The sequence below is a fragment of the Centropristis striata genome, chromosome 4, assembly GCF_030273125.1.
Source record: "Centropristis striata isolate RG_2023a ecotype Rhode Island chromosome 4, C.striata_1.0, whole genome shotgun sequence".
Classification (NCBI taxonomy): Eukaryota; Metazoa; Chordata; class Actinopteri; order Perciformes; family Serranidae; genus Centropristis; species Centropristis striata.
The window spans coordinates 27,555,424-27,627,512 of NC_081520.1; the positions used below are offsets into that span (position 1 = coordinate 27,555,424).

The following is a 72,089-nucleotide window of genomic DNA, read 5'->3' on the forward strand; positions in this document are numbered from 1 at the left end:
TGTGACATTAATCCTCATCACAACAAGCAGACAGTGAAAAGGTTCAATGGCTCCAACTACATGGAACATGGAGCTCCTGTTGGTGCACATTTGACGTTTTGTTTTGTCTTGGAATAAACGTGTTAGGCACACAAACGTCTGATGTGTTTCTCATGTTTTACAACTGCAGATTTATTGAATAAAATGCAACCTCAGGATCTAGTGATTGTGTCAATTTTGGGGGGAGATTTAAGTTTAAACAGCTGATCCTGGAGCTTCAAGAAACAGATGAATAATACTGAAAGATTAAACCTTAAACCGACCCGAAGTGACCCAAAGACACTGGCCGAGCATACGACAGAAAGTGAGCGTAAAATGGACGCACAATCATTTCTACGCAAGGCTTTGCATTTATCAATTTGGACATGAGCGGAGGGTACGATCATATCTCATGTCTGCTCTCAGCTCGTGTACGCAAATTTGCATCAGCGTGAAGTCCACATGTCTGAGTCAGAGAAGTGATCTTAGACTATTGTATCAATGCCTGGAGCTGATAAAACTCTGCCGTGTTTTGTTTTTTAATGGTGACAAACCAAAGCATGTTTAAGCTACATCATTTATCATTAAAACATCATTTAAAATAAATATACAGACTGTGAAATTCTTTAAACAGAATACTAGCCGAGGATATTAAATGTTGTTGTCTTCTGATATTTACCGTTATCCTGCTGGACACATAAGCGTCAGCATCTCCTTCACTAGCAGTTCTGGCCAAATAGACACATTTCCAATCAGCGCTGCCACATGCTCCTCTAACTAGGACAGAATTCTTACTAAATGTAAAGAGGTGAATAATATCTCTCCATCATAATAATAATAATATTTGGGTAATATATAGGCTATTAGGCTTTATATATCACAATGTATAAATTAAATAGTTGAATGGTCCACTGCTGCTGACAGCACAACTGATTTCCTTCATTTTCACTTTTTATGCTGCCAAACAAAACCAGTTTGCTGTGTTGCAGCTGTTGAAAGCTGCGTTTCACTTTCTGTCTTTCCTCTTCTTTTGGGATTAAAACTTACTTTAAAACATAATTTACCTACTGGCTGCAACCAAAAAGCTGTGATAACTTTAAGTCTGTGTTCTGAATGTAAAATATTCACTGAACTTGTTTGAGTTTATAACTGTAAGTACTTTTATTTCATAAACCTCCGTCGCTGAATATTTCTGTAATTTGTCTATTTCCTCCTGTAGTTATTTGTAACGGTGTACTTTGCTAATAAAGCTGACTTAAAAAAAAGAAAAAGAAAAATATCCTCTTTTTGGCCATAGTGCGTCCTTCTCTCTCAGGGCGAGCTATCTGAATCTTTTCGAGCCGCCACATTTGTCAACAGCCAGTCATTCTTACGCAATGATTGGAGAGGAACGATCATTTGATGAATCAAACATAATCCTACCTAATAAACTTTACATGATGCAAATGTCAGTGTAATATAGCCTATTCATTTGTAATGAATATTCACCAGGTTTATGTATTTAGTATAAATATAATTTACTGAATTTAAATGCATATTAATCAGATTATGTATTCAGAATACATTAAGTATATTTGTTTGAATTACATAGTAATTATGTTACCTATTCAAGATGAATAATGTGTATGTGTTTGAAAATACATAACAATTAAGCTTGAATTCAATCAAAATGCATTAGATTTATAGCCTGGGTATACCCATACTGCCTTGCACGCTCGAATTTCATTTTGAAAGATTTATGTATTTCTATGATTCATATTCAATGAATTTTCTATTTTCCATTCAACAATATCTCAATGATGCACACAACCTGTTACAGCCGTTGACTGTCTCTAAGCCTCTTTCTGGAGGACAGGTGTGTCCTCCTCTCTGGTGTGTTTCATCTGAGTGTGATCTGCTGGTCAGGGGAGCTGTTATCCACCTCCAGAGCCACTGATCTTCCCTCTCTCTTGACACTGACCTGTTCTGGTTGACTGCATATAGTTTGTGTTGTAGCTACTCTGTATTTTTGTGTCACAGCTACAAATAGAGTCAACTTGTCTGTTTAGAGTGCCTGAAAGCCTGGGAGGGGTTCTCTGCCATTTTTGTTAACCTGTTTTCTCCTTTTTTGCTTATTTAGGGAGCTTAGCATTGTCTGTTTTGTTTGGTAGGTTTAGCTGAATCTTATTTTCCAGATAGTGATTGACTTTTGTTTCTGATTTTGGCCTTGGAGACCCTGAAGATTTATCTGCTTCATTTTTATGTGCTACCTAGTTGGTTTATCTCTGTTTATTCCTTTTGCCTGTTAATAAATATTATAATTGTTCAACTTAGAGTCCCTGCAGCCATTTTTCTACATAGTTTTATGTTTACCAAATATGTTACTTCCTGTGACCCCTAGTCCTCAAACTAAGGTCATAACACAACCAGACCACCTTATTCACCTTATTCAAAACATTTATTACCATGAAAGCAAACCTCTTCTCTTCTCTTCACCCAGACACAGTCACAGTTCTCAGCAGGTAGTGTATCAATAACTCTAATCAACACTTCTGTAGAACCAAGTCTCTGGGATCCAGGAGAGTGAATGAACAAGAACACTGTGATCACAGACTCTTTATAGTCACATCAGACATTTTTCACATTCACAGCAGCTGAACGGGACACTTAGAGGACAATGAGGCTGTTCAAAGATCTGAGCCCTCTGGCCTCGTGTTATACTGGGTCACTGCCAGAATTCCTGCAATACCACTGCACCGTCTGCATAATGTACAGAGGGATTTATGAAGCCGGTTCTTATTGATACGCTGTTTTATTTAGCTTTATGTTTTTGACATATTTTTCCACAAAAATACAACATATCAACTGCATTTTAACCTCTGGTTGTGGACAGTGCATGTTTAGGGGGAGATAGCAGGTCAACAATAAATGCCACATAGAAGTGGTGACATCATCTGAAAGCTGTGAACCTGAAGATTAATCTGAGATGAAGCATTGTGTCAAGTTGTTGTTTGGAAATATATTGAGGAAACCTTTAAAATTAAATTATCTGACTCCAACAGAAAATCCTCACCTATTTCTCTGTTCCGCTCACTTGATGGGGAATGATGAGCAGGAGACGTCTGAGTTCTCAGTTTAACTTCACTTTATCACAATACTTCAAGAAATGTGCAGTTACTGAGTCTCTGGGTTCAATCCACACTTCCCTGACAAGACATAGGCTGGTCAGTTCATAAAGGCTGAACACAGTCTGCTTTCCCTGGACCCGTTTTTATAACCTAACAGAAGTTTTCTTAGAATGCAGGTTGATCTTCTGCAGACACCGCCTCCTTTCAATCCGCTGATTTGTCGGTTCAATACGTGGACGAGCACATCATGTCCTTGACCTGACCTGCAACAAACTTTCAAATCACAAACTCCTGCCTTGATATGACCTGCAGAGATGTTACTGGAGACACAGATTTGGCAACAAACATCCACATAAAATAAATATTTTTGTAATAATAGAGTCTTACTCTAAATAGGGCAGAGAAAGTTTAAGCACATGGAGTAAATGTATTTTGAGTAAATGTATTTAGTTTGATCATAGTTTAAAACCAATATTAGCACATGAGCATTGTAGCAAAGCAGCTTGCATGATTATAAATGCACAGAGAGTGTACATACATAGATAGTGACCTAGGTCCACAGAGACAGACAACAGAGACACAATAACAGATTATTCCAACATTGTTCTGCTCAAAAATATCTAATTAAAATGACTTAATGAATGAATTATTTATTTATTTATTGAAACATATTATGCTGAATAAAGGGTCATAACATTAGGGGATGCTTTCTAAAGTCCAGTCCATGTTCAACTGTGTCCCATAAGTTGTTGCAGCAATTTTTGGGTTGATACCATTGTCCACACATTTGGTGCCCAATTATGTAATTTTATTCATACCAAGAATAGATTTAAAAAATGGTCCAGAATATAACATCAATATATCAAGACCTTTGGAACAACATAGAAGCATCCAAAAAGTTTTTAAACCCAAATCTCAGCATGGAGATTTCTGTATTTTCAGTGATGGATGACGAGCACTTTTGTTCCCTTATTGTCAATAAACCTAGGAAAGCTGTACACCCCCTGAATGCTCTAGGTCTCGAGTTTGTGGTTGTAAAGATTCATGAGGCTGTGATCATCCTTGAGGTCACAGCAGGTTACTTTATACAGTGAGGTCAAGACTCAAGAAATGCCCTCACTGCAATGAACTGGCTACTACTGATGACTAACATCATCCCACATGAAGAGAACTGGGCTCATTGAATGCACAAGAGTCTCAGCTTCCCACTGACACACAGTTTATGTCATTCAGCCTCTTTAGGGACCTCACTGTGCACAAATATTCAAATACAGCAGGCGGAAATGGCAAATTTGTACTTCATGAGAAAAACTATGTGGTTTTTGCCTTAAACTGCATGTAATCCGCGTGAGAGGTCCGAGGTGACCGTAAATCGCCTAACTTTGCAGCATTTTTTAAATAACTTCCCAACGTGGTACTCTAACATGCTTGGGCTCTATGGATTCCTTAGATCTTCTGAATTGTAACAGGTTAACTCTGTCACATGACTTAAAGAGAACTCATCGTGCTGCAGTTTAGACCAAAATCAACTTCTACATCTTCTGGTGTCAAACACATGAAATGTTTTTTTATTAAGTTAAGCATGTTAATCCCCTTCTATAATATCAAATTTATGTATCACATCGCATGTTAATCCCCTTCTATAATATCAAATTAAATGTATTTTGTGATGCTGGAGGGAAAGTCCAACACTGGGGACTTCCACACAGCCTGACTGACATTCACAAGATGTTTTCTGTGAAACTCGAACTGGACATGCAGAACAAACAGGTGAAGAGTTCTTACTGCTGCAGGAATATCATCAGTTTAATACATTTACACACCTGTAACTGTCAATGTTTCACTGGTGAAGACATTCAAACCTTTTTATTTCTTGTTTTCATGAAAGAAACGTTGTGTTAGTCTGTACAGGTGTGCTGATTCGCTGTTTCACAAAACCAGAAATAACTGAGATGAGAAGCCTCCTGTCTGTTTGTCTGTCTGTTCCAGACGAGATGATGTCATTCACAAACAAAAGAGAGCTGGCCGCCAACAGCTGAGGGAACAAGGTGCGCACACACACACACACACACACACACACACACACATGACAGTCCCCAGTTAAAATAACAGAGCAGCAGCTGCTGAGGAGACTGCTCTCATTTAGAGCCAAACAACACCTCTAACAGACTCACCAACACTGTGTGTGTGTGTGTGTGTGTGTGTGTGTACACACTGTATCAGCAGACTGGGGCTGTCTGAAGTGAACAAGGTCCAGTCTGTCTCACACCTCAGCAACCGTCCACCAGTTGTGGCAGTTGACAGTTTGACATTGGAGTTTGTGTGTGTGTGTGTGTGTGTGTGTGTGTGTGTGTGTGTGTGTGTGTGTGTGTGTGTGTGTGTGTGTGTGTGTGTGTGTGTGTGTGTGTGTGTGTGTGTGTGTGTGTGTGTGTGTGTTGGGCGTTGGGCAGCCTGCTGGCATTTGTCCTCACAGATGTTTGCAGGAACATTTGTGTTCTCTGCTCAGCGTCAGACGTTTCTACGTCCATTTGAAGCTGCAGCAGCTTTTGGTCAGCTGATCTTTCTGTGAGACGTTCAGGAGAAACAAACATTTGTAAATCAACTGTTGGACTCTGACACATTTGACAGCTTCTTATTTTTCCTTGTAACATTTGGTAGAAACACTTCATGAGCTCTGCACTGACAGGACACTCCACCTCCTGGCACTTTTTTATATCTTTGTTTCTTCATCATGTCCAGAGAATTTCATCTTTATTACAATCACTGTGTCTGGAGATCATTAGAAGAAACAATACTTTTCAATCAGAGGGTTAAAAACCAAAAAGTCCTTCTTTTACCGTAGAAAGAAAACAGACATTATCCTCACATTTTGAAATTTCCAACGTTCCTTGAATCGATCATCATTTCCAAAAATTTCGGTTATAAAAACTGACAAAAACTTTGCACTCTGAACCTGAACCTTTTCTTTAAAAGGTCAGCAAACATACAGTTCATCATAGAACGAAACTGTAAAAACAGGCATTATTGTCAAAATATGAACTATCTGACAGTCCATGAACAGATCATCATTTATAAAAAGTGACCAAAACTTGTGTTAAAATGTTGCTATTTGTGTCAGAATCTCTTTATTCTACATGTGTCATTTAAAATAAAGCGTTTGCACTAACCAGGTCCTGTTAAAAACATTAAATTCTGCTCCTCAGAGACACTGTGAAGACATGATTGATTCTGCTGAGACCAACGGTCACGTGACAAATATTCACTGAAAATCATATATACACAGAGCAGAGAGGAGAGGACAGGAGAGGCTGGAAACGTGAAAATACTTAAATATGTGGAGAAAACTGAATTTGGACATTTTGTTTCTTATTGTGCCTTTTTGGTATTTTGTGTTCTTTTTGGTAATTTTACTTTTTTTTTTGGGTAACTTTGTGCCTTTTTTGGTCATTTTACGTAATTGTTTGGTAATTTTGTGTCTTTTTCTGTAATTTTGCGTCATTCTTTTCCTGATTTCTGTCATTCTAACTGTGTTATTCTGCACAAAGACATGTTTGAGTTGTTCTGAATGTGCTGATTCCACAAAGCTGCAGGTCTTATAGATTATATAGATTTAGTTTGCATGAATACAGCAGATATGTTAGATAATAAGTGTTTTTGCTGTGTCTGAAACAATGAGTGTTGGACTCACTGGGGATCAGAAACACTGACAGTCAGCTTCAATGTGGAAAATAATCTTTTTATTATTGTCTGAGGATGAAAAGGATTCTGCAGATTCTCTTGGCGCCTGTTTTTTAAGGCGATTTCTAAGCGACGTGATAAAATAGTGTATGGATTATGTTCCCATGGATTTGATGAAAGGAAGTCTTTATTAACCAGATGCCTCGAGGGCTTGCTGGTCACTCTGCTGTTGCATCATTGTGAGCAGCTGGCACCAAATGGCCCCTGTGTGTGTGTGTGTGTGTGTGTGTGTGTGTGTGTGTGTGTTTATGACACGTTGCCAGATTCCAGGAAACAGGAAACTGGCTGGCGGGAAAATTACAGCAGCGGGGGGTCCAGTCTTTTGTCAAAACATAATCCAGTGGACATTCTTAACACACTCCACAGCCTCCACCCCCAGCCTCACACACACACACACACACACACACACACACACACACACACTCTTTCTTTCTTCAGACATTCTTCCAGGAAGCAGGCAGCTTCCCTCCTCTGGACTGAAGTGAAGAGGAGAAGTCAGGGGATTCCTTGTTGGTGGAGAGAGAGAGGGATGAAATGGTTCTCTGTGTGTGTGTGTGTGTGTGTGTGTGTGTGTGTGTGTGTGTGCGCAGAGTGGGGGTTGAGTCCAGTTGGTCATTTGAAAGGCTTTGAGGAGCCATACGGCGGCTGGAGGATCAGAGAGAGAGAAAGGAGCTGATGAGCAGAAAGAGGAACACTTCAGAGGAGAGTCCTGAACGTCAGAGTGTTTTACAATAAAATATCCATATAAAATATGTGTAGAAATGTCACAAACTACAACAAAAATGTTACTTGGTATCCCCAAACACTAAGGTTTTCTAATAAAGGATTACAAACTATAATTGTTCTGCTCATTTATTCTGTAATTTTCTGAGACAGAGCAGAAATCCTCCTCAGTTGCTCTTGTTGAGGTTTTTAGGGACTTGTGATGGTGTGTCTGCACCAAACGGAAAGCTACGGTGGCCCTGAGAGCTCACAGCACTGCAGCTACAGAAAACACATGCAAATATACAAAACACAAGCAAATTGAGAAAACATCTTTATCAAGTTGACAACACAAGTGCAGCATTTAGAAAACTCGCTTCAAAGACCACAACACAACACGATCAGAAAAGGCACTGCAAATAGACCAGAACACAACAGAAGTGCTTCCAGAAGACACTTAAAAGAGATGCACACACGCTTGTGATATTATCACGTTATTTCAAGATAATGATAATTTCAATGTTACAATGATCATGGCGTGGTAACGTTAGCGGCCGATCGACAGCATGCTAGCATTAATGGGCTAGCAAGACCAAGACCAACTCGGTGCCGTTGAAAGAGACCAACTGAAACGTTTATCATTCATTTATTTGATTTGCTTGAATGCAATGTGATTGATACGGGCTAGTGGGCCAACGGTAGCAGGGTAACGCTATATATCACGTTATAACATGAAAATATCATTATCATGAAATAACACAATTTCACCTTACAACATTATAACGTTATAACGTGAAATGATTATTAATTAAATAATTATCTCACACAAAGTCCATGCACACAAATACATCATTAGCATTGTTCATGTATTCAACTCAAGTGAGAAGTTGGTGATTATCGAAAAAACAACGGCAAATCTACATATTGCCACTGCACGAGATCAGTGACCTGCACCATGGCAGAAGGGTCCCTCAACACACGCTCCTTCTAAACTCCAATGTTGATCATTTTTATTCAGAGCTATTAGAGCAGCCAGTGCGTAATGCTGCCAAAACTTAACTTGTTGTCCCAATTAAACATCACATATGGGATCAAATATGCACCACACCTGACTTATTCTGAAAGGATTTCCAAATCACGTTTTTTCTCCGGGGAGAGGGATCTGTGCATCATGGATCCTATGCACCTGCAGCGTTAACATCTCCATGTTAAACCAAAGGGGAAACAATCGGCGATCGGGACTTTGACACAGTGATAAAAGGCAGGTTATCTGTGAAACATGTATGCGCTCCATAATCAGAATCACAAGTACTTTATTGATCCCCGGCGGTAAATTCGGTATATATGTATATAAAAATAGTTGAAATAGCAAAATATATAGACTTAAGAAAACATACAATCTTTAAAAACACACAGACTTCAACATATTATCATTGCACAAGTAACTAGCAGTAGGCAGATGAAATCTAAAATATGATGATAGATCAACAATGAAATAATCTGTCCCCTCATATTTAGAACGGGTTATTGATGGTGGAAAACAGCATTTTTTCTTCATTGTCCGAAACTGTAAATACAATGCCAGTTGTGTGTAGTATGAGTTTAGATATGAAACACGTTTTAAATAGAGCATAAAAGACAGTAGTTTCTGCCAAACAAAAGTTTGCGGTGCCACCGCACATTCTCACGGCAAGTTCACTTTTCATACATGTGGCGTGTGCGGGAAAAACAGCGTATGCAATGTTTTTGTGCGTACGCAGCGTTGATACATGAGGCCCCAGGAGTTTATTGGTCCGCTACTCTGCTGACAGCATCACTGATTTCCTTCCTATTCAATTTTTATGCTGCCAAACAAAACTAGTTTGTTGTGTTGCAGCTGTTGGATGTCAGCATTTCACTTTCTGCCTCTGAGAGATTCCTCTTCTTTTGGAATTAAAACTGACTTTAAAACATTTTTCACCTCCTGGCTGCAACCAGAAAACAGTGAAAAATGTAATTCTGTCTTCCAAATGTAAAATATTCACCAAACTTGTTTGAGTTTATAAGTACTTTTATTTCATAAACCTCCGTCGCTGTGTATTTCTGTCAAATGTGTATTGCTGTCAAATGTGTATTTTGCTCCTGTTGTTTTTTGTAACGGTGCACTTTGCTAATAAAGCTGACTTAAAAAATAGAAAAGGAAAAAAATGCTCTTTTGGCTGTAAACTCTCAAGGTGAGCCATCTGAAACGGGTATTTATTATATATATATATATATATATATATATATATATATATATATATATATATATATATAATAGTTTGGAAACACCTTCTCATTCAATGCGTTTCCTTTATTTTCATGACTATTTACATTGTAGATTCATCAAAACTATTAATGAACACATGTGAAATCATGTACTGAACAAAAAAGTGTTAAATAACTGAGAACATGTCTTATATTCTAGTAAGCAAAGGGTGGTTACTTTGAGGAATCTAAAATACAAGACATGTTTTCAGTTATTTCACACTTTTTTGTGTTCATTCATAGTTTTGATGCCTTCAGTGAGAATCTACAATAAAAATAGTCATGAAAATAAAGGAAACGCATTGAATGAGAAGGTGTGTCCAAACTTTTGGCCTGTACTATGTATATGTATATATATATATATATATATAAGGGTGAAATGGTGTCAGCAGAGAGAGGAAGCTGTCATGCAGGATGGAACGCGGCCAAACACAGAGTGAAATATCCTCCAGCAGCTTGTTGTTGGTGAACCTCGTCAGGTGATTTATCCGCTCTGTAACAGTAGGGTTACATTCATCTCTCAGCCTTCAGTCCTCAACCGGAGTGACCATCAATCTCTAGAACTTTTCACTTTAATCAGCCATTTGAAACTCCTATCAGGGCTGGAAATGTTTCCTGGCACTTTAGAAAAAGAGCCATAAATCAGCGTCTGAGGAGCCGGTGGAGCTGCTGAGAGGACTGGAGGTGCTGATGGTTTTATTCTGAGTCAGTAAGCAGGTCAGGGTTTGAGAAGCACTCGTTGTTCCTCGTCTGTTGGTTGATGAGCATCAGACGTGTCACGGCCAGGTGGGAGCGGCTTCCCTTTGTCTATTTTTCCCTCCAATTCTGAGCCACACCTGTCTCTCACCTGGCAATCACCTGGCTCACTGTTAGAAGCCTGGTCGGACTGTGAATCTACACTCTACACTCAATCTACTGTCTCTGCTCCTGGGTTCTGTGCATTAACAAGACGTGACAAGATGATATAAAACTCAAAATTTAGGTTTACAGCAACAAGTTTCCCAGAATATGATTATAGGAATTACAGGAATTTATTCAATTCAATTCAACTTTATTTATAGAGCGCATTTCATGCACAAGGCAGACTCAATGTGCTTCACAATGTATATACATAATTACAATTAAAAAAACAAAACAAAACAACAGAAAACAAACAGACAAAAACAAACAAACAATTAGAAAAAATCAGTTACAAATTAATTGAAGAGTGCAGGTAGACAAGCTATGCCATATTCACCACATACACACTTACTTACTCGTACATGTGCCCCCACTCCCACAACCACACGCACACACTTCAACCGAATGCTGTCGGAAAAAGATAGGTTTTTAATCTGTTTTTAAAAATGGCTACTGATGTGGCATGTTTAACTGTGTCAGGCAGGGTGTTCCACTTTCGCGGGGCATAAACACTAAAAGCTGCTTCTCCTTCTTTGGATCTGGTGTGAGGGATGAGTAAGTTGCCGCTGCCTGTTGACCGAAGTGTTCTTGCTGGGGTGTAAGTGATGAGCATATCTGTGATGTACTGAGGTGCAAGGCCTTGTAGTGCTTTTTTATTCCTTACACTAAATTTTTCAGAGAAAATGATATCAAACATTAATTTAATACACCTCAAACTATTGTCTAAGTCTGAGTGGATCCTCATCACTTGGACGTCAGAGTGGTCCACTTGTGACTAGATCACCCAAGATTCTCATTAATACCAGTTCTGAACAGTGAACAGGGCTGAAGCAGACTGCGGCTCACCAATCTGCTACAAATAACACAACTTTTTGTAACACAACTTTCAAATTACATTCAATACAGGCGCCAAAATCCAGTCTAGCAGCATCAGGACATGGTAAACTAAAAAATGTTGCAAATTGCATATCACCGTAGTAGACACTTTTAATTACTGTAAAATCAGGAACAGTGCTAAACTTTTTGCTAGTATTTACATTTAACACATTTAGTACAATAGAAAACTCACTCACTAATTTTTATGGTGAAGTTCTGGCAACCACAGCTAACAGTATTTTACTATTTTATCAATTAAATAGTTTTTTCTTCAAGTGTAACTGGGGATTTCCACCGGACGCGTTACTGCAGCAGCACGTCCCCACAGCGTTTTTGCTGCGTCTTGTCAATTCACACCGGACGCGTTACTGCAGCAGCACGTCAGTTTAGCGAGCCGGCCGTATACACGCGAGATAACGAGATCACGCGATAATCCTGACCATACGGGAGACCGCAAGCTCCCGTGATAAACTTTAAACTCTATTTATACAGTCTATGGATAAACTGTGTGTATAAAGTAAACAACAACAACAAAAACCAACTTACTTTGCTTCTCTGAGGTGAAAGATATGTTGATCTGACCATCTATCCTTATAAAAACAATATATTATGTCATAAATGATTGTATGATGTTCCACTTCAACAATTAGTCTCTTGTCTTCCGTGTCGCCGATCCTCTGAGACCCTTTGATTGATTGATTGCCGATCTGGTGCCCCGGTCATAACATAACGTTGATGTGAAGTAGTTTTAGGCTGCATGAACTGCGTATTGTGTTTTATTTTGAAAGGGGCGGAAGTGTTTTACGCTGAATCTGAGTCGGACTTCCTTTCTGGTGCGATCTGCTCTGTTGAGATTCACGCGAGTTGGCAGCGTCTCGCGGAGAAATAGAAGTCCTACCTAATGCTCGCGTAGAGACGATGACGCGACGCTGCAGTAACGTTACGCTACGCGCCCGGTGGAAATGCTCTCATTGATTAGAGTGTTACCTATTTGCAACGTCATACGCGACGCTGACGTTACGCTGCAGTAACGTGCCCGGTGGAAATCAGGCTTAAGGTTCAATTTGGCACAAATTCAACAGAATTTCACACTTCTCCAAGGTTAGGGTCAATCAGTTCCTGGTTAGGCTCTAAAAGATAGTTTAAAGAGGAAATAAATGATGTAAATGCTGGAAATGAAGTAGTTAGGAGGACGACGTGACTACTGTAAGTGACATACTTCAGTAAAAACCTGATGCAGGAAGTTAAGAGATGTTTGAATCACATGCTGCACTTTAGTAAAACATGGACACCAACGCTGCTCTGCTGCTCTCTTTTGTTGGTCTTTTTTCATTTAACTTGGACATTTTTACATCTCTTTTGGTCATTTTACGTCTTTTCTTTGTCATTTTATGTCTTTTTGGTCATTTTGTGTCTTTTTTGGTCAGTTTACATCATATTTTGGTAATTTTACTTTTATTTGTTTTGTTCAATTTACGTCTCTTTTTGGTCATTTTACGTCTTTTTTTGGTCGTTTCGTGTGTTTTTAAAAGGACGACGTGACGACTCGAAAAATGTGATGCAGGAAGTTAAGTGAAGTTTTAATCACATGATTTACTTTGGTTTTCGTGGGCTTGTTAACATTATTTCCAGCGGGTGGTAGAGAAGGTGGCTGCCTGCTGACCCTGCCTCTCCCTGGCAGAAGCTCTCTCTCTCTGTCCCTCGTTCCGTCTCTGTAAGGTTCCTACCAACAAGGAGGCGGAATAAAGGTGCAATGTTCCCGCCTGGAACGGGTCGTGTTAAAGGACTAACAGATGAGGAGGAGGTGGTGGACATCTCATCGCTGATGACTCTCATTTCCATCAATGAAGGCAGGAAAGTGTCAGCAGAGCACCGGCACAACAAACGAGCCCAGCAGGCTCCAGCCCCAGACCGCTGCTCCGCTAACAGGCCACTCAACCTCCATTCACAGCCACCCAGAGATGGAAATGACCTGAAAGAGCCACCGTCCATGACAAAGGGCAGGCTGGGGGAGATGACTATGAATATTAAAATCATGAGTTGTTTTTGGTGAGGAAGTAATCTTATCTTTCTCATCATGTGGAACTACAACATAAAGAGGAAGCTCTCACAGAAATACCAACTGACAACAAACAGACTCAGCTCACAGTTATGTGGACTACTCAACAACTACCTTAACCAGAACTATCAGCATGATATGGAGATTTGAAGCTTCTTGCTACTCAAATTTACAAGCAAACTTTTTGTTTGTAAATGTAAATGTCTTGTCTTTAGTTATTTAAGTTATTTCAGGTGTCCACAGTTCCAGAAGTCAAAGCCCCAAAAGACAGTTGGGTTGCATCATGAAACTGCAGGTTAACTTGTTTCGACACTTTGTTCCATCGCTACTGACCCTCTACTGCGACCGGCTTTCTTGGATGTTTTTGATCCAGGGTCATACGGCAGCGGCGAAAATAGAATTCCAATCGCTTTATATGGGTATCTTAATGGGAGTTGGAGAACTCAGACATTACGCGGACTAACATGTTTACATGCTCTTCAGTTGTCCAGTTATAGTCAGATTAAGGCGATAATTTGTTTTTTTCAAGCGTCATGTAAACGTTCTGAGTGTGGACAGTTTCAATGAGTCTGAGCAGATGTTTGGTCTGATTAAGGTTTAACAGCGTCTAAAAGATGCAGCTTTGTGCAAACTCAAACTATATTCTATAATATTATTATTATCCTGGTCATGTCAGTTCTATGATGTGTTCCAGTTGCAACAAAGTTAAGTGGTTTTCTGTCCAACTGACGAGCCTCATATGCAGCTCCAGAACCATCCGGTCACCACCAAATGTTTAGCTGTGCAGGGCTGCAGTGTGAAACAGTCTGACTGTGAGTGCAGCGCGGCGTCCTTGTCTCGGCCTCAGAGGACAGTTAGATCAGCTCGAGAGTGTTCAGGGACAAGGGGACATATGGAGGAGCTGCTGGACAATGGAGCTCTTGTCATGCTGGCCTCAACAAAGAGGCCAAGACAGGCTCAGACAGCATGCTGGGCCCTGTGTGTGTGTGTGTGTGTGTGTGTGTGTGTGTGTGTGTGTGACTGAGTTATACAGTAACCTATATTACACAATGTAAATAAGTTTCAGTAGCATCAATATTTGATGTTGACAAGTTTTTAGACCTCTACCTCATCAGTGTGGATTTTGAAAAACTGATGTATATATGTGTTGAAGATTAAAAAAATGTGGTGGATCTGTCATTGCTGCATGAAAACTTGTTGTTGTGTTATATGGAGAAAAAATATATTTTTTATGTTCAAGGAAAATGTTAAAAGGAAAGTCAAAGTCTTAATAGATGAAAAATGTTTGGATGTTTTTGTTAGTTCAAGAAAAACAAACTCTGAGCAACAAAAGACCTGATGTATCAAATATGATACAAATCAGAATTCATATATGCAAATTGATATTTAATTGTTTTATTAGTATTTGTCAGCAGGTTCAATATACACTCCAATTTAAAAAAAATAGAATTTTCTGCCAATTATTTCATGATTCAGGCTTTACAGGGATAAAACAAAAGGCTGGCTTCCTAAATTAAGTCAGCACACTGTGGAACATGGGAATAAATCTGCCTGGCTGCACTGTTCACATCGTGTGTTTGTGTTGTTGTCACAATGACCGACAGATATTACATCTCATGAAACCAGAAACATAAAATGAACAGCTCTGTCACTGTGTGTGTGATGCCGCTCCACCCTCGGCTCCACCCAAACAACACAAACCACCCAAACAGTGACGAAGCATGTGACATGATGTACAAATTTCACATGATGAGAGGATTTATCTGAGTGTATTTTAACATGTTTTTACTCTCAGCTGAAACTAATGAAAAACTTTTGTTTCCTACAGTTTTGCACAAGGAATTAAAAATAACTTTTGTGTTTGAGTCTGCATATGAGGAGTAATGCACCTCTGCTTTGGCTTTTCAGTGCAAGCAAACATTTATTTAGTTATGTCATCAAATAACTAATCAGTTACTCATACACATGCGTCAGGGTTCTTCTTTTTTGGCCACAAAAGGAACAGGGAAATACAGCAGTGGTGGAAGAAGTAGACAGATCCTTTACTTAGGTAAAAGTACTAATACCGGGGCGTCCCGGTGGCTCACACTGGTAGAGCGTGTACGAATCTTGTTCGAATCCGGCCTGAGGTCCCTTTGCCGCATGTCCTCCCCTCTGTCTCCCCTTTCTATCTATCACTTTCAATAAAGCATGAAAAATGCCCAAAAAAATAATCTTTAAAAAAAAAAAGTACCAATACCACACTGTGAAATTACTCCACTACAAGTAAAAGTCCTGCATTCAAAACTTACTGAGGTAAAAGTACAAAAGTATCAGCATCAAAATGTACTTCAAGTATCAAAAGTAAAAGTACTCGTTATGCAGAATGGACGCACTCTGATTGTTTTATATATTTTAAATATATTATTAGATTACTCGTATTGATGCATTTATGGAAGCAGGGTTTTACTGTTGTCCTGGTAGGGCTCATTTTAACTTCTTAGTATGCTTTCATGTGGTTTAATTTATAAACATAAACAGTCACTTTCAATGTGTCATGGTTTTATGTTAAATTTTGACCCGAATGTAATGGGTCGAATGAATTGAATGTAAATGTAATATAACTTAAGTTCTCAACTAAATGTAGTGGAGTAAAAAGTACAATATCTGCCTCTAAAGTGTAGTTGATAATAAAGTTACAAATATGGAAGTTATTATGTCATTATGGATCATGAGGCTCTGCAGTGACTATAGTCTCTCTTTGGGGTCATTTTTTTGCAACACAAAGTCAACTAACAAGTTATTTTTGTCACTATGTTACAGTGTTACATCACAAGTTACTCTTTGTGACTACTGGAAGTGACATAGTTCAGTAAAAACCTGATGCAGGAAGTTAAGAGATGTTTGAATCACATGCTGCACTTTGGTCAAACATGGACACCAACACTGCTCTTCTGGGAAACAGTTAATGTTTTATTCTGTGGTTTTGTTGGTCTTTTTTTCATTTAACTTGAACATTTTTACAACTCTTTTAGTAATTTTGTCATTTTACATATGTCTTTTTGGTCATTTCACATCTTTTTTTTGGGTCATTTTACCTCTTTTTTGGTAATTTAGCATCTTTTTTGGCCAGTTTACGTCCTTTTTATGGTAACTTCAGTTATTTTTATGGTCATTTTACTTCTTTTTTGATAATTTTATGTCTGTATTGGTCATTTTATGTTTTTTTTGGTAATTTTACATCTTTTTTTGGTAATTTTACATCTTTTTGTCATTTGATGTCAATTTTGGGTAATTTTACGTTTTTTTGTCATTTTATGGGCTTTTTTGGTCATTTACATCGTTTTGGTCATTTAAGTCTTTTTGGTTATTTTGCATTTTTTTTGTCATTTTGTGTCTTTTTTGGTCATTGGTCACACACACACACACACACACACACACACACACACCACAGCCACAGACAGTTTTACTGGTTATGTAAGAGCAGATTCAGTTGCTGTGTCACTCAACCACACCACAACACACACACACACACACACACACACAGAGAAAGAGAGAGAGGTAACTGATTTGTTTCCATGAGGAACAGTGGGAGAACACACAGTGAAGGAGTGATGGACGTGTGGTGTTTGTGTGTGTGTGTGTGTGTGTGTGTGTGTGCGCGCGCGTGCGTGTGTGTGTGTATGTGTGTGTGTGTGTGTGTGTCGTATGTAGGGAAGTAAAAAATAAAAGAAACAAAAAAGGAAAGAAAGAAAAGAGAGAGACATAACGACAGAGGGTCTGTTACCAAACCAGCCGACCACACAGGGAGGAAACCACACGCTGTTACAGTTATTTAACCCTGAACACACACACACACACACACACACCACCACTAACCGATCAGTGAGGCGTTGTGATAAGAAAAGTCTGTTGTGTGTTTTACAGTTTGTCTTGAACTGTTGCTCAGGTCACATGTTCACGTCGGCTCATTAACTTATATCTGCATCAGATACATTTTTCGAAATGTTTTCTTAAATGTTGTAAACATGTCAAAAACAGCGCTGTGATAACTATTATTAACATAATCATCAGTGAGTCTTGAGCTGCTGAGATATAAATGAATGACATCATGATTTCATGACTGAGAAGTCGTCTTACAGAATGCAAAGTGAGTGATTTCAGACATAGTCAGTGTGTTTACATTCACATTTTAATTGGCCCCCTTTCTGTTAACCTATTACGTCATAATAAACAAGTGGAGAAAGGCAGGAAACCGGCATTTTGGAACAACAAGATGTATGGTGATTTTCAGGGGCAGACAGGAACGCTGGATGCTGTTGGAGGGCTACAACAGAGCCTGTCTTCAGTTTGACACTTTGTGCCGTCGCTACTGACCCTCTACTGCAACCGGCTTTCTTGGATGTTTTTGATCCAGGGTCATACGGCAGCGCGGGGGGTGGAGCATGCGTTGTCTTGTCATTTTTGCTGGCGAAAGTAGAATTCCAATCGCTTTATATGGGTATCTTAATGGGAATTGGAGAACTCAGACATTAGTCGGACTAACCTGTTTACATGCACTTCAGTTGTCCAGTTATAGTCAGATTAAGGCAATAATTTGTTTTTTTCAAGCGTCATGTAAACGTTCTGAGTGTGGACAGTTTCAATGAGTCTGAGCCTCAGCAAGCAATACACTGTGAGCTCTCTGGAGAGGAGAGGGCAGTCATTGACAAAAAACAGAATCAGAATCAGCTTTATAGGCCAATAATGTGTGCAAGATGCAAGGAGTCTGATTCCAGTTTTACTCAGGCACTTAAATAGAAAAAAGACAAACAGTTAAACACAGAATAAACTGAGAATGTTAAAGAACAAGTGCACAAATAACAGTGTACATATATGCAGTGGTGCAGAAAGTATTCAGATCCCTTACTGCAGTAAAAGTACCAAAGTATAAAAATGTACTTAAAGTATCAGAAGTAAAAGTACCCTTTTTGCAGAATGGACACACTCAGATTTTTTTTATATATTCCAAATTTATTATTAGATTATTGTTATTGATGCATTTATGTAAGCAGTGTTTTCATTTTCTCAAGACAGGGCTCATTATAACTACTTAATATACTGTTATGAGTTTAAATTAAAAAAATAAGGTAAATCTTTTTTAATGTATCATGTTTTTTATTTTAACTCTCAACCTGAAAAGTAACTAAAAATGTCAGCTAAATATAGTGGAGTAAAAAGTACAATATTTGCTTCAAAATGTAGTGGAGTAAAAGTATAAAGCTACATTACATGAAAGTACCTCAGTACAGTACCTAGTTACATTACACTACTGCATATATACATAATGTTTTCTAACATTAACAGCATTCAGCACTCAAGAAAAACAACATTTTCTTGTGATTTTATCACTTGGCACACTGACACTACCCGACCTCCTCATTATCATCATCAGCTGACAGAACGGCTGCTTCACTGTCACAACAAACAAACAAGGTGAGAAGACTGAACACATTAATAGCAGGTCCTGTTCAGCGTCCAACACAGCACATTCACAGTCCTCCATAAATAATATCAGTCATGTGTTCAGTCGTCTCCAGGTGGACTCTGAGGAGGAGTCAGTGCTTATCTAAAGGTGCTGAGGCCTCTGTGAGACTGTCAGTGTGACACCAGGTCCGATTTCCACAGTATCCTGCAGGTTCTGCAGAACATCCTCCAGCTCAACAGGATGAACTGCAACTTTAAGAGGAAGCACTCACAGGAGAACCAACTCACAATACAACGACAACAAACAGACCCCAGTCAGAGTTCTGTGGACTACATTAGCAGATTTCTGCTCACACCCAACACACTGGATATCCTGAAACCAGAACTGTCTGCATGGGTAGACACCACTTTCCAACTGCTGCAAAACTGTCTGAATTGCCAGAGTTTTGTTCAGATTCACGATCGTTTGCGGCGTCTTGTCAAGTCATTTCAGGTGTCCACAGTTCCACAAGTCAAAGCCCCAAAAGACAGTTTGGTTGCATCATGAAACTGCAGTTTAACTAAAAGATGAAGCTTTGTGCAAACTCAAACGAATGTTCTCTGTTCAGCTCTGCTGCTCTGATTTCCGCGGGTTCTCCAGAACATCCTGCAGCTCAGTATGACGGACCGTCTCCAGTCTGCTGCTCCTGGAAACTCACAGAGTCAACACAAACACAAACACAGTTTCTCATTCTGATCTTTACTCGTTCGTCTTTTTCAAACGTGGTGGAGACATAAAGCTCTGTCTGTTCTCGATACTCTAACAGGACACGTCTTAAAGTTGGTATCACTGTTTGTGGAACAGATACATGAACCTCTCTGTGTCTGTCCTCCTGCTCACTGAGGACCTCCTCCCTGTCCTCCATTAGCATGTTAACACAACTAGAAGCTTTGAAAGGATTAAAACATCACGCTGACCCACAGGCCATGACTCGTCCTGATCTCTGAGAGTGTGAAATATAAACTTTAGTTTACATACAGCAGAGTCACACCTTCACTTATTCTCAGTTATTGTCTCCTGCTGACTTGTGCAATAGGTAGTGGTATATTTAGCTATTTCTACCATTTATATTTATATGTAAATGTCTTTATTCTTGTAGAATAACTGGAGCGAAGCTGAATTTCCCTCCAGGGATTAAAAAGTATTTATGATTCTGATGCATTAAATCACAGACACATTGTCAATATTGTTTTACTTTATCAGTCATTTCACTTTTCCAGGTAACCTGCATTTATAATATTTCAACCAGTGACATCATTGTTGTGCCCCCAAGGCCTCTGTGGCTCCTTTCACAGACCTCTGGGTGTGGTTCACCCCGGACACATCGTCACTGTGAAACATTCACACCTGCAGGCTGCTGGGAGTTTCCAATCCACTGACAATATGTGGAAGACATGAAGAGTCCACACAGAAATAACTGATGGATTCTCACCCATTCCTCCATTGTTTCTGTGTTTGGTTTTTAAATTAAAAAGGACTGTTTGTTTTGATAGTTAGACAACCATCAGATGACTGGAAGCCCTGAGAGGCAGGTTGTTTTTATTCAATTTTTATTTATTTATTTATTGGAACAATATTTGGCCAATGTCAAATTTGGAACAACAATAAATTCTTCTTAATATTCTAGATTGGCTGTTATTAAAGCCCATGTTTTGGAATTCAACTTCATCAAGCAGAAACTGAAAAAAATAAATAAAAATTAGAGTAAGTTTCCTGCAGAAACATTGAATGCATCTAGTGAGTATTTGCAGTTTGTGACTCAGGAGAAAGTTAGCTGATGGTTTTGTCTCGTTATCAGCTCGTCAGACATCAAAACATAAGCAGCTGATGACTTGCGACCACTCGTACAAATACACAGATAAAAGTCCTGCCTTCAACTTTATACTCCATCAAAATGCAAACACTTAAAGTAGAAAAATAGAAGCTCCACTATACAGGACTGAAATTATTGATATTTTAATGTTTCAACATGTGGATTTCTTGTGAATAAACAGAATTGTATCAGTATCTAAAAGGTATGACCGCCAGGTTTGTTTGTGCTGAATATATTTTGTATTTTTTTTTTTTCAAGATTATTTTTTTGGCATTTTTGCTTTATAGAAAGTGATAGACAGAAAGGGGGAGACAGAGGGGAGGACACGCGGCAAAGGGACACCAGGCCGGACTCGAACCCGGGTCTGCCTCAACACGCGATCCACCAGCGTGAGCCACCGGGACGCCCCTATATTTTGTATTTTTTATCTGAACATGCAAAGTAACGGGAAAACAAATATACTTTAGTAAACGGTATTATATTTTCCTCTGTGCTATAATGGAGTAGAAGTATAAAATGTTTACTTTAAGTACAGTACTTGAGTTGTGTACTTACATATCCGTTCAGTCCCAGCTAGGCAAGAATATTTGGCTTTTTTACTTTTATTCTTTTATTTCCTTTTAACTTACTCTTACTCTGTTTTTAGATTGAGTTTGTATTACTATGTCATTGTTTTTGTTTATTACTATATTTGAGTATGATTTTGATTGTATTTTAATTATTAATTTAATTTATTTTAATAACTATACAGCACTTTGGTCAACTGAGGTTGTTTTTAAATGTGCTCTGTACATAAACTTTGACTTGACTTGACTTGACTTGACTTGACTTGACTTGACGTATACTGCAGTTAAAATACTTTTTCTCGTTCTTAAATATTGATGAGTTGTGATTTCATGAACAGTTGGAAATAGTGAATCCTCATGACAACTTTTTATTCAGTTTAAGTGGAGAAAACAGAAATTATCTAATTGAAATGATATTTCGGGCCTTTTTAATATCAGAAACAGTCATATAATGAAGTTCAGCTTCTGATGGTAAATGATGTGTTAAAGTCTGAGTCAGTTTGCAGGATTCTTCTCTAACCAGCAGCTGCATGAAGCTCAGTGTGGAATGAGAAATGATCTCTTTGTCAGATATATTTTTAAACACTTGAACCTGCATGCTGTGTGTGCACTAATGACGGTGCATGTGTTGGTATTTGCATCGATCCAAACAAAGTGAGAAAGAAGAAGAAGAATGCATCTTTAAGGATTGTTAATGAATGGGTAGAAAAGTAGCTTCATTGAGCCCCCCCCACCCCCCACCCCCACACCCCCTCCATTCCCTGTGCCCACCCTGCCCCCCAGCGCCCCAGCACAATGCAGGCCCCCATCCCCCCAACACACACACATTGACACACATTAGCACACACACACACACCCTGCCCTGCCCCCTGAGGAACACAGGCAGGGGGCGGGGGGTTTCCCAACTATTTAAGCAGATTCCAACAGATGGTCGAGGAACTTTCCTCTGAGGGTCACGTTGCTGCTCCTAACGGACCTGACTGCTTCTCCCTCCCTGAGAAACGTCCTTCAGCTACGGGGAACTGCAGTCTCTCTCCCCAGACCACCTGAACTACATTCAGAGGGCCAGACTGAAGCTGTGCGCACACCACGCCATCTGTCCTCCTCACTCTGGAAACTTTGTGTCCTCGCTGCAGGATCAGACGTCCAGCTCTTCACTCAGCAGCACGGAGGACTGAACCATGCCCTCTGACTTTCTGACACCTTTCCTGGAACTGGATGAAGAGTTCTTCAAGGTAAGAGACAATCTGAACACTTTATCTAGCAGCATAATGACTCTTTTATTACTGCATTCACACTATCTCTGCATGTGTCTGTATTTAATGTCTATGTATGTGTGTATTTAATGTTTATAATGTGTGAGTGGCCTCATTAATGCTGCACAATTTAATGTCAGTGTTTGGTGGAAACTGCAGTTTTTAGTTTTGTTAGAACAAGTTTTTTTTTTTATCCAAAAGTATTATATATGTCACAAAAAGTGTAAATCTGTTTAGCTTGGCTTTCATAAGTGTTTAATTTAGTGTATTTTATTAAAAAATGTTATATATATCTGTATCTATGAGTGAAAATGGAGAAGGAGTCCATACTGCAGATTGAACGTAGTAACTTGAGTAAATGTTGCTGCAGCTGCAGCTCTCGCTCCACTGCTCCAGGAATGCAGAAAGCTCACGTCTATTCTTCTCCTCCCTCCTTTTGTGTGACAGAATTTCCGTGGCCTGGAGGCGACAGATGGCTCGCAGCCGCAACAGCAACAGAGTCAGAGAGTCCTGGGCTTCCAGCGCCGCCACTCTCTGTGCCCCGTCACCCTCCCCAACTCCAAGTTCAACAGCAGCTCCGAGGGGACGGAGCCGACCGGCTGGGGGCTGAGCGCCGCCTCCACCCAGCAGTGGAGCCGGGACAGCCAGCTGCCCCGCTCCTCGCTCAGCCACATTCCCTTCAGAGTGGACCGCTCCATCAGCATGATCGAGGGCAACCTGGGCTTGGACGGCCGAGAGGACAAAACGTCCAGCCTGTCCCCCAAAGTGCTGCTTCCGCCGCCTGGCTTCTGCCTGAGTGCCACCTCTCTGTCCTCCATCACCTCCCCTTGCTCCCCCAGACCCCCGGCCCCCTCGCCGCACATCTCCACCCGGTACAAGACTGAACTCTGCCGCACCTTCGAGGAGAGCGGCACCTGCAAGTACGGCGCCAAGTGCCAGTTCGCCCACGGCATGGACGAGCTGCGCGGCCTCAGCCGGCACCCCAAGTACAAGACGGAGCCGTGCCGTACCTTTCACACCATCGGCTTCTGCCCATACGGCGCCCGCTGCCACTTCATACACAACGCTGAGGAGCTCCTCGCCGCCAACGGTGGCGCCCCCCCGCAGAAACCCAAGATGAGGCCTCCTCTGCTGCGCCACAGTCTGAGCTTCGCAGGCTTCTCCTCCTCTCCACAGACCTTCCAGCCTGTGGAGGAGTCCCAACCATCCTCCCTCTTCACCCGGGCCTCCTCCGTGTCCCCTCCTCCGTCCTCCACAGGCAGCCCAGAGCTCCTGTCCCCTCTTTTCCCTGAGCCCGGGACGCTGAAGCATTGTCCCTACCCCTTCTCCGGCATCACCGACCTGGCAGGGGACGGCGGGGACTCGTCTCTACGATTCTACGCTGTGACAGACTCCGTCAGCTCCGCCCGGTCCACGTTCCCCTCCAAAGGTCCAAACTTCCCGTACCACCACCTCCCCCAGCAGCTGCCCGTCCCCCAGAGTGGCCTCTCCGGCCTGCAGCGCTGCTCCTCAGCTGACTCCCTCTCTGAGGAGGGCTACACCTCCTCCTGCTCCCTCAGCTCTTCCTCCAGTGGCACAGAGTCCCCGAGCTTCGAGGGCCGGCGCCTGCCCATCTTCAGCCGGCTGTCAGTCACAGACGAGTAAAGACGGTTTTACTGTGGGGCCGACTTTAATCAGAGAGAGATGCTCTAATGGTTGAACTCTGTTTGACGAGACATTAAGAAGATAAAAGTCACGAGCGTTCTGACATTAGTCGTCGTTCTCCCTGAGTCGGCCAGTAAACGTACCTAACTTTGTGCATATTGCATTTCTCATCCAAGCAGCTGTAGCGCTGCTCAGTGTTCGTCCAGTTTTAGCTGACTCCTCTTTTGTTTGATTGTTATGATTTGATGCCATTGTTACTGCTGTATACTGTTGTATACCCATTTGTAGAGAATACTTGGAGGGTGCTTCACTTGTGTGAGAGCTTCCTGCTCCCTGGTTCAACATGTTCAGACTTATCCTGCTGTATGACTGCTGTGCTATCCATTGTTTTTTAGTATAGCGATGTTTTTCTTCTTGTTTTACTCATGCAAAGCGGCCTGCAGCACGTCTCCGCTAATATTCAGGCTCTCCAACTGTATGAAACATTAATAACTGTACGCTGACTGGGTCGTCAGTCAGTCGTCTGGCTGTGGACACTTGATTGTAAACTGCCTTAGCAACAAAATAGCACCAGTGTAGGCACCCACTGACTCTAGTTACCAAAGCTGTTGTTAGAGTTCCTTTAACTTCCTCTAGCCTCTAACCACCACAGCTACCATCCTCTAGACTTATTTATTGCTTTTTCTATAAGTTTGCTTGTGGGTTTTTTTATATAAAACCAGAGAAATTATGCTTTACTTATGCATTCATAATGGCCACCTGCTCTGTGTACGCTATCCAGTAGCTTTAAGGAGGCTCGAGGAGAGGAGAGGAGAGGAGAGGAGGAGGAAACATTTTGGCATTCTTTATGTATGTTGCCTTATTGAACAGAAATCAGGACTCTCTGAGAAGACGTTTTAATGTGATCACAGTGAGTTGGCTCTCCTCTCCACCGAGCCTCACACCTCTGCAGTAACAACTGATGTTTCTCATTGTTAAGTGCTGTTATCTGATACAAAGCAAGCAGTGGTGAAACACACACACTGTAAACTCCTTTATCCCCCCCCCCCCCCCCCCCCCCCCCTGTGGTGTAAACAGACAGGTGGAAGGTGACCTTTGTTTATAGCTGATTTATCTCAGAGTTGCCTCGATGACAATGTGTTTGTAGGTCGATCTGTAGCACGCTCGCTCACTCTCTGCCGGCAGGTGAAATCACGTGAGTTGTTATTGTTTGTTGTCGTAGTGATGCGGCTCGACCTGCCCGGGAGCCCACAGATGCTCCTCGCCGCTTCCTGTGAGCTCGGCCCGGCGACGAGACGTTTTTTTGTAACTCTTGTTAACTTAAAGTATTTTATTTATTTTGTTTTTCAAAGCGAAACCTATATTGTTGTGTTTGATGTTTTGTTGTTTTTACATAATTTAAGTGCATTTATTGTTCACATTCCATGGGTTATGTTGATATCCTAGCTCTTTATCTTAATATATTTGTCCCCTTTTATTTCAAAATAAAAGTCTTTGGAAAAAAAAATCAGTTTTGGGGCCTGTCTCGTATCTCATCACACAAATCTAAAAGATTTGATTAAACTGATATTTAGATATGTGACACTATTTGGATCATTTGAGATCTTGAGAAGCTTAGAAATAATAAAACACACTTTCAAGCAGTTTAATTTAAAACTTACATTCAGCTTTTTGTGAGGGTTTCTGTCTCTGGTCGTGTCCTGCTGAAGCTTTACAGTCACTCTCATCTTCACAAAACACTTTCCTCACCTCTTACATATTTTACTCAGTTTTCTTTGTAAGATCAGATCATGACTCGGAGTAAAATGATCAACTCAGATCGAGAAGGAGTGCAGCTAAAGGTGTTTAACAACCATAGTTATTATGTTTTTGTGTGTGGTTTGAATACATTTCTGTATAATTACATTTCCATTTTATTTTTCATTTGTCTTCTGGTTTGTATAACTTTTTATTCATGTTTGTGACATTACTGCAGAACCCATATGCTGGTAGCACTGGTTGTCCTGAAAAAAAAAAAGGGTATAGATATTACTTTCTTCTGCATCTAAGGGTTGAAGAAATACATGCATTTAACAACAAAAGAAAAACAGGAAAAAAATGGCTCAGATTCCAGAGGGTTAAAGGTTCTGCAGAGAGCAGAGGACTGAGGCCTAAACCTCTGGGAGAATATCTATAACATGAGGAGCAGCAGGGACAACAGAGGTTTCCCTGCTGAATTAAACTCCTGCACTTCTCAGTCTTTGGAGGTGCTCACTTTGCTTTTATATCTGCATTAAATGGCCTTGAAATTGTGTTTCCAGGGTATGATGTGAGCCAGATTCCTTCAGAGTGCTGCAAAGCTTCAGAGATGTTTGTGCAGAAGCATTAATGTTCATTTTGGCCAAGTGTTCCCACGAGCATCACTTTAAAATTCTGCAGCGCAGCTCACAGGCCCTTTATGATCATCGTCTGTGTCTCAGTGACACACAAAAGGAACAAAGATTAACTCTTTCTCTCCTGGCCCGGCCCTCCCCTTCGAGGCCGTGTTTATGTGTGTTGTGTGGGAAGAGGAGTGAGTTTTGTTGCAACTCGTCTGAACGGACCAATTTAGAGTGAGTGACACTGAGGAGAATGTTTGGGCAACAGATGCTCGAACAAAGACTCTGCAGCACACAATGGGCCACAGAGATACTTGTGACTGATTTCATCTATTCACACAAAGTGGAGCAGAAGTTGACGTCCTCCCCTCTGTGTGTGTGTGTGTGTGTGTGTGTGTGTGTGATTTAATACATTGCTGCGCAGTTAAATCTGTAACAATCAGGTCTTTAATCTGCAAAGTAACTACAGCTGCCAGAAGAACACAGAAGGGTTGGATCGTAACATTTACATGACGATTAATGTTTTTTGGGAAACTTTGGCTGACTTTTACTCAACTATATTGGAGTCCAAATTACTTTAGAGCATCATTCTGAAGTCAGCTGATTCATTTTATGTCCTTTTTTTCTGTGTGTAGATGAGACAAATCCCAGATAAATGATTTAAGATAAGCTCCAACATCACAGTTCTTTAATCTTTCAGGTGAAAGTGCAATAAAACCAACCAGAGTCAGAAGCCAAACTTCAACGCACCAGTTCAACAAAGATATTATACATGTAGAAAGAGATATTTCCATCAGCACAGTGTATGAGCACGGCAACCTAGTGGAGTGGTTATTTTACTGTGTCAAACCAGCCCCTCTGCAAACATTTAATAAGATGGTCGTCCTTATTGTATTTACAGACAGTTTTATATTCATTGTAGGATAATCTTTTAGCTTTATATGCTAGAAGATTTGTGTTTTACTCACTTATCTCCATTAACATTTGCTGTATTATTTCTGTAATTGTATTGGAGTTGACTAGTTTCTTTACTTTGACTTGAAGTTATTCTGCCAGTGGAGGAATATAATGAAGTAAAAATACTAAATAAAACAACCAAATCCACGTCATTAATATTTAATGTTCCTGTTAAAAGTGTGAGCTCAGCTTAGAAACACAATCATGGCAATCTCTTATATGAACGTCTAGTTCTTTGTGTTTCAATCAAAAGTAATATATATGAGAAAAACATGTTGAATATGAGAACAGAAAAGTTTTTCTAAACATTATCATGTATGTGTGTGAACTTCCAGAGCACAGGGAGGAGAGGCCCTGTGTGTGTGTGTGTGTGTGTGTGTGTGTGTGTGTGTGTGTGTGTGTGTGTGTGTGTGTGTGTGTGTGTGTGTGTGTGTGTGTGGCATTCAGCTGTGGGCAGGCTGAGGAGGATTTCCCTCTGGTGAATGAATAACAGCAGAGTGAAGCAGGAGCAGACTCCCACAACCCCCACGGCTACTTACCATTCAATACCCACGGTGGTGGTGGTGTGTGTGTGTGTGTGTGTGTGTGTGTGTGTGTGTGTGTGTGTGTGTGTGTGTGTGAGTAAGACCTTAAAAAGGCCAAGGGCCATCCCTGTGCAGCACCTCGACCCCTCCCTCCCCTCCTGGCCATGCAGGCCTTTTGTGTGTCCCTGCTTTCCCTTTTCAGAGGAACATCTGTATGCTAATGCTGCTCAATGGGAATGGACTCGAATCGTCCTGGGAGAGAGGGTGAGGGGTGGCTTCCCTGTGTGTGTATGTGTGTGTGTGGGGATGACTGGTGAATGAAGTGATTTGGAAGAATTCAGCAGCAGGAAGGGTTTGTGCCGGGCTTAAAGAGAAAGAGGCTCGGAGAGAAAAAGAATTATTGATTAACGGGAAGCTCAGGAGGGGACGGATAGGAGAGGAGTTGTGTGAATAAGTGTGTGTGTGTGTGTGTGTGTGTGTGTCGGTGTCGGTGTGTGTGTGTGTGTGTGTGCGTGTGTGAGGGAGAGAGTGTGTGTTTCATCAAATACTCCACAAATAAAACAGTGTGTTGAAGTTGAAATCAGTGTGTTTCCTTTCCAGGGTGAAGCCACAATATTAACAGTGCAGATGTGACTTTAAAGGAAACACTTTAACCAAATTATGCTGTCATATATAAAATATATATAAATCTATAAGTCCTGCAGCTCTATGGAATCATCACAATCATAGCGAGAAGTAGAAACAACTTAAACATTTCTTTGTGCAGAAAAATAATGGTATAAATCATTAAAAAAAAAAGTTGAATTTCTCTGATAGATTATGTTTTAGAAATTGAAATAAAATAGAATCTATATACACAACAATTTTCCAGCAAGTGTCAGAAATGGTTCAAAGTGTAGAATATATGGCGTAAACATTTTCCAGCCTCTCCTGTCCACTCCCCTCTGCTCTGTGTAAACAGATTTGTTGAGTTTTAATTAGTGTGGCCACTAGAGGGCGCCATAAACAACACACGTTAACATAGCAGCCTGTTGAAATGATAATTACCAGCCAGCAGGTGGAGCCGGCTCCTCCTCATCCCTATTTCTGGGATAATAAACGCTGTTAAAAGTTGATAAACGCTTAGAGGTCTGACACGAGCAGCATCACCAAACATAAGTCAAACTTCAAACACAATATCGGGAAATGAACAACGCCACTCCTGTTTGGACCCTCATCGTTTCACCACTTTAACGTAGACAAGTCATTCACAGTTTAAACTCGTCAGCAGATGTGGGATTTTATTGGGTTAAATGCAGTGGTGAAATGTAACTCAGTACATTTACTCAGGTACTGTACTTAAGTACAATTTTGTGGTACTTGTACTTTACTTGAGTATTTCCACATTTGTTACTTTATACTTCTTACTCCACTACATTTATCTGACAGCTTTAGTTACTTTGCAGGTGAAGATATAACATAAACATCAATTTAAAGTGAATATGCATGTTTATAAATTAAACCACATAAAAGTATATTAAATAGTTAAAATGAGCCCTACCAGGCCAACAGTAAAAACCCTGCCTACATACAGTAAATGCATCAATACAAATAATCCAATAATATATTTAAAATATATAAAACAATCTGAGTGGGTCCATTCTGAGAACTTTTACTTTTAATACTGTAAGTACATTTTGATGCTGATGCTTTTGTACTTGTACTTCAGTAATTTTTGAATGCAGGACTTTTACCATAGTGGAGTAAAATCACAGTGTGGTATTAGTCCTTTTACTGCAGTAAAGGATCTGAATACTTCTTCCACCACTGGTCAGATGGGAATTTGATGCTGTTTTTCAAACCGTTTTTAGGAGTTATTGTGCGAGTGTATGAGACAGCTGTTGTCATTTCTCATAAATAAATTCAGGTCAAAACGCTGGAAAATTCATGCTGGTCACAAACATCTGACTTTGGAATCAAACTCACTTACAGTTTTGGTTCTGTGAGACGAAAAGTAGCACAAAGTCCAAGAAAACTGTCTTGATGAAGTCCATGTTAAATGAAAGTATTGTAATCTTCTTAAAATCCAGATCAACCCATTCGACAGGAACTTTTCTTAATTTCAAAATAAAAGTCTTTGAAAAATCAGTTTTGGCCCTGTCTCATATCTCTTCACGCTTTTCTGTCACACAAAGTCTAAATGATTTGATTAAACTGATGTTTAGATATTTGATTATATTTGGGTCATTTGAGATCTCAAGTAAGTTAGAAATACATTTTAAAAAACACATTTACAAGCACTTGAATTTAAAACTGACATGCAGCTGGTTCTGAGGGTTTCTGTCTCTAGTCACTCTCATCTCCACAAATCACTTTCCTCACCTTTTACATTTCTACTCAGTTTTCTTTGCGAGATCAGACCATGACCAAACCGTTTTCAGGATTTATAGTGGGAGTGTGGGACAGCTGTTGTCACTTCTCATAGATAAATTTAGGTCAAAACGCTGGAAAATTCATGCTGGTAACAAACATCTGACTTTGGAATCAAACTAACTTACAGTTTTGGTTCTGTGAGACTAAAAGTAGTACAAAGTCCAAAAAAAACTGCCTTGTTGAAGTCTGTGTTAAATGAAACGAGACATCAGAGCCGTAACAGTTTTCTTATCTTCTTAAAATCCAGATCAACACATTCGACAAAACTTTTTCTTAATTTCTTCAATCATAAATAGAGGAAGAGTCTCATTAGATTTTTTCCTCTCAACCTTTCACCTGCCTTGTAGTTGTTGGAGGTTCTTTAGGAGTAAAATATCTCCATATGGTCCTGGTCTCCTTCCTGCTCCCCACAGGATGAACCCTTCACATTCAGTTCGAGCTCCACATGTTCAGGCTCCGGTAATAACAGTCAGTACGTTAACATGACACAAAAACTAATTATTGCCTTAATCTGACTATAACTAGACAACTAAAGTGCATGTAAACGTGTTAGTCCGACTAATGTTGGAGTTCTCCAACTCCGATTAAGACACCCAGATATTGCGATTGGAAATGGATTTTCGCCGACATGTATGACAGGACAACACATGCTCCACCCCACCACTCGTGCTGGCATAAGACCCTGGAACAAAAACGTCCAAGAAAGCCGGTCACATTAGCCGGTCGCAGTAGAGGGTCAGTAGCAATGGCACAAAGTGTCGAACCGAAGACAGACTCTGTTGCAGCCCTCCAACAGCATCCGGCGTTCTTGTCTGCCCCTCACAATCACCATCCATCTTGTTGTTCTCGAGGTTCTTGAGGTAAAATGCCAGTTTCCCGCCTTTGTTTATTATGACGTAATAGGTCAACAGAAAGGGGGCCGTATTAACCTGTTGAAACAACGCAGATCGCCACCTAATGTTGAGGAGGAAGACACGTTCCTGTCAGTTGTTTCATTTTCTCAGTTGCATGTAAGCTGGGACAAGGACAGAAGTCCTATAAGACGGCAAAATCGATTTTTAAGCATCTCAATTAAACTGTGCATGTAAACCCACTCAATGAAAATAGCCGACTGAAATTCAGTCAATGATTTATTTTTCTTTGTGTAAAAGACCAAAGAAGGAGAAGTTTAAAAGTTCGTTTGTCCTTTTCCAGCAGGAGAAACCTTCATTGTCATCGCTTTCTTCACTCGCACTTTAAAAATCCTGAAGAAGCCGTTCCGTATCTCTTTAGTCCGCATGCCGTAGATGACGGGGTTGACCGTGGCGGGGAAAAGGATGTACATGAGTCCCATGAAGGTGTTGGCATCTGTCGGTATGGAGATGTTGAGGTTGTGAGAGAGGAACGTGACGCTGCCCACCAGGTAGAAACACATCATGACCATCAGGTGAGTGCCGCAGGTGTGGAACGCCTTCCAGCGGTCCTCGCCGTCCGCCGCCCGCAGCACCACGCTCAAGATCTTCATGTAGGAGAAGAAGATGAGCGGGATGTCCACACCCACGAAGCAGATGATGACGGCCAGGCCTGCCGCGCTGTTCTTCTCCGTGCTGTCACATGCCAGGCTGACCAGCGCCATGTGGTCGCAGTAACCGTGCCGGATCGTGTTGGAGCCGCAGAACCACAGCGAGCCCGCCAAGCCGACCAGCGTGGCCATGATGGAGCAGCTGCGGACCAGAGTGAAGAGCAGCAGCTTCACAAACATGGAGGAGTTGACGATTTCGGCGTAGCGCAGCGGCCGGCAGATGGCCACATATCGGTCTAGCGCCATCGCCAGCAGCAGCGTCGACTCCAGCGAGGAGAGGAAGTGAGTGAAGAACATCTGAGTCAGGCAGCCGGCCAGCGAGATCTGGTCCCAGTCGAAGAGGAGGCCGAGCAGCATGTTGGGGATGATGGCGGTAACCACAAGGACATCCACCACGCAGAGCATGCAGACCAGCAGGAACATGGGGCTGTGCAAACTCTCCACTCTGCGGATCACGTACACCAGCACGCAGTTCCCCAGCAGCACCACCAGGTAGGAGACGGAGAACGGCAGCGCCAGCAGCCGCCGGTATTTCTGCAGCTCGGGGAAACCTCTGAACACGAAGCTGCTGTGGGAGAAGTTCCTGCCCGGCGACGCCTCCAACATGGCACCGGCTTCACCTGAGCAAAAAAAGTTTACTTCAGTTACACGTCTTCCTCTTTCCACCCAAAACTCTCAAACTAGCCCTGTGAGCCCTGGAGACCAAGGCTATAATGGTTTTGGATTTTTCATTAGTTTTACTTCTTACTCAACTACATTTATCTGCCAGCTTTAGTTACTTTACAGGTGAAGATTTAAGATAAAACACATCAATTTAATGTAAATATGTATGTTTAGAATTTAAACACCCAAAACTCTAAAACTAGCCCCGTGAGAGTCTGGAGACCAAATTTATAAGAGTTTTGGATTTTTCATTAATTTTAGTTTAAATTTCGTTGTGAATTTTTTTTTTTTCACATTCAGTTAGTTTTAATTCATTTTAAGAGTGAGTTTGCTAGTTTTAGTTAGGTTTTTATTAGTTTTGGTTTTTTGTAATGGGCTGTGTGTTGGGTGTGAGATCCAAAGAGGTCATAATACATTTTGTCTTTATTTCCTTTGGCTTATCTATCTCAGCCCCAATCAGGTTACTCATTCTTACAGCTCTGGGTGTTTTGAAATTTGGTTCGAGTATCGACATCCCAGTCTCAAAAAACGCTTTGGATAAAAGCGCTATATAAGTGCAGTCTAATTAAACCGATTCACTAATGTGTTCCTGTAGGTTCACTAACAGGCAGCTATAAATACATTTCATATTAACCAGAAAGGATTATGCAGTGTTGCCCCTATATGTATTCTGCTGCGAATTGAAGACTTTCACCTGAACACAGTGAAAACACAACATCCAAAGTTTACCGAGTGTTTTGCACCGGCGACACATTTGAGCAAGCTCACTAAGGATTACTATAATAACTGAACAGTTTATGCTACCGGAAACATTCCTGTGTTTTCTGATAGCTGAGAAGTTGCTCTGTACAGCCGATATGGTGTCATAATGGTAATAACCTTTCCTGGAAGCCCACAAAGCAGGAATACACACACTTAGCGATGGAGATATAGAAACACTGGATTATGTGTAAAAGAAGTTGACAAGACGAAAAACAAAAGACATTTTCACTGTAATTTTAGTTAGTTTTGTAACCACAATACAGTTTCAGTTAGTTTTTGTTTTTAAAAAAAAATATTTTCGCTAGTTTTTCAATTAACTATCATAACCTTGCTGGAGACCACCTGCCTCTCGCCCAGTGTCAGTTGGGAGCGGCTCCAGCCCGATGTGACCCGAGGTCGCATAATCGTTTCAGGATAATAAATGAATAAATTCTAAAATAACAGTTTTTGCTCAATTGACAGCAGACTTCGACTTCACGATTGAGTCCGATTCATCAAAACTAACAGTGCATCAAATGTCTAACTGCAAACAGTACTACAACTGTAACCTTTTTTAAGCTAAATAATTGACTAAAATAATGTCACAACTCCTCCAGATTCCCACATTCATACTCCAAGAACTTTAGAACAGCAGAGAAAAATAAACTTTTGACATTTAGTAGATTTGTGTATTTTGTGTGATTGTATGGCAGCTCTTGTGTTGTGTTGCTGCTTTCTGTGAATCTAGTGTCTCAGCCATCCATCCTCTGAATGCTCTAGGTCTCTAGTTTGCTGTTGTAAAGTTTCATGAGGACATTGGGCTCATTGAATCTCAGCTTTCCAGTCAGACCTGATTTGTGGAGCTCACAGACTGTTTAGGGACCCCAAGATGCACAAAGATTCACATCCAAGAGGACACAATAACACATTTACTGCAGGAGAAACACTGCATGGGTTCTGCCCCAAACAGCTTCTGATTAAGTGCATAAAGTGGGCATGTCACAACTAAAAACAGCCCAAAGATTTAATAAAGTATCGAATGACACAGAGAAGAGAAGTCAGGTCTCCTGCACAGATTTTTGTCTCCTGATTTATGCAGCTCACAGACTGTTTAGGGATCTCAGTATACACAAATCTCCACATTTAGAAAAGGCAAAAAAACCACATTATACTGCATGAGATCAGCATAAAGTGGCATGTCTCTAAAGAAGAGACTAGTGGGTACCAATAGAAGCAATTTTCTTTCAGATATCTTGAGGCCAGAGTCAAGGAACCACTTTTAAAATGATCATTTCGGCTCATTGAATCCACAAGAGTCTCAGCTTTCCAGTCAGACCTTGTTCATGCAGTTCACAGACTGTTCAGGGACCCCAGGATGCACAAAGATTCACACACAAGAGGACACAATAACACATTTTACTGCAGGAGAAACACTGCATGCCCACTGTACCGTAAAGTTCCCCTTCAGATTCATATGATAATGAGATTAACCAGAAAATCAGCATCAGTGATCAAACACATTTCCACCAGAACACGAACAAAAGTAAGGTCGTTATTATCATCACTTCATCCAAATCACGGCTTAATATATGTAGTCTCTTACAGCTGTTTCTTAGAAGACAGGACAACATTTGTTCTTTTCAAATCAAACAAGCTGATAATTTCAGTTTTAACACATTTTAAAAAGCTCACACTCTTCCTCTCAAACAGACACAGTGTTTGACAGTGCTGAACCACTAGAGTTATTCTATTTAACTTGAGTATTTTCATTTCATGCATCTTTATACTTTTCCCTGCAACACATACATTAAGCTGATAACTTCTTCGGATTATTAAAACAACATGTTGTCAATAATACATGATGACGTAGATTGAACACAGCAGTATATAAAATAATTAAAATGAGCTCCACCTTTAACAGCTGCAACATTAACCTGATCAACACATGAATACATCAATAGTTATTACATCATTCTGCATCACAAGGACTTTACATTTCTGAAATCAGAGTATATTCTGAAACTTTGACTTGTCAGAGTTTTGTGTTGTATTTAAAACAAAAAAAGTCACATTTCAGTGTGTTTGCATGCATAGCAACATATAAACATCAGCCTGAAGTCTGTTTGTTCAAAATACAGATCAAACATAGTAAAAACTGACAGCTGTATTATATGTAAGACACATTAATAACCATATACAATACAACATGAATGTCATATATTTTGTCAAATTGACCAAAACATAAATAATAAGTAATAAATAATAACAAGTAATAATAAATAAAAAACAAAGGCGTACCTGCAGAGGTCCATGAGCAGCTCGTCAGGAGGAACTCGACCTGTCTCACTTTGTTTTATAGCCGAAGTCCAGACATTCCCACAGGAGGACTGACCCCGAATGCAGCACAGCTCTAATTGGTTGAACCAATTAAAACATCCCTGAGCCAATTAGAGAACTCACTCCAGAGATTAATCAGCCACTTTATTATGAAACACCAAACAATGTTTTCACCTGAGGAACAAAACATTTCCCTGTTTTTCACAATAAATGACTAATGACTAATAAACATCAATAAATAAATATATTTAAATATATGCAGAGATATATACAGTAAAATATAAGAGGTATTTTATGACATGGTTTGGTTTTTATGGTTAATTTGTAGTTTAATGAGCTATGATTTTTTTCTGGTACAGTATACATTTTTATGTTATTTTTTAAGACAGGCTTTTTTATTATTTATAACTTTTTGATGAACTGTACTCAAAAAAATTTCTTTATGATTTTTGTTCTGTCACTCTGTACCAAAACTTACGGCACTACAACTGTTTTATTAATGATTCCTCTGACAAACTTTTTAGGATTGTTGACCAAACTGTCATCCTTTTTTATTTTTTTTTTACTTTTTAACCCTCCTGTTATGTTCGTTTTATCAGGAACAGCAATAACCCAGGGCATGTTTAATTATCCAAAAGTGTCAGAAACTGAAAAAATCCAAAAAAGCATTGTTTATATTTCATTAATAACTCCATTATTAACCATTTAAATCAATATTTAGTTCAATGAGGATAATTCACTTTTTTTTTTAAAATGCATGTTAAAACTTTTTTATATACATTGGAAAGACCTACATAAAAAATACAATAGTTTTACATGACGTTGACTTTTTAAAATGTATTTTACATTTTTAAAGTTGTTGTTGTTTTAATTTTTAAACTTTAAAATTGGTCAATTTCACAAACAACATAAGGAGAGTTTAAACACACAGTACTAAGACTTGAAGACTTCTTCTGACATGTCGAGACATTTTGAGTTTTTGGTGACATGTTGTGACCCAACCTCTCCACTGGATGTAGCTGCTGCAGGATTTTCTTTGTTTTGAACACTGTGGGGCCAATTTCATATCACTGAAACCAAAACTCTTATGTTGATTTCATGTAACAACAAATATTGTTCTTGGTGATTCTATCCATTGTTAATTAGTTATTGTTTTATGATGGTGGTTCTATTTCCGAAGATGCTTTTCATCTCGTTTGTCTCCAGTTGAAACTTAAAGACATTAAGTGAAACAAACAAACTGTATTTTCTACTGAAACCAACAAATATCACAGTATAACTGATATTCTGCTCCTACAATATTGAAACATTGAATCAGAGGAAGGAACAAGGTTCCTCTGAGGTTTAAACTGTTAAATCTAATTATTCTGCAGCCGATCCCTTTAGGCTTCACTTTGTTGTCGTCGTTGCTCGAAGCCAAATTCGCTCTGAGGAGAAAATAGCAACTCAGATACCTCAGAGGAGGGCTGGGATTAATTATCTGCTCTGTTAAATCACACTGCCGGGACTCAGAGCTGCACAGACAATCACAGATTTTTGTTTTAATAAACAAACACACTAGACGTAATAGATGAAACTCTGCAGATTAATGAACCGCCACAACCTGCAGTAACATTTTACATCCTGTCAAAACAACAACTAACAGCATTTAGTTTTCTGTTGGAGGATTACTGATTTGCTGATCTGTATTAGATGTCTCTGTCAGCTTCTTGAGGCTCAAACATACGTATTAGGGCCAAGTATGAAAAAATAAAATAAAATACGGATCTGGGGGAGGGGGGAAATATTTCGAGAAAAAACTCGCAAATTTATGAGATTAAAGTGGCAAATCTTCCTCAGTTTGTGCTTTGTTTAATCCACGGCAAATCTTTGAGTCACAGATTTACAAGATTTAAAGATGCAAATCTGCAAGAAAAAAATGCAGTTTTATGAGAAAAAAAGTGGCAAATCCATGTGAAAAACAGTAGCAGATTTATGAGGAAAAATGTCGGAAAAATAGTGTTTTGACTTTGTCAAGGAACCTTGAACACACCACATACCCAGCCACCATGGCACGCATAAAAAAAAAAAAGGAATGAAGGCTGGGAACAATAAACATGCTGCTGTGAAAAAAAAGCTTAGACGAACGCATTGTAACTGTCAATTGTCCGGACTCACCGCAATTATACGTGTACGTGTGTTCCATACTGTCGCACCTCTTCACTAACCTCTCCGTGTGGCATCCCCTGCTTTCCGGGCGGCGTCTGTGGTGTGGTCAAGGTTCCCTGACAAAGACAAAACACTATTTTTCTGACTTTTTTTCCTCATAAATCTGCTACTTTTTTCTCGTAGATTTGCCACTTTAATCTTGTAAATTTGCGATTTTTTTCTCAAAATATTACCCCCCTCCCCCAGATCCATATTCTTTTTTTTTCATACTTGGCCCTAATACGCCATCGTACAAACAGCCTTTTTTAGGTTGAGGAAAGATTTTGGTTTGGGTTATTGTAATTGTCTTATGTAACTTTACATAAGTTAACTTATGTCAGTTAACCCTCCTGTTATTTTGCAGGTTAAAGGTTAACCTGCAACATGACAGGTTGAAGGTTGAAATTAAATTAAAAAAAAATACTTAAAAGTATTTTTTCTGGATAAAACTTCTTCTGCTTTGCTTAATAAGTGTAATCAACATATGAAATGAAAATGGTTGATTTCACCATTTCAGTAATGGAGTTAATAATGAAATATAAACAATGCTTGTTGGGATTTTTTAGTTTCTGACACTTTTGGATAATTAAACATGCCCTGGTTATTGCTGTTCCTGAAAAGTCGAACATAGCAGGAGGGTTAAAAAGTTATTAAAAAAATAAAAAAAAAGGTGGCAGTTTGTTGTAAAACAATCCTAAAAAGTCATAATACAGTTTGTCAGAGGAATCATTAAAAACAGTTGTAGTGTCGTAAGTCAGAAAAATAGATTTTTAAAAGTTTTGGTACAGAATGACAGAAAGATAATCATAAAGAAATTTGGAGTATATTTCATCAGAAAAAATAATTTATAATTTAATTTTTTAATAAAATGTATAACGTACCAGAAAAAAATCATAGCTTATAAAACTACAAATTTAACCATAAAAACCAAATCAAGCCATAAAATACCTCTTCTGTGAATATCTCTGCATATATTTATGTATTCATTGATGTTCACACTACCACATGCAACAACCTATTTAACATATTTAACATGCTGAAATATATTTTCCCCAATGTGCAATATCTGTAAAATGCAATGTACTTTGAGGAAACAAACGCACAAAATGAACATTAATAATAAAGTCATGTATATAATGTATATAGAATGTATGTATATGTCTTATTTTAATATTCTTTATTCTGTTTTTTGTCAAACTGACCAAACTTTATTTAAGTATTCAATTTACAAATTATGTCAAACATTAACACATAACACAATACATAAGAGCTCTTTCACAGATACAAAAACGAAAAGTCAATAAATAAAATAAATTAATTTACAGAATATATTCCCAAAGTCTCAGATAAGATAGAACCTAAATAATAATAAATAAATAAATAATTAATTAAGTACTAATAGCTAATACAAAATCATTATATCATAAAATGCCAGAGAGTACATCAAATATCTTTTCATAGTAATCTAAAAATTGTGTATTCTTTTTATTTTTAACCAGGGCTAAGGATTTATAAAGTGAATTAAATTCAACCAAAAAATGAGGAAAGGTTGGCTTGGAGGCTGAAAAGTATTTTCCCAGTAAAATGAAAAAATTCACTAAATACTGAAGACACTTGTTCTTCTTATTTTCATAATAACATATAACATCTTTTAGGGAAAAACAGTATGACATGTTAACATGGGTGAAGACATGAGAACACAAGTCCGACCAAAATTGCATTGTGATATTACATTAAAAAACAGATGGTTCAAAGTTTCATCAGCATGCCCACAAAACACACAAGAGCTGTCCACATCCATGAATTTTGAAATGAAAGAGTTAACAGGATATATTTTGTGAAGAATTTTGAAATGAGTTTTTTTTACTTTGTTATGAATACAGTATTTGTGAGGTAAAAGCCATGCTTTTTCCCAGACTATGTCCTCAAAATGAGAGCGCCAATAAAATTTTCCTCGTGGAGAAAACCTCTTTTTATCTTGAAAATTTTTCCTTATATGTTTATTGTTACATTTCTTGTCTTGTATTTTGATACCATTCCAAAGCAAAACTGATGTGCCCTCTGGCCTAATTCCTTTACAGAAGGATAAGTGACTTTTCATTAAACCAAGTAAGCCAGAGGGGATTGCTTTTATCACCGAGTTGTATTCTTTGAAAGGTATAGGAAAATTATGACGAGATATGAAACTCTCATAGGATAGGACAAGACCATGTTCATCCAAAACAGACAAGATATTAATTACATTTCTCTCATACCATTTGGAATAAAAAAGAGACTTATTTTTAATAGTTATACACTCGTTATTCCATAAAAAAGTTTTGTGAGGAGAAAAGTTGTGAATGAAGCACAATTTCCCGGAAAGAAGTGATTGCTGATGAAATTTAGACAGCATGACAGGAAGCTTGTTGGGTGAGTAGTTGCAGGTTAAAATGAAAGCAAGACCACCAATTTTTTCAAAGATATGATTGGGGATGAAGAACCACAATGAATTTTGATGTGTCAAACATCATTTTAACCAATTGATTTTAAAAGTATTTATAATATCAAGGAAATTAAGCACTTCAAGACCACCTTCTGCTCTGCTGTTAGATAGAACTGCATCTTTAAGTTTGTGTGTTTTATTTCTCCAGATGAAGTCCAGAAATAGCTTGTTAATTTCATTAGCAGTGGCATCATTCACAAAGAGAGAAAGAGATGGATAAACAAAATGAGAGACACCTTCAGCCTTCGACAAAAGGACCCTGCCGTATAATATTAAGTCTCTCTGAAGCCAAAGGTTAAAAATATCTCTTGTTTTTTTAATTCTTCCAGAAAAGTTCAGTTGCTGTCTTGCAATTACATTTTTTGTGATATGAATGCCCAAATACTTGACCGTGGTTTTTACTGGGATATTATCTATGAAAATATCGTCACAATTGTGTATGGGCAATAATTCACATTTAGATACATTGAGTTTCAAGCCTGATGCTAATGAAAACTGTTTAACTAGATCAATAGCTTTGACCAACTGTTCTTTGTCTTTCAGGAAAAGGGTTGTATCGTCTGCCAGTTGAGAAATTCTTATTTCTCTATTAAATATAGAGATGCCTTTGAAATCTGTATCATGTACTATATTTAATGACAATAATTCAACAACTAAAATAAATAGAAAAGGTGAGATCGGGCATCCTTGCCTAACACCACGGTTTATATCGAATCTATGAGAGGTGCTGTGGTTGATAATCACTGAGCTATTGATTCCTTTATAAAACATTCCAATAGTATCTATAAATTGATTTCCAAAACCAAACAGTTTAAGACATTCTCTAAGAAACTTGTGTTCAATGGTGTCGAAAGCTTTGTAAAAGTCTAAAAAAAGAATGAATGCTTTTGAGTGTACTGAATCTGCATAGTCTAATAAATCCAAAATAAGTCTGATATTATTACTTATGTGTCTATCCTTAATGAAGCCTGATTGTGTTTCTGCAACAATATGGGGTAGACCCATTTTTAATCTAGTTGCATAAACTAATGCCAGAATCTTGTAATCAATAGTAAGGAGAGTGATAGGTCGCCAGTTTTCTATCAATAAGTTGTTTTTATCTGGTTTCGGAATTAGTGATATAACGCCTTGTTTCATAGTTGTAATCATCTCTCCCTGATCTACACATTTACAGTACATACAAAATAAAGGTTCCTGAATGATGTCCCAAAAATGAATATAAAATTCAACTGAAAGCCCATCTATGCCTGGGGATTTACCCTTTTTCATTGAGAAAAGAGCAGTCTTGATTTCCTCTCTGGTTAGGTTAGAGTCACACGTTTTTTTCAAGTCCTCATCAATTGTGACTATGTGTTTTTTAATCTTACCAATAAACATTTCACAGGAAGGATTGTCGAATTCTGATTTGTACAAGTTGCTATAAAAGGAAAAAACAGAATCAGATATTAATTTTGGATCCGTACATTTACTACCATTAATATCAAGCATATTTAGTGACTTTCTTTGCCCATTTCTTTTCTCCAAAGCAAAAAAATAGCTGGAGTTTGTTTCCCCCTCTTCTAGCCACTTGGCTCTAGATCTCACAAATGCACCCTTGGCTAACTCAATGTAAATCTGATCTATTTTTAACTGTATCTCCTTTACTTCTAACTCCTCTTCAGAAGATAAGTTGGGTTTAGATAAGAGGAAACCAATTCTGCTCAGTAATTCAGCTTCTGTTTTATTTTTGAGGGCTTTTAACTCTTTACCTCTCTTTACAGCAATACTTCTTGTCATGAACTTGAAGTACTCCCATTTTTGTGTATATTCATTGTCCTCAATTTCATTAAAAATTACACTGGCTAGATTTTTTATACTGTCATTAAAGCAATTGTCTTTAAGAAGGGCATTATTAAATTTCCAGTATCCTCGTAATTTAGTTGTATTCTGTGAGCCCCCTAATTTCAGAGTGATTTTCTTATGATCTGACATTGGAGCAAACGAATGGGAGACATCTTTCACATATTGAAGTGCAGAGGAAGAAACTAAAAAAAGATCAATCCTGGATCTAGATGAAAGGTTACTCTTAGACCATGTAAAATCCTGTATATCTGGGTTAAAAAAACGCCATGTATCGGTCAGGGAGAGATCTGAGCAAAGTTTAGAAACAATATTGTTGTTCAGAAAAGATTGATACAGATTTGGGGGGAACCTATCTTTTGCATCATCAGGACACTCATTAAAGTCGCCACCTAAAATTACATAAGAGTTAGGATATTTGTGTGATAGCTCATTTATTTTTGAGGTTATCTGACTAAAAAGTACCTTATTGGATGAGTGAGAATTATGCCCATAAATATTACATACTATAAAATTTGAATTATCATGCTTGAAAATTATGAGAATCCATCTACCATCATGTGAAGACACCACATCTAATATTTCCCCTTTAAATTTATGCAAAAAAATTGAGACTCCAGCAGAACGGTTAGTACCATGACTACAGTAAATCTTATTTCCCCACTGCCCTTTCCAGAACTTTACATCTGACTCACTTGAATGTTTTTCTTGTAAAAATATTAAGTCAGCCTCACTATTTTTACAGAATAGAAAAGTGGCTTTTCTTTTCAACAAATCACGTATACCTCTGACATTCAATGACACAACCGTTAGAGAATCAAACTTAAAATCCATCAAAAATAAAAGGATAAAATAATGAAGTAGCTCTCACAAGTAATTAACAAGAACTTTGAAGTGTGTTTTAGTTTCCTTAAACAAGGAAGTGATAGACAGTCCAAAAAATTTGTGACTATAGAAAGATATAATGTCGGTACCATAAATAGTTAGTTTAAATTGATTTAATCAATAACTATCAAACACATTGGGTTCAACCCAGAATATTGCTGTTCAAACAGAACACATTTTCCTTCAGTCTGTAATTGTAAATTATATAAACTAAATATGATGAATATTTTGCTGCTCAAAAATACTATTGCTCTAATAGTTAAGCAATGTTGCAACGTTGCAATGCAAGCTATGAGCAAATAATTAATTAATATAAGAGAAAAAAGAAAGAGGTTTGATTATATTTTTGAGAATAATTTACCTCTCTTACCCTTTGGAGCAAATAATATTTGTATAAAAAAATGTATAAGGGTGTGGGATTAATCCAAAGAAAATACTGCTGGTGTCTTTAACGATGACTTTCTTCTACAATAACAGGTGTCTGTTAATATCGACAGTTTGGAAATATAGCAATCTTCATCTGTCACCTCCGAAAGTTAATAGTTCTAAGTCAATGAGTCTATGCATAGTTATATCCTCCCTGGAGATGTGAACTGTTTGGAAACAGCCTTCTTCATCAGTCATCACCAAAAGTTAATAGTTCAGTTAATAAGTTTATGCATAGTTCTTTATGAATACCCTGGAGGCGTGTATTGTATAGGCAGCTTACCAAACTGTATGACTCTTCTCTTCATTTGTCTGAGGAAAAGGTTTCAATCAATGTCTAAATGGTCAATCTTCTTCCCCTCTATCAGAGCATAAGGTCCTAGGAAGGACGCCTTTTTACCTTCCTTCCTTGCTTTTTCCACAAGGGGCCAGAGTTTTTCTCTAGCCACTCGATCCTCCGGGGAAAGTGCCTCGGTGAGGCGCAGCTTGTTGTCCGGCAGAAACTTGCAGCCTTTGGCACTCTTCCAAACAGCATCACGGATACGGCGCAGCGCGAAGAGGATGATTAGGGACCTGTGGGATCCGTCCTTTCTCTTCGGACCAAGGCGATGCACAATGTCGACACCCTCCTGTAGATATTCATGGAGTCCCGGGGCAACTTTTCCAAGGATATCAATCACCACTGCTCTCACGTCTTCGTTCATCTCCTCTCTTACTCCGTGTAGTTTCAGTGTCCATCTGTAACTGTAGCGCGTGTTTTCAGCAACTCCTGCCCTCAGAATCCGGTTCTCTTTTTTCAGTTGTTCAATTTCTAATTCTGTCTGTTTCAAAATGTCTTTGTGGAGATTAATATCCACCACAAGTTGCTCAACTGTAGAAGAGAGCTTTTCAATGCATTGAGACATTGTTTCTGTCGTGCATTCAATCGCTGAAATCTTACGAAACGTCTCGTCATGTTTATTCGCGAGTTCTTGGATAGCTGCCAAAATGCCAGCGCTAACATTTGCACTGTCACCGTTAGAGTCCCGTTTCTTTCTCTTGCTAACATGTTTCGCTTGGGTGTTACAGGACTGGGCTAAAAGTGTGTCCATTGTTTCTTCAGGAGTAGTTTCTATGCTATCCTCACCTGGTGCATTCATTTCTATTGACTTTTCAGAGTCACTCACATTAGCATTGGAAGTCATCTTCTTTCTTTCTCTGACGATAACGTCCGTTGGTACGTCAGCTAGCTTGTTCAAACTTCTACGTCTCGGTTTTCCCAAATGTTTCCTCTTTTCCACGGTATAACAGTCCTGGTACCAAAATGTTACTGTGTTAATGTCACTTTTTTATCATTAAAAACGTTAAAATTACCACATATTCTGTCTGCCTATTCACAAAGCCTCAAATTGTTTGACGGAGAAACTTTGCACTCAGCATCCTACGCCACCGCCATCTTGGCCCCCCACCATGAGTCCAGGAGGTCGACTCTATCGGCACATTGGTCATGATGTCACGTTCTGGTCACGGCTGCTCTTTGTCCTTTTTCCCTCCAATTCTGAGCCGCACCTGTCTCTCATCTGGCAATCACCTGCCTCACTATAAGAAGCCTGCCTTCACCAACTCACCTACCCCTGTGGTTCAGGACCTTCTTCTCAGATTCTAGTTGTGAAGTCAGTTTTTCTCAGGATTTTTGTTCCTGATCTCATCCTGTGTTTTGTTCTCCTGCTTCCAGTTTTTCCTCCTTCAGTCTTTGGACCTTCACCCTCAGAACTCTGCTCCCCCTCGCCTGCTGCCTGCCTGTTCCTCCACTAACCTTCTAAACTTTTGATTTTTGGCATTTGCATTTCTGGCATTTGTTTATGCATATGCTTTGCTTGACTTTGAGTAAACTGAAAATATTTGTATATTTATATTCATGTTGCGCTGCTGGCATCGCTGTTTTTTCGCTCGCCATTTTTAAATTTCCTGGTAGAGTGGTGTGCGCAAGGCTTTCTGGGTATGCAGAACACGGAGGTTACACACATGCATCCTTGGAATTTGGACAAAAGAAGGAATCTGTCCTCTGGAGGATCCTGGACTTTGGGACAGTCCTTCAGCTGTTGATGACGTAGTATCCTTCAAATTCAGCCGTTTGTGATACCTTTTTGTGCCCATGCAACATGGTCTCACAGAAATCCGTGAAATAGCCACGGATTTTGAGTTTTTTGAGAAATCCGTGGCTATTTCACAACAATCTCTTCACTATCACACATGGGTGAAATAGCCACGGATTTCGCTTAACTCAAAATCAGTGGAATAGCCACGGAATCGCTCAAATTTCCGTGAATCTGACACGGATTTCGCTACAATGCAAGTTAATGACAGTCATATCCCGTGGCTATTCCAACATACAAAGTGATTATGTACATTCACTGAGTGAATATTTAGAAAATAAAACATATATTTCTTGCTAGAAATATGATCAAAATCCATTTTTATGCAGAAACAAAGTCAAAATATAAATTTTTCACTAAAAATGAGAGAACTGTCCGCCATGTTTTTTGTTCTGACCGCCGGAACCTTGAAAGTCACGTGACTTGGAACAAACCAATAGGAAAAAATATCAATGGGATGGCCACGGGATATGACTGTCTTTAACTTGCATTAAGACGAGACGTGACAGTTCTGATGTTTCATGCTCAGTCACACCAATATGTGCAGTGTTTTACAGCCAGCAGGGTATAACTGGTGACCCATTTAAACATTTTTTGTTTCTATTTTTTCCGCAATCAAATATCTCCACTTTCTCCACTGTCACAGCAAAAACAGAAGCAAAAGGTGTGAATATAAATTGAAAAACATAAAAGAAATAAAAGGTCAAACACAACAGACAGAAAATTCCTTAGACATGGGCAATAAAAACAGATAAAGTGCAAAGACAAGTACTAAAACATAATGGCCCTCATTTATCAAACGAGCGTACGTCAGAAAGTGAGCATAAAGTGGGCGTGAGATCATTTCTATGCAAGCCTCGGCATTTATCAATTTGGACGTGAGCGGAGGGTACGATCAGATCTCACGTGCCTAAAGCTGCATTCAACCGAAAATTCCAGCAGGGGGTGCTAAGTTTGGCTGCAAAAAAATTCTGTCCATTCATTTCAGTGTGAAATGAGAAAACTTCTGACAGAATTTTTTTTAAGGACAACACTATGGTCTCAATCGCTTGTAAAATAATCTTCATGACAATTTCTTGCTCATAGTGTAAATAATGGCCCCATTTAGAAGAAAATAGAAGATAAAGAATCTTATGATTTGGGGGCGTGGCTACCTTTGATTGACAGGTCACTGACAAGGCGAGCCGTTATTAGGAGAGAAGCAGAGCAATGCGTATCCATGGCAACCTGTCAATAAAGTTATATATAACGTTATATAGATATAAAAAAGGACGTTTACCGATTTGGTCTCATAACTTTGACCCTTTCACACTGTATTTTCACTTAATGACAGTTTATTTGAACGTTTTGTAAGTAAGTAAGTACATTTTTTTGTTTTTTTGTTTTTTTGCTTGCCAAAGGCTCCAATTAATACTAACATGAATTAGCAGCGGCTTCTCTCAGTCAGGTCGATGCTTCAAACGGGCAGTCCACAAACCAATGGGTGACGTCACAGTGACTACGTCCATTATTTATATACAGTCTATGATTAAAACAAAAGGCTGACCTCCAAAGTTCAGTCTGCACACGGGGGACTGTGAGAGGAAAGTAGTGAGGTATTTTCCCGGTAATGGCCTTAAAGATAATTAGGCAGCAGTGTGACAGGTTAATAAGAGTAGAGGACGAGGACGCAGTGTGAAGTGACATGAGTGATATTATATTTGTTTCTGTGGCAGGAACCAAGATGGAAACATTCTGGACCAAAGCGTTGAGCATCAGCCTCTGCATCTTCCTTTGTTAACTGGCATGTCGCCTATCAAGGCTTTATGAATGAAAAGGAAACAGTGTATGTCTCGTCTCACGGATAAAGGTGCCCATCCCACCTTGTTGTATATTATGCAATGATGGGTGGAGTAACAGATAATAAAACAGAACAGAGAAGGCGCTTTAATTTCCTCTGGACATTTTTTCTATTTCTATGTCTATTTCTGTTCTATTTCACGATATTAGGAAGAGAAGTCTGAGAGGAGAGAAGTATCTTTGATGCTGAGCTCTTGGTGGTGTTGTGTTGCGGTGCTCCACAGTACCACCTAGCCACCTGGCTGCATATTACATCCAATTTCAAAGACTTTTGGGTCACTGTATGCATGCAGATTTCCCCCCTAAAGATGCTCTTTTAAACGTAGAATCAAAAGTGACAACGTAACGCCACTTTTAAGTTTGCTGTCCAGATCGCCTCCATCTAAACAGAGCTTACAATGAACCCCCGCCAAACTATACCAGGATCAAAGCGGGCAAGTATATACAGTAATGGAGCGACGCCTGCGAGCTAGTTCAGGCAGGCAACTCGAGCTGTGCTGCCATACACATGACATGCCCCACTCCTCATACATCCTCCACTAAAACACACCCTCTATCCAATCTGGCGCTCTATTTAAGATGAGAGTAATCCTCGCTCTCCTCTGCCTGCCTATGCTGCTGCTACATCTGTACTGCCGCTTGCTTTCTCAGTCCCACCACCACCCCAGCATCCACCTGTAGGCTCCGACTGGGGGATTTATTGCATCACTCCTCAATACCTCATGTAACTGCTGAGGAGTGATTTAGTCGGAGCCTAGACGCCAAATCTAAGCTATGTTTATTGTCCAATAAACACATTTTGTATCACGTGAGTTGTCTGACTGAACTGTGCAAAAGTTTTAGGCAAAATGCTCTAAAATAGAAATGTTAAAAGTTTATTTTTTATCAGTTAACAAAATGCAAACAAAGTGAGTGAACAGAAGAAAAATCTAAATCAATTCATTATTTGGTGTGACCACTCTTTGCCTTCAAACCAGCATCACTTCTTCTTAGAAGAATTTTTTCACAACTGTTGCACAGTACTGTAAATATAAACCGGACAGCGGTGGAAGAAGTATTCAGATTACTTTACTGCAGTAAAAGTACTAGTACCACACTGAAATGATTCTCACGACATTAGAATTCCTGCATTCAAAACTTACTGAAGTAAAAGTACAAAAGTATCAGCGTCAAAATGTACTTAAAGTATCAAAAGTAAAATAACTCATTATGCAGATTGTTTTATATATTCTAAATATATGATTGGATTATTATTTTTTGATACATTTATTTAAGCAGCGTATTAAATTTGTAAAGATAGGACTCATTTTAACTACTTCATATATTGTTATGAGGTTTAATTAATGAATATAATAATAATTAATAATATTAATTAAATATATATCATTAGTATATTTTGGGCTGGCCTGTTTCAAATCCCCAAGGCCACATTATACCCCCCACACACACTCAGAAACCTACCCTACAGTGATCGGACTAAACTATCTTAATTCAAATTAAAAAACACACCGATATTTAATTTTGAGTTCATTTCTCACACTAAACCTCTCAACAACCTTATCAACTCAAAGACACATTTTGAATCCCTTCAATTCTTTTGCATACTTATCAAGTGCAGACTCAAATTAAGAAATAAACACAGCCCCCACAATAATATATAATATTATTACAATAATAGCTCAATAATAATCAATCATAATAACACTAAACACCATAAAACATATTGAGATATGAAAGAAATAGAGAAAAGGTTAATAAGTAAGTATTAGTACATGACAGTCAAATTCCTTGTTTATAACGAGATTCTGTAATAATGTAATCTGAAATAAAATAAGTGTAACTGTGCTAATAAAGACTTGTAAAATACATTTCTCTTTAAACATCATTTTCAAAATGTTTTTCGAAATTTAAAAAAAATATTAAATATTAAAGAATAATATCACTTTTAAAAACTACTTTTACTGTTTCTGTTTTCTGTCTTTAAAATAAATTAATTGGATGCTTCTGATGTCCCTGGCTTCAAACACAACACACACTTGTTTTTCCTGAGACCATTTCAAAATCATTTTCTTCCAATAACTTGAACAGAATCTGCTGCCACCACACGGGAGCGCCAGCGAGCAAGAATAAAGATCTGAGAAGTTCAGTCTGACTGTGGAGGACAGAAATAAATTCAAAGAACAAACAAATATGGCATTAAATGTTGCAAAAATTATAAAAAATAAATGAAGAAATTAATAGTTGTTCTCATTATACTTAAACTATGTTCGACGTCACCAGTGGTGGAATTTATTTCATTTATTAACTAAGTACATTTACTGAAATACTGTACTTAAGTATCATTTTGAGGTACTTGTACTTAACTTGAGTATTTCCATTTTATGTAACTTTATACTTCTACTCCACTATATTTATCTAACAGCTTTAGCTACTTTTCAGGTCGAGATTTAACATAAAAAAAAAACATGATATGTTTAAAGTTTTTTTATCAATAAAACCTCATAACAGTATGTTAAGTAGTTTGAATGAGCTCTGTCTGTACAGCAGTGAAATGCTGCTTATTATATATATATATATAGATATGCATAACAATATATTTGGAATCTGATTGGGTCCATTCTGCATAACGAGTACTTTTACTTTTGATACATTTTGATGCTGATACTTTTGTTCTTTTACTTAAGTAAGTTTTCAATGCAGGACTTTTACTTGTAGTGGAGTGATTTCACAGTGTGGCATAAGTACTTTTACTTAAGCAAGAGATCTGAATACTTCTTCAACCACTGGACTTCACTTGGTAATAATTAGGTAACACAATAAAAAAACATTTAAAACAAATATGAGACATCCTTATTTAAAGAAAAAGTGACAGTGCAGTTAAGATCATATATAAACAGATAAAGATAATAGACATACATGTTACACAGCTCTGGGATAAAATCTGCTTGTAAGTGTAGAATGTGTGTTGCCCAGGGAGCTCCAACCTGACGCTGGAGGCTGTGCAGCTTGTGTACCACACTGTGGCGCTGTTGGTCAGGACGGACTTGGTGGTACTGCTGTAAGTTGAGGAGTAGTTTCCTCGGGAAGAGCAGTCTCTGCTGAGCTTCTTTGACCAGCTGTAAGCTGATATTGGTCATGTGACATCCTAAAGCTCATCCACCGTCTTCCCATGTCCATGTTGTGATCAAAATAATAGCAGTGTGTTGAAAATCCCCAAATCCTTACACTAGCTTTCATTTACATACACGCAAATGCATTGGGAACACCTATTCCAAATTAAAACATGAAGAAATATAATTTGTTTCTTGACAGAAAGTGAAGTAAAGAAATATTAGGATGTTCAAAAAAACAGCTGTCTGCATTTTTCTTAACAAACATTTAGTATATAAACTGAAAAATGCTTAAAGATTCCTGTGAATCACTGAACTAATATTTAGTTGTACAACCACTGTTTCTGAGAACTGCTTCACATCTGGAGTCAACCAACTTCTGGCACCTGTGAACAGGTATTCCAGCCCTGGACGATTGGTCAACATTTCACAATTCTTTCACATTACTTGGATTTGTCTTAAACATAGCATTTTTGATGTAACCCCACAAGTTTACTATTGGATTAAGGTCCAGGGATTTTGCTGGCCACTTCATAATGTTATTCTTTTTGGTCTGGAACCAAGATGCTGCCCGCTTACTGGTGTGTTTGGGGTTGTTGTCTTGTTGAAACACCCGTGGCAACTTGACCTCTTCAAGGCAACTTGACCTCTTCAAGGCAACTTGATGTCTTCAAGTATTTTGATGAGTTAAAACTGATCCATGATCCCTGGTATGTGACAAATAGGCCCGGAACCATATAAGAAACATACTATGATGTGCTGCTTGCACCACCATGCTTCAATGTGTACTGAATTCAGAGTTGGGGGGTTGTCTGACAGACTGTATGTGGCCCCTAGACCAAAAACAACAGTCTTGTTTTCATTAGTCAACAAAATGTTGCTCCATTTCTCTTGAGGCCAGCAGGTGCGTTCTTTGGCAAGTCGTAACCTCTTCAGCACATGTCGTTTTTGTGACAATGGGACTTGCCGATAGCTTGGCTTCACATAGGCGTCTTCTAATTGTTACAGTACTCACAGGTAACTTTATACTTTCTTTGATCTCCCTGGAGCTGATCCTTGACTGAGTCTTATGTTATATTATTCTTTATGACCGATTTTACTCAGATTTTCAGAGAGAAATACACTAGAACCTGCATGTACAACATCTGTCTTCATCCTTTAAAAAGGGCCACCTGTTTGACAGCTTTTTTTAGCAGAATGAATGACTACTACCACCGGCTCTCCTCAGGGTTGTTGCTTGTCACCGCTCCTTTTTATTTTGTACACAAATGAGTGCCGCAGCAGCTTCAGTAATAGACACATTTTAAAGTTTGCTGATGACACAGTTATTGTTAGTCTTCTTCAGGGTGACGAGCAGGAACATGGGCCTGTTGTTGATGACTTAGTAGCCTGGTGTGATGTGTCCTCTCTTGAGCTGAATGTGTCAAAAACCAAAGAAATGATAATTGATTTTAGGAAGTCATCCTCTCCTCCACCTCCAACAGTTGTTAAAGGTGTTGTGGTTGAGATGGTGGACATCTATAAATATCTAGGTGTGGTCCTTGATAACAAGCTGTGCTTTGAACCACATGTTGAGGTTACTTCCAAAAAAGTCCAGCAGAGACTGTTCTTTTTAAGGAAAATGAGGACCTTCCATGTCTCCTCTGAGATTATGACTTTTGTATTGTTGCATGGTTTGGAAACCTGAACTTGTCCAACAAGAATCACCTTGGTAGGCTGGTCAACACTGCTGGAAGGATTTCAGGAAGTCGGCAGGAAGGCGTTATGTCTATGTATAACAGACAGGTCCTGAGGAAGTCTAACGCCATTATGGATTGTCCTGATCACCCTCTTCGGAATGAATTTGAGCTCTTGCCCTCAGGACCTGAGGACTAAAAGACTCCAGGTCTCATTTATACCAACTGCCATTTATTTAACTAAATAGAAAGTATCCCTCAAATTGCTCATCTTCACAAGTCTGCTTCTTGCACATCTGCACATTGGACTTTTTGCCTATACCAGGTATTAACTCTCCATTTAGGGGTATTAGCTCTGCAACGAACATGTGTCAGTGATTTTATATATGCGTATGGCGTTTCTTTGACTGTGTTTTATTAGACCTTTATTGGGTCTTATTCTGTTATCGTTGTGTACCTTGTCTTTTGTGTCCTGCTGCAAAACAAATCTCCCTTCAAGGGACTAATAAAGTGATTCTGATTCTGATACTACTCACTAATTGAACCCCACACTGCTATTATTTTGAACACTGTATGTGTAGGAGTGCCTGCTGTCAGACCTCTGTCGTCCAGAAGTCTATGATCATCTCCTTGGTTTTAGAGGTGTTCTTTCTCCACTGAGTGAGATGATCCACCTCATGCCTATAAGCTGTCTCGTCCTCCTCAGAGATCAGACCCATTATAGCCGTGTCATCTGCAAATTTAATGATGGTGTTTGAAGAGCAGATGGGGGTGCAGTCATGTGTGAAAAGCATTGGGCTGAGCACATTATGGGGGGACCACTCCTGAGAGTGAGTGGTGGAGATATTTGATCCCACTCTGACTTGCTGTGGGCGGTCTGTTAGGAAGTCTACGACCCATGCAGATAGACCCAAGGTGTGCTGTTTAGAGCCTGTGGGGGACGACGGTATAAAATGCAGAACTAAAGTCCACAAATAACGTCTTCACATAGGTGTCTCCAGGTGTGTCTAAGGCCGGTAGTGGTTTAGTGATTCCACATCCTAGGCCTCCCCTGATGTAAAAAAAAAAAAAAAAAAAAAACCTCTTCCAAAGGTGCGTGTTAAAGATCTGCAGACAGATGTCAAATGATTTCATTTGATCTATTTTCTTGTCAGTACTTTCTTGCCAACAACTACATACGAAAATGGCTGGGTCTACCTCGCTGCCTTTCCAATGTTGCCTTATTTGGTAGGAACACACTCCAGTTACCACTGAAGTCCATCAGCCTAGGTTACAAGCTGGAAAAGGTCAGGCTCGCATTCGAGCTGAGAGACTCAACTGATCCAGTTGTAAGCCAAGCCAGACCATCAGTCCGAACAAGGCGCAAATGCAGGGCTGAACAAGCAGTTGACCAGGCCATCAGTCAACTAGAACACCAAGAGGTAGTAGGATGGTTGCAGCAGGGAAAGACAGGGCTGGGGTGGGGACCAGCCCCAAAGATGTGGTCCAAAGCCAAAAGGAAAGAAAGGAAAGAGCTGGTAGTCTCCGAAGTCAGCAGAATGGAGGATGAAACATACACGATCAGAGCTGTGAGCCAGAGGTAACAGGGAAGGTGGACAAACTGGGAGGTGGTCACAACCAGAGCCATAACATGGGCTGACATGTGGAAGATACCACAGGCAAGGCTTAGCTTCCTCATCAGGTCCACATATGACACCCTTCCAAGCCCCCAAAACATACATCTCTGGTACGGCACAGACTCACAGACACGGCGCAGTCTCTGTGATGTCCAAAATCCCAACTTGAAGCACATTCTCACTGGCTGCAAACCAGCGTTGGCCCAAGGCCGGTATGGATGGCGCCACGACCAAGTTCTCCAGAAGTTGGCAGAAGTTTTGGAAGAGCGCAGGCTGGAAGCTAACAGAGCCAGAACATCAACCACCAAACAACAAATTTCCTTCATCAGGCAAGGAGGTGAAGCAGGAAACATCATCCAGAGGGAGTGGTCTGTACTGAAACATGGATGCGAGTTGCAGATGAGGGTTGACCTAAAGCCGTAGCTTAAGTTTCCCCTAGAGATAACAACAACTTCCCTTTGGCCAGACATCGTCCTGTGGTCCATTCCTGCCAAGCCTTTCATCATGGCAGAACTCACAGTACCATGGGAGGAAAACATGGAGGCTGCCTTTGACAGGAAAAAGGACAAATACAGTGAGCTTGCTGCAGCGTGCAGAGAAGTAGGGTGGAAGGCTTTCACCTACCCTGTTGAAGTTGGATGCAGAGGCTTCATTGGAAAATCCACTCAACATCTGCTGAAAACTCACTGGAAGCAAACAAAGAAAGGCACTCAAGGAACTGGCTGAGGAAGCAGAGAAAGGGAGCTTCTGGCTGTGGCTCAGAAGAAAAGACCCCAAGTGGGGGAACCAAGGATCTTAAGGCCAGTCGCAGGGAGTGGTAGGGAGACGTCCCTATCACTGCCCCACCACCCAGAGATGTTCTGAGATTAAAGGGGTGAAACATCTGTGAAGGGTGGCTCCCAGTTGACGACCCTGCGGCTGGCTCATCGGCACCGGCGGAGGTGCAGCAGGCAGAAATGTCTTGCAGGTGGAAACACCTGTGCTTCTATCTTTCATAGGAAAGAATAATTTCTTAAGAAAGGGGAACAGTTTGGACAAAGGGACAGCATGTTCATGTCATCAGGATGTTGTGGAAGGAAAAAATTTATCTGGAGCAGTGTGCAGTAATCGTTGTGCTTAATGACCACATGGAATCACTCACTCTGTTACAGCTGGAGATGGGGCCAGCTATAGGTTTAAATCTCCATGTGTAATTAATCACACAGTTATAGCCAGGGGCGTAGGCAGCCATAGCAGGTAGAAGGGAACATGATTTTTTTATATTTAAGGTCCATGGCTAAGGACAGAGGAGTGAATCTTTAATGAGGCTAGGTAAGGGCCCGGTGTAAGGACTAAGTAGTGATTCTTTGATGCTTTGGCATGTAAGAACTGAGTGATGATCGTTTTTAAAAGCGACAGCAGATCTTCAGGATGTGCCGTCTGATCTCGGCGGTTCTGATGCCATAGATGATCGGGTTGAAGCAGCTCGGGAACAGCAGGTACATGGTGCTGAAGAAAACCCGAACGGCGTCTGGAAGATAATTTCTGATCCGATATGACAGGAAAGCAACCAGTGCGATGGACAGGCCCATGATCATGACCACAATGTGTGTGACACAGGTGTGAAGAGCTTTGACACCCGACTTGTTGGACTTGAGCAAGGAGCTGAATATGAAAACATAGGAAGCAGTGATAAAGATGAAATCAGCTATAGCGATGAAGAACACGCCCAGTAGACCAATCAGGCTGTTGATGGCAGTGCTTCCACAGCCCAGCTCCACTAGTGCCATGTGCTCACAGAAACAGTGCTCCATCACATTTTCAGCACAGAATGATAACTTCCCTGCCAGAATCACAAAAACTGTTACAGGGACAAAGTTTCTGATCACAAGTGGGACGATAAACTTGAGGAATCTTGGTAACGCCATGCACTCATGGTAGTAAAGTGGCGTGCAGATGGCAAAATATCTGTCCAGTGCCATCCATACCAGAAACGTGGACTGAAAAGCTCCTACAAAGTGAACAAAGTGCATCTGAAACAGGCAGCCAATCAGAGAGATTCCTCTCCAGTTAAACAGGAAACTCAGCAGCATGTTGGGGATGGTGAACAGCGGCAGACTCAGGTCCACACACGCCATGCCAGCAATGAGGATGTACATTGGTGAGTGGAGGCTTTTCTGAGAAATGACCACGTACAGCAGCAAGGAGTTGGCCAACAGTGACACAACCAACATGATGAAGAACGGGACGAAGAGGACGGGCCTCAGGGCTCCCAGTTCACTGAAGCCGTCCAGGATGAAATATTTGTGTGACGAGATGTTTTCCATCCTGCCCTCCTCAGAAAACCTCCTCATGTTGGTTTCCAGTTGGATCACCTGAAAACAGACAAAGAGTTACTTCACATCTTCACAGCTGTCAAGTGTTTCTGTCAGGGTGCATTCCAGCTGCACAGCAACTTTAGAAATGATTGTTCTACATTTACCTTCCACTCTTCAATGCACCATCTGTCTTCCAAATATTAACAAAAAACGGTATTATGAACTAGATTGGAAAATAGTTATCGATGAACTAGAATGTGGTCTTAGGGCTCTTTCACCACCCAAACTTTAGTTCGTTTTGATCAAACTTTGGTGGTTAAATCATTGCTATGGTTCGTTTGATTGCTTGTGAATGCTCCAATCGTGCTCTGGTGCAGACCAAAACAACCAGTCCAAGTCCACCTGGGTAGGGTTTCCAAACGGACTGTAGTGCATTTCGATTGAACTGTAAATGTAATCCAACCAGAATCCAACCAAATTAAGGGAAATTAACCAAAATGTTGAGCTAAAACTAATTTGTCGTTGTAGAATTATCAACATATTGCTCAGAATAACTTAATATTTGACTTGATTGTAGAAGCAGGTGGTGGTAGGAGCATCAAGGCTCTCCTTCTCTGATTCTACAGCTGACTGATTGCAGCACAAAGTCTGTGGAAATAATGGATCAACACATTGTCAACGCCTCAGAGCCTCAACAGGAGCTTGTTCTGAGCGTTTCTCTCCACATTAGTTTGGTGAACACCTGAGCAGATTATGGCCAATAGAATTAAAACAGACTTGGTTTGTGCTTGGTTCTGTGTTGCTTTGTTCATTTCCGTGTTTACAAACAAAATTGACTTGGGTTGTGAAAGTGCCCTTAGAGACCTCTTCTGGATTCTGGTATTTAGTGAATTTATAATTTTGTAAAGGTGCTTGTTTGAGTCTTTATACCACATGATTATAAGTATACATGTCAATCAGATGAGATGCAGGAGTTCCCTTACGTAACCATATTTCCAGTCTCACTGACTTAAAATACTTTTCAAGTCATGGGTAAAGAAACATCATGAGGACAAGTCCACGCTTTTACTCTTCAGTCAGGTGTTCAAAAACAAGAACATCCCCTTTCCCCCAGAAGACCAAACCTCCACAATGTATATGCAACAAAATAAACTAGTTCCAAATGAAATTTGTAAATAAGAAATGATTAATAAAAATGATAGTGGAACAAAAATAAATCTCATATTACATTCTTCCTTATCTTCATCAGAAATGTGCTCATTTCCGAAACCTATGAAAAGTAAATCTCATATTACAAATCATAAAAATAAATAAATACAGTATTACAGTTTTAGTGCAACATACAATTAAGACACATCTAAAACAATCACTGTGATCATAAATTAAATTAAATGTTCACACAGCTCATTCCCTCATTTAAAAACCTCCATATTTGTGCATACTGTTTATATATTATATATGTATTCAATATTGTTTGTATGCTGACCTTTTCGATTCATCACATTTTCTATTCATGCTGCTGATTTTTTTTTTTTACTTAAAGTACTTGATACCTTAATATATATTTATATTTAGTACTTCATAGTTTTGCTCCAACACACTACAGCAAATGCATTGTATTTGAAAACCTGCCAGGCAATAAAAACGATTCCCGAACTGAAAAATACAATTCTGTGAGCAAACAGAACACTGATGTTGGACAATTCTGCAAAACCCCACATTATGTTCAGTGACAGTGTTTTCACAGAAAATGTGTCGTTGTCTTGCTTTTCTTCAAGGTGTGTGAATAACAACTATGAAGGTAAGGCAGATATTATAGAATGGTGATTGTATTTGTATGATGGGACATGGACTCTGGTCTCCTGCAGTGGAAGTCAGATGCATTAAATGCAACTTTATGTTCTTTTCCTTTTTGTCAGACAGGGGAAACACAACCAATCACAAAGTGCAGAATCTCACATTTCCAGTGTTATTTCAAGGGTTACAGGACTGATCATCTCAGAGAAACAAAAGTGTCCCTGTAATAAGTCTGTAGCCACGCTCTAGACTTGAGCTCAACATAAAATTCAACTCAGCTGCCTGACTCTGTACTGTCTGCTGTTTCACATTTTGAAGCTTTTCTTTGATTCTGATTACATGAGAAGAAAAACTATGAGCAGCATGAGAACTACAGACATGGTGGTGAGAAATGGTATAAATCTATTTACCAGTACATACCGTATATCTGCATGGACACTCTGAAATGTCTCAACTCCATTTTCTGTCAGGAGAAAAACAAGACATGAATTATTATAGCAACCAACCTCACATGGATCAGAGGCAGCCCATCTCTCCTCAGTGTGTTTGGTTTCACTTCATGTTCCACAGATGTCAGTATGTGGCCATCAGAGAGCAGCAGCAGATCTACGGCTCACAGTGCAGTGCATTGCAGATAATGTGATGTTACTTGTTCCTGCTGAACGCTGACTCAGCACTTTAATAACCTTCGTCCTAGGCTTCCTCATTGGCTACAGAGATTATGGCCCAATCCCAACCTCCACCCTGAACCCTGAATCCTAACGGACGTAACTGACGTCACCTGGACATGTTTGAGTCCGATTTAAAACAGGATGGGAAGAGAACCTTGTGACCATGTATCAGGTTACCTTGACAACGCCAAAACACGTTAAGTAACCACAGATGACCTGCACAAAGTAGTGTGTATGTCTGTTTTAAGGACTGCACGTCACTTTGTTCCTGTCCAGTACAGTATACAGTGAATTTATTTTAGCCTCCAGTGATCACATGCTAAGACCGTTCTGCCTCAACGGCAGCAGAGATTCACCTCGCTGTATAAAATGCAGAACTAAAGCCCACGAATAATATGCTCACATAGGTATTAGGAGTCTCCAAGTGTGTCAGGGCGAGATGGAGGGCTGTTTTGATGGCGTCCTCTGTGGTTATTTGCAAACTGGTAATGGTCAAGGTCTGGGGGGATAAAAGTCTTCATGCGTGACAGCACCAGCCTCTCAAAACACTTCATGGCAATTAGTGTAATAGCTACAGGGCAGTCATCATTTTGGTACTTCGAGCAGATGTTTCGGACACTGGGAGTATCATGGAGGTTTTGAGGCACGTTGGGTCTTAAATCAAACAGTATTCTTCTTTTTTTTTCCTCTTTTGCTTTCCTGAATATTTTATATTAATTTAAATGACATGTATTCATGTATCATTTAAAGTAAATGAAGTAAATGGGTAAATAAAAGCAAACCAAATAATTAGTAATTATTTAATAATGATTAATAATGTAGAATTTATGAATTAAAATTCAGAAAGAAATATTCACTTAAAAACAATTTATTAATTTGTAATGTCCTGAATTATATTTACTACTGTTTTTTTCATACATTTAATGGCATATTCATTTATTTGTCAAATCTATTATATATTTATTTGTTATTTTAATTTTGCTGGGTTCCATCCTTCACAGGTGTGATACTCAAAATGTTGAGTGTTGTTGTACAGAGACTTTTTAAAGCTCAGAAACTATAAATAAACAAATAATTTGAGAATATTTAACATTTCGGACAAAGCGACAGCACGTCCATGTCATCAGGATGTTGTGGTAGCAAAAAATGTATCTGGGGCAGTGTGCAGTAATCGTTGTGCTTAATCACCACATGTAATCAATCATTCAAGATTCAATATTCAAGATTCAAAGATTTATTGTCATGTGTACAGTAAGGAAACGTGTCTCCCTGCACAATGAAATTCTTTACTTTGTTGCCCGCACTGGGTGTCAGATAGTGTACATAAATGCAACAGTATTACAACAAGTAATCTTAAATAAAAATAGAAATATAACTGTACAACAAATATAGAGAAATTTAAAGAATGTAAGAATATAAATATAAATATTTACATGGTGTGCAATAGTGTGCAATATTCAAATGTGCAGGTTACAGTATGTGACCACCACAGGGGTCCGCTCAGTCCTTGGTAGTGTTTAGCAGCCTGATGGCAGTGGGGAAGAAAGAGTTCTTGAAACGGGTGGTTTTGCATTTCACACTCCTGAACCTCCGTCCTGAGGGCAGAAGTGTGAACAGTCCGTGTTGGGGGTGTGTGGGGTCTTTGATGATGGAGGCAGCTCGTCTGTGGACTCTCCGGTGGTAAATGCTCTGCAGAGATGGTTGAGGTGTCCTCGTGATCTTAGATGCCGTCTTTACCACTCTCTGCAGGCGTTTGCGGTCTTTCACAGTGGAGCTGCCGTACCACGCGGTGATGGAGGTGGTTAGGATAGACTCAATGATGCAGCTGTAGAAGTTGCTGAGAATCTTAGGTGACATGCCAAATTTCCTCAGCCTCCTCAGGAAGCACAGCCGCTGCTGAGCCTTCTTCACCACCTGTGTGGTGTTGAATGTCCAGGTGAGGTCATCACTGATGTGGACCCCCAGATATTTGAAGCTGCTCACCCTCTCCACCTCCAGACCTTGGATAAACAGTGGCTGATGAGGTCTCCTCTCCCTCCTCATGTCCACTATCATCTCCTTGGTCTTGTCTGTGTTCAGGGTGAGGTTGTTGTCTCCACACCATGTCGCCAAACTGTCCACCTCCCTCCTATAGGATACCTCGTCCCCGCCAGTGATACGTCCAATCACGGCGGTGTCGTCGGCAAACTTGAGGATGATGTTATCAGGGTGAGAGGCGATACAGTCATGGGTGAAAAGGGTGTAGAGGATAGGGCTGAGGACGCAGCCCTGAGGAGTACCAATGTTAGTGGTGATGCTGGCTGAAGTCCTCTTCCCAATCCTGACAGACTGTGGCCTGCCAGTCAGAAAGTCCAAGAGCCAGTCACAGAGAGTGGGGTGGAGTCCGAGGGCTAACAGTTTATGGGTGAGTTTGTGGGGGATGACCGTGTTGAAGGCAGAGCTGTAGTCGATGAAGAGTACCCTAATGTAGGAATCTTTATTTTCCAGGTGGGAGAGGGAGACGTGCAGGGCAGCGGCGATGGCGTCAGAGGTAGACCTGCTACATGCTGTTACAGCTAGAGATGGGGCCAGCTATAAGCTTAGACATCCATTTGTAATTAATCGCACAGTTATAGCCAGGGGCGTGCACTCAAAAAATGTTGACCATTGTCTACTTAAAAAAATTAAGGAAACAAAGTGACACTTAATATAATTGAATAGATTTCAATTCCTTCAACTTTGATTAAAAACTATTGATTTAATAAAGTAAATTTAAACTTTAAATACAAAATAATAAAATTATTGGTTGAAATATTTTGGATTTACTAATAATATGGCAAAGGTTGAGTAAATCCAAGTAAAATTTACAGGGAAAACTAATTAATATTTACTAAATATCTGAGAAAAGGTAATTTGGATTTACCAAATATTTGTGAAAAAGTGATTTAGATTTACTAATTAATTAAATGGAATTAATTCATATTTAGTAATTATCTGGGTGAAATTGATTTATATTTACTAAATATCTGGATGAAATTGATTACTTACTATGTTTATGGGTTAAATTGAGGCTATCCTTCTAAATATTTGGATAAGAATAATTTGGATTCAATGAATGAAATAAGTTGTGTCAACTTATAATTGGTACCACATGACATGAAATCTATGTAATATTATTAATTGTCACTTTGTTGCCATAATATTTTTAAGTTGAATTTACGTAATACCATGCCTTCTTGTTGCAAGAAGTTACTGGAGGTCAGTTAACAAATTACCATATGTAGGAAAACAGCAGATAAACATTTATTTGTGTAATTTTGTCTACACATACATTTTCAACATTTTTTCAAAAATAGTTTTTGTGCAAAATGCCAAAATACAAAGAAACAGAGATAAATGCTGTAAAAAACAAAACATAAACAATGTGTACAATAGGGATGTGTATGCTGGCAATCTGTTTACCAGTATTATATATTTTGATCAAGGAAATTAGGAAGTGAAATCACATTCACAAGGATAGTTGAGAGAGATCTACACATTCCTCCTAAGTACAGAATGACCTATGACCTAGCAGTGTTTTCAGACTACAAAAAAATAAACAAATACATTTTTCTTTTAATATGAAAACTGAAATGGTTAAGGCCAATATGGTTTAAACTGTTAACAGAAATCAAAACATCCATCCCTATGTTAACAGATACTTCACTTGGTTTGGTTCTTTACTAACTTAAAGGGATAGTTCATCATTCTTGAAAATTGGCCCATTGCCATAATCACTTTAGTCATAACAGTAGGTTTGTTAATTTTATTTGTTGGTGCAAGCTATGTTTAGAACGGCAGAGAGCAGCCGGGAGCTGCTCAGAGCTACGCTACAGAGGCCAGTGGAATTTCTTGGTTTCCCTCATCAAGTACACAACCAAAAAACTCCAAAACGCTGTGGTGGACAAGCTCTGACCTGCACATTGACCACGCTATGAGATAATAATGGAACATTACGAGACAGAGCTGTTTTAGAGGTAAATACAGAGACTGCTTGCTGAACAACTGACCCAAAGGCAACGCGCATCAGCTGTTTTGTATGAATTTACCTCTAAAACGGCTCTGTCTCATAACATGCCATTATTATGTCATAGCGTGGTGAATGTGCAGGTCACAACTTGTCCACCACAGTGTTTTGGAGATTTTTGGTTGTGTATTTGATGAGTTTGATGAGGGAAACCAAGAAATTCCATTAGCCTCCGTAGCGTAGCTCTGAGCAGCTCCCGGCTGCTCTCCGCTGTTCTAAACATAGCTTGCACTGACAAATAAATGCAGCATTATCACTTGCTTATTACTTCTGGCTTCCAATCTACAAAAACACTTACTTGTGCCAGTAAGTCCAAAGTACAACCACCTTCAAATGAGTATGGATAACCAGTTGACAATCCAGTTCAAGGAAGAGTTTCTGAAAGGGTTCAAAAGTGTACCTGAGCTTCTTGGGATATGCGAGATTCGCTGCATACATCAAACCAATGAGCATGGCACAAGCCCTTGGAAAGTTACCCAGAGTGGTCAGGACCTTTGTTCCGTCTATCACGATTCCGATGTCCTCTGTACCTTCTGACAGACTGGTCTGGATGCTGTAGATTTTCATCTCTTGTACAGCAAGGTCCTGTGCCACACTGCCTTCATCTGCATCCTACCATGACGAGAACATTTTGTATTTTAGACTGTACAGCTAAAGGAAATGGCCCTAAATAAACAGAGAGAGAGAGAGAGAGAGAGAGAGAGAGAGAGAGAGAGAGACAAACATCATACTCTTTAAAGAGCTGGCCGGCAGGTTCCCCAAAGTACAGCATCAGACACCGGATCACAATGTCTCTGCTTATGTTAATGGTAGGATTGCTAGGAGCCTGAAATAACATAAATTAATATTACACAAGGTCATGGTTCAGTTTTTAATGCTAGGATGCTTACACTTGTGTTATTTTGAAAGAAAGAGACCACTTTCAATAATCCTTTATGTGCTGTGTGAGTGGCCAGTTTTATGAAACACTTCCTGTCTTAACTGAGGTTTTCAGAGGACCAACTATGACTCCAGAAAGTCACTGGTCTGGGAAAAATAAAAATAAACTTCCATAAAACCAAAACATTTTGAATGTTATGTTTATCATTGAACATTTGGTGAGCTGGTAGTTGAGTTTTGTGACTTTTGGACAGACTAGGTGCTTCCCTGCCTATATGTTTTATGATAAGATATGCTACAGGGTGCACCATCAAACCACAGTAGAGGAAGAGAAGCAATATCATTTTAACTCAATTTCAACTCATGGAGAGACTGCCAAAGTAGGCCTTTTCCCAAATTGTTGATGTTAAAGCAGCTAGAAAATAGGGATGAGTGGCAGCTGTTGTTTAAAGACACAGATGTGTACATTTATACAGAAAATACACTAATACAGTATGTGTGAAACACCAAAAGCTAATTATTTATAATCAGTGTATAAAAATTTAAACATTTTGCATGAGCTAATTGAATGGTCACAGTCTTATAGACAGTCACATGTTAGCATGTCCTCCTGCAGATTCAGTAAAAATGTAAATTTTCCAACGGTCCCACACTTTGAGTGGAAGAGGTTCAGAAGCCGTTAAGAGTATTCATCCAGCTTGGACATGAACTTTGACTCCAGGTGCACTGTTGTATTTCTTTGGAACTCATCCTGGATCTAAAAGACAGATGATGGAACCTGTAAGCCATATTTGATCTTGACAATACCTGAAAACATGATTTATGAGATGACAGTAACTTAGCATATTTTATATTCAAATGTTTTTTTATATTTTATGCTGCTTTCATTTTAAATTCAGGTTTGAACCTAAGGTTAAACATACAGTAGCCTATATTGTTTAAAGGTTTGTTCACGGTTTTGCAATGCCATGTTGTCGACTTATGCTGGGTAAGCAAAGTTGATAGTAAGTGCAATACATAGGCCTACCTGTGGTCTTGAAATGTTGATAGATTCCCTATGCACCTAGAAAGAAATGCATAGCTGTAAGTCATTTGGATGAATTAATATTTTAAACGCAAAACTCTGAAGAGAGGATATGGAAATAAACTAAATAAGCAATTAAAGTTTGCACTTGCTTTTGTATGTACAGTAAGTTCAATAATTATTAGGATAGTTATCATAACATTTGTTTTAAAAAAAGAAAGATATAATGAAAATGCCTAGTTTAAAACCATGTATGAGTCGCAGCTGCCCCCCCCACACACACACACACGCACAGCTAAAACACCGCCGCTAATATACCAAACTGCATTTAGACATTTTTTTCATGTATATTTTACTAGTATTTATTTTGTAAATATTAATTAAGCCCAGTCACAGTTTTTACAGTGTAGGCAGCCATGGCTGTTTGAAGAGAACATGATTCTTTGATGTTTCAAAAAGAAGTTAGATGAGGCACATGGCTAAGGACTAAATAGTGATTCTTTGATGCTTTGCTATGTAAGAACTGAGTGATGATCGTTTTGAAAAGGGCACAGGCAGACCCCACATTTTAATTGTTTCTTAAGAATGGGGAACAGTTCGGACAAAGCGACAGCAGATCTTCAGGATGTGCCGTCTGATCTCGGCGGTTCTGATGCCGTAGATGATCGGGTTGAAGCAGCTCGGGAACAGCAGGTACATGGTACTGGAGAAAACCCGAACGTCGTCTGGAAGATCATTTCTGATCCGATATGACAGGAAAGCAACCAGTGCAATGGACAGGCCCATGATCATGACCACAATGTGTGTGGTGCAGGTGTGAAGAGCTTTGACACCCGACTTGTTGGACTTGAGCAAGGAGCTGAATATGAAAACATAGGAAGCAGTGACAAAGATGAAATCAGCTACAAGGATGAGGAACACGGTCAGTAGACCAATCAGGCTGTTGATGGCAGTGCTTCCACAGCCCAGCTCCACTAGTGCCATGTGCTCACAGAAACAGTGCTTCATCACATTTTCAGCACAGAATGATAACTTCCCTGCCAGAATCACAAGAACTGTGACCAGAACGAAGTTTCTGATCACAAGTGGGACGATAAACTTGAGGAATCTTGGTAACGCCATGCACTCATGGTAGTAAAGTGGTGTGCAGATGGCAAAATATCTGTCCAGTGCCATCCATACCAGAAACGTGGACTGAAAAGTTGCTACAAAGTGAACAAAGTGCATCTGAACTAGGCAGCCAATCAGAGAGATTCCTCTCCAGTTAAACAGGAAACTCAGCAGCATGTTGGGGATGGTGAACAGCGGCAGACTCAGTTCCACACATGCCATGCCAGCAATGAGGATGTGCATTGGTGAGTGGAGGCTTTTCTGAGAAATGACCACGTACAGCAGCAAGAAGTTGGCCAACAGTGACACAACCAACATGATGAAGAACGGGACGAAGAGGACAGGCCTCAGGGCTCCCAGTTCACTGAAGCCATCCAGGATGAAATATTTGTGTGACGAGATGTTTTCCATCCTGCCCTCCTCAGAAAACCTCCTCACGCTGGTTTCCAGTTGGATCACCTGAAAACAGACAAAGAGTTACTTCACATCTTCACAGCTGTCAAGTGTTTCTGCCAGGGTGCATTCCAGCTGCACAGCAACTTTAGAAATGATTGTTCAACAATTACCTTCCACTCTTCAATGCACCGTCTGTCTTCCAAACTAAAAAAAACACTAATGTTATTAATGAACTAGAATGTGGTCTTAGGGCTCTTAACTAACCCAAAGTTTAGTTCATTTTAATCAAACTCTGGTGGTTATGTAGTTGTTACGGTTCGTTTAATTGCTTGTGAACGCTCCAATTTTACTCTGGTGCGAACCAAAGGATTGCCAGATTCCCAGAACTCCAGTTAGAGGCTCTCTGCCCATCTCGAAACCAACCCTAGTGCGGTTTGATTCACTGTGAACGTAATCCGACCAGAGTCCGACCCAATTAAAGGAAATTAACCAAAATGATAATTTGCCATTGCAGAATCAGAATAACTTAATATTTGCCTTGATGGTAGAAGCAGGTGGTGGTCGGAGCGTCAAGGCTCCTTCTCTGATTCTACAGCTGACTGATTGCAGCACAAAGTCTGTGGAAATAATGGATCAACACATTGTCAACGCCTCAGAGCCTCCACAATGTATATCCAACAAAATAAACTAGTTCCAAATGAAATTTGTAAATAAGAAATGATTCATAAAAATGATAGTGAAACAAAAATAAATCTCATATTACATTCTTCCTTATCTTCATCAGAAATGTGCTCATTTCCAAAACCTATGAAAAGTAAATCTCATATTACAAATCATAGAAATAAATAAATACAGTATTACAGTTTTAGTGCAACATACAATAAAGACAAATCTAAATGTAATCACTGTGATAATAAATTAATTGTTCACACAGCTCATTCCCTCATTTAAAAACCTCCATATTTGTGCATACTGTTTATATATTATATATGTATTAAATATTGTTTGTATGCTGACCTTTTCGATTCATCACATTTTCTATTTATGCTGCTGATTTTTTTTTTTTTTTACTTAAAGTACTTGATACCTTAATATATATTTATATTTCGTACTTCGTAGTTTTGCTCCAACACACTACAGCAAATGCATTGTATTTGAAAACCCGCCAGGCAATAAAAACGATTCTCGAACTGAAATATACAACTCTGTGAGCAAACAGAACACTGATGTTGGACAATTCTGCAAAACCCCACATTATGTTCAGTGACATGTTTCGTTGTCTTGCTTTTCTTCAAGATGTGTGAATAACAACTATGAAGGTAAGGCAGATATTATAGAATGGTGATTGTATTTGTATGATGGGACATGGACTCTGGTCTGATTCTCTCCACATTAGTCTTGTGAACACCATAGCAGAATATGGCCATTAGAATCAAACTGACTCGGTTTGTGTTCAGTTCCGGATTACTTTATTCCGTGTTTCCATTTTTCACCACCAACTTACCAACTAATAAGAAATAAAACTGTGAGGCTATTTCAGCCCTCCACCTTCGTACACACCAAGATTATTATAGTTAACGAAAACTAACGAAATAACGAAAACTAGAATTGAAAAAACATTTTTGTTAACTGAAATAAAAATAAAAACTAGAGTTTTTAAAAAAACGATAACTAACTGAAACTGTATTGCGTAGTTACAAAACTAACTAAAACTAACTAAAATTATTGTGGAAATGTCCTTAGTTTTCGTTTTTGTCAACTTTTTTCATTCATAATTCAGTGTTTCTATTTGAACATGCAACACATGGTGAAAATGTTTACTGAGACTGGGATGTCTACACTCCAACCAAAATTCAAAACAGTTAATAACCTTATTGGGGCTGAGATGGATAAACCAAAGGAAATAAAGGCAAAATTTATTATGACCACTTTGAATCTCGCACCCAACACATAGCCCATTACAAAAAAACTAAAACTAACACTAAAACTAATAAAAACTAAACTAAAACTAAGCATTTTCAAAAAATAAAAACTAAACTAAAACTAGAAAACTCAGTCTTAAAACTAACTAAAACTAACTGAATTTGAAAACAAAAATTCACAACGAAATTAAAACTAAAACTAATGAAAAATCCAAAACTATTATAACCTTGGTACACACCCCTTTGCAGATCTTTTTTCTTCATTTGGCCCCTTACATTTCTGCACTTAATAACTGACTTACAATACTTTTCACATTGTGGGTAAAGAAACATCATGAGGACGAGTCCACGCTTTTACTCTTCAGTCAGGTGTTCAGAAACAAGAACATCCTATTTTCCCCTGAAGACCAAAGAACTTCCACAATGTACATCCAACAAAATAAACTAGTCCCATATTAAATAGAAACGGTACATTTTTAAGGTTCAATACATTTCCCAGTAAATAATACTATTATTTAAATAAATTGTAAATAAGAAAATACTTTATAAAAAATAATAGTGAAACAAAAATAAATCTCATATTTCATTCTTCCTTGTCTTCAGCAGAAATGTCCTCATCCCAAAGGCCTAAAGCACTAAAAAAAATCAGCAAAACCCCACATTATTTTCAGTGACAGTGTTTTCACAGGAAATGTGTTGTTGTCTCACTTTTCTTCGATATGTGTGAGTAACAACTCTGAAGGTAAGGCAGATATTATAGAATGGTGATTGTATTTGTATGATGGGACATGGACTCTGGTCTCCTGCAGTGGAAGTCAGATGCATTAAATGCAACTTTATGTTCTTTTCCTTTTTGTCAGACAGGGGAAACACAACCAATCACAAAGTGCAGAATCTCACATTTCCAGTGTTATTTCAAGGGTTACAGGACTGATCATCTCAGAGAAATAAAAGTGTCCCTGTAATAAGTCTGTAGCCACGCTCTAGACTTGAGCTCAACATAAAATTCAGCTCAAAGCTCAGCTGCCTGACTCTGTACTGTCTGCTGTTTCACATTTTGAAGCTTTTCTTTGATTCTGATTACATGAGAAGAAAAACTATGAGCAGCATGAGAACTACAGACATGGTGGTGAGAAATGGCATCAATCTATTTACCAGTACATACCGTATATCTGCGTGGACACTCTGAAATGTCTCAACTCCATTTTCTGTCAGGAGAAAAACAAGACATGAATTATTATAGCAACCAACCTCACATGGATCAGAGGCAGCCCATCTCTCCTCAGTGTGTTTGGTTTCACTTTAGTTTCCACAGATATCAGTATGTGGACATCAGAGAGCAGCAGCAGATCTACGGCTCACAGTGCAGCGCATTGCAGATAATGTGATGTTACTTGTTCCTGCTGAACGCTGACTCAGCACTTTATAACCTTTGTCTGAGGCTTCCTCATTGGCTATAGAGATTATGGCCCAATCCCAACCTCCACCCTGAACCCTGAACCCATGGATCACATGCTAAGACTGTTCTGCTCCAATGACAGCAGAGATTCACCTCGCTGCTCGGCCTGCCAGCACCACTGTCACCATGCAGCTGGAGGCCCACTTACCCGATTCAAATGTTATTAGAAGATTGAACGGGATCAGCAGTTATCAGCCGATCAGTACCTGCTGGTAGGCCACATGTAGTTATCAGCTCATTGAATGGGCTGATATATTCTAGCCTTCATTTCGCAAGTCCTGATAATGTAATAACTTCCCGATAATGTAATAAAGTGCAGCAGACCACCCATTACTTGGGTTCAAGTGGTGATACTGTGTAGGCAATTCTAGCTCAAGAGCTCTAGCGCCACCAACAGGTCAAAGTTGAATGTTTATTAACTTTTGACCCGTTCATCCGTTTTTCACAAACGAGGTATCACTGGAACCCTTGGGTCAATCCGATTTCAATGCATCCTCAATGGGGGTTTTCGGCCATATTGGATTTTCCGCCATCTTTGATTTGATCAAAAACCTTTAAAAGGCCTCTCTTATCACAAATTTTGTCTTATCTTCTCTAATCTTGGCCCAGATGATCTTCAGACCATGACACACAAATGCATTCAACATCTTCTTGAAATTCAAAGGCACTTGGCTGTGACAGCCAATCAAACTTGATGGTGAGGTCACCAAACAGGAAGTAAGCCCATTTCTCAGTAACCCTTTAGTATATCTTAACCAAACTTGGTACATATGACATCATGACATCATCATATGACTCATGACATCATCCTGGGGACACCCAAAACATCTGGTGACCTTTGACCTCTAGGGGGCCACATATTCTGTCCAATCTTCATGAAACTTAGCATATGATCTTCAGACCAATTTGAACAAATGTGTCAAACAGCTTTTTAAAATTCAAAACCATTTGGCTCTCTGACAGCCATGATAATCTTGAGTGCAGTATCTCTAGAATGCATTGGTGCAAGTGCTTCAAATTTGGAGTGTTTGTAGGGACTTAAAGATTAATTGATTTGATGATGAAGGTCAAAGGTCTCTCCTTATATGTCCTTGATGCACGTGTTTCAAATTAAGCAGCTTGCTCAGTGAGCTCAGCAACATAGCAACAGTTTAGCCAGTATATTTCATCCACTCTAGTTGTTTCTAGTTGTTATTATTATTGCTACTATTATTTTCTTTAATCATCTCCAGTCATATATTATGACTACTAATACGAATAATCAAAACTACATTACAAGTATTGCATTACCTACATAGTTTTTCTAACTACATGCTGGTACCAAAGGCTCATCGATAGCTCCAGTCCAGTGTATAAAGTCCCTTGTTTTATTATAAATGTTTTTTATATTCTATATTTACTTCAATTAGTCTATCTACTAAAACATGGAGGCCAAATGAGGCTTTGGTTAGTGAAGTTATTTCATATAATATTCACATTCAATAACGATAATACATTGTCTATTTACTATTGGTTTATGGATTATACACCAGTTCAGTATATGGATGCCGAAAGAAAGTTCAAATCCATGTTCAAAATAGCCATGATGAAGACATCAACCATAAATAAGTTATAAAATGGTGGCTTTAAAATGAGGTTGCTTTTTTGGATAGGTTGCTTTTGTTGTATGTCGAAATTAACTGAACAAATATAAAATTGTTGCATCCATTTGCCAGTGATATTTAACAAGTTCAGAGCACTGTTGGTAACACTATATATTACTGGCTTTTCTGGATATAGGTTACTTTTACTGTGTGTTAAAATTAAATAAATAAACAAATACAAAATTGTTGCATTTGGAGTCCACTACAATTTGCCAGTGATATTTAACGAGCTCAGAACACAGTTGGCAACACTTTATTTTACAGGGTCCCTAATACAATGTATCCAACCTATGTACTTAGTAAAAAGTAAAGTGTTACTGCACTGTTTGAGCAGTGCTATGTAGCCTAATCTTGCTGTTGATTATGTGAAAATGTTCTGAAAGCACTAGGCACAAGTAGTTACATATAGTTTGAAATACAAAATAATCCACTCCTAAAACGTATAAAAGCTGCAAGCAATGATGAAGGGGGCAATATAGTTGATGGCACCAAGGCTGGTTGAGACCAGGTTTTTTTCCTAGGTTCTAAGCCTGTTTAATGTCAATAAGAGTTAAAGTTTAACACCAAGATGCTCAAAGATCAGAATGGCAGCCAAATTCTGATGTGCAAAATAGTTTTGGAGCTATTTGGAGAGGTCCGGCAATATCAC

General features: G+C 39.2%; 4 protein-coding genes across 4 annotated transcripts; 1 reads left to right on the forward strand and 3 right to left on the reverse strand.

Moving 5' to 3' along the window:
* The first annotated feature begins 22,403 nt into the window (after positions 1 to 22,403).
* sb:cb81 (mRNA decay activator protein ZFP36L1) lies at positions 22,404 to 24,450 on the forward strand. The gene is made up of 2 exons (XM_059331911.1): positions 22,404 to 22,785; positions 23,254 to 24,450. Exons 1-2 carry the CDS (start codon positions 22,732 to 22,734, stop codon positions 24,448 to 24,450), a joined length of 1,251 nt encoding a protein of 416 aa, XP_059187894.1. The 5' UTR covers positions 22,404 to 22,731.
* Positions 24,451 to 31,868: 7,418 nt separating this feature from the next.
* or55e1 (odorant receptor, family 55, subfamily E, member 1) lies at positions 31,869 to 32,905 on the reverse strand. Its single transcript, XM_059332115.1, has one exon. It carries the CDS (start codon positions 32,865 to 32,867, stop codon positions 31,869 to 31,871), a length of 999 nt encoding a protein of 332 aa, XP_059188098.1. The 5' UTR covers positions 32,868 to 32,905.
* A 20,269-nt stretch (positions 32,906 to 53,174) lies between these two features.
* On the reverse strand, positions 53,175 to 60,389 carry LOC131970688 (olfactory receptor 52K1-like; the record flags this gene model as incomplete). Its single annotated transcript, XM_059332116.1, has 3 exons — positions 53,175 to 53,512; positions 55,594 to 56,551; positions 60,339 to 60,389. Coding segments are annotated over 3 exons (1,347 nt in total), but the record flags the coding sequence as incomplete, so codon positions are not given.
* Positions 60,390 to 65,392: 5,003 nt separating this feature from the next.
* On the reverse strand, positions 65,393 to 66,431 carry LOC131970435 (olfactory receptor 52K1-like). Its single transcript, XM_059331827.1, has one exon. It carries the CDS (start codon positions 66,429 to 66,431, stop codon positions 65,490 to 65,492), a length of 942 nt encoding a protein of 313 aa, XP_059187810.1. The 3' UTR covers positions 65,393 to 65,489.
* Between the last annotated feature and the right edge of the window lie 5,658 nt (positions 66,432 to 72,089).

Coding starts and splice junctions, on each gene's coding strand:
- sb:cb81 (XM_059331911.1), top strand. CDS start 22,732: ATGCCCTCTGACTTTCTGACACCTTTCCTGGAACTGGATGAAGAGTTC. Junction 22,786..23,253: donor TGGATGAAGAGTTCTTCAAG/GTAAGAGACAAT, acceptor TTTGTGTGACAG/AATTTCCGTGGCCTGGAGGC.
- or55e1 (XM_059332115.1), bottom strand. CDS start 32,867: ATGTTGGAGGCGTCGCCGGGCAGGAACTTCTCCCACAGCAGCTTCGTG.
- LOC131970435 (XM_059331827.1), bottom strand. CDS start 66,431: ATGGAAAACATCTCGTCACACAAATATTTCATCCTGGATGGCTTCAGT.